The following is a 72,089-nucleotide window of genomic DNA, read 5'->3' on the forward strand; positions in this document are numbered from 1 at the left end:
GAATTTTGATGCTGATTGCATTGAATCTTGTAGCCTCCCTCAGCCTTGAAGCAGGCTGATTCAGAATTTGCTGCCACTGAATATGAGATCACCTAGGGTGTAGGCTTTCTACTTAGATGGCTATATTGTTATGTCAACTACCACTGCTCTTCTCTGAGACTCTGGTACCTGCTGAGAGACCCTTGGGGCATTCTAGAGACAGATCCTATCCTGCCTGTCACCTACAGGCACCAAGAATGGATTGGAGAGGGATGGGCCTCACCCCCTTTATAAGCACATTCTCTTAGTCAACTTAGGGGCTTGATCAGAGAAAACTTGTCTTGGCTTCATTCTTTTCTTGGTGTCTAGTCTCTCTCTCTTTCAGCCCCAGCCTGCCTTCCAGAAATACCAGGTTCATGTAGACCGTGGGCCGGCTTACTACTACTACAGATTGGCGCCTGAACCAGGGGCCTGGAAATGGCGGGAAAACACTGAGGATCTGCTGTCTTGTGTGGAGCTCCATAAGAAGGGAAGAATCAGAAGATCATATTGGGCACAATGAGCAACAGGCATTTATGCCCGTGCTGGTTTTAAACTTCATTTTTTAAAGTGTTGCTGGAGGTGTGATAGGATACAGGCTAAGTTGTTACAGTGCTCACCCAACGCTGATTCCACTTAGGGTTTGACAGGGAAATATGGAACTAGAATCTCCCAAACAGGCGGTTGTCTGCAGCTTTCAAGATTTGCTTCAGGTGAGCGGAGTAGGGTTTGAAGAGCAATTGGTAGAAAATTTTTCAGATAAGATAGATTCTTGTTGCCCATGGTTCAGGGAAGAAAAAACTTTAGATAACAGAACCTGGGAGAGAGTTGGAGAAGATTTGATAAACACCTAGGCAGATAAATTTATCTTTTGCCTCTGGGTGCTCGTAAAAGATGATATTAAAAAGGCAATCACGCAGGGGTCAGATAGTACCCAGGCAGAGCTTGAAGAATCTCAGGAAGAGTGCTTGTCAGAGAGGGCTTTCTCAGAAAGGGTCCCTCTCAACCCTAAATTAGAAAGATATAGAGACTCTGATGATGAGCTAACTTTAGACAAGGAAGATCATTCAGAAAGAGGAGTTGCCAAATATTTTGATGAATATTGGCCTCCTTGCAAGTCTCCTGCTCCACCTATGGCCTCCACTATAGGAGATGCTACTCAAATGGACATGCAACTAAGTTAGAGTTTGAAATTAAGTTGCAGAAATTGACTAATGAGCATAGGGAGCTAAAAAGGGTGTCAGATACAGGGAAGAGCAACTCTTCTGAAATGTACCAATTGCCACTAGAAAGAGCTGTGAGTTAGGCTCTAGGGAGGGGACAGGATATGTCTGATGTGCTAGCCTTTCCTGTAGTTGAGATAATTGACCAGAAAAATAATAGAATCAGACAAATACCAGACTTTGAATTTCAAGGTGATAAAGGAGCTAAAAACAGTTGTTGCATAATATGGCCCTACAGCTCCCTTTACACAATCATTATTGGATACTGTCATGGAGTCACACTTAACCCCCCAAGATTGGAAGACTCTATGAAAGGTCACTCTAACAGGAGGAGATTTCTTACTTTGGGATTCTGAATGGTGAGAAACCGGTAAGAAAACTGCTGCTTTAAATGCTAAGACTGGAAATCCAGACTGGGATGTTAACATGCTTTTTGGAGAAGGTTGATATGAAGGCAATGCTAATCAGATTGGTTTTCCTTTTGGAGTGTATGCGCAGGTTGCCATGGCTGCTCGCTGTGTTTGGAAACCGTTGCCAGCTAAAGGGGATCTTGGTGGAAGTTTAGCCAGCATTCGGCAGGGTCCTGATGACCTTTACCAGAACTTCTGACATGGGACGTCCTTTCATTATGCAATTGGCTTATGAGAAGGCTAATGCAATGTGTCACACCATTATTCAACCACACAAAGGACAGACAGATCTAGCGGGATATATGCATCTTAATGCAGAGATTGGGCCATCATCTAATCAGAGTTAGGCTTTCACCTCCGTTTTGCAAGGAACCACTGTACAAGCAATGCTTTCACAGAAATGAGGGAATAATGTGTTTTGAGTGTAGAAGTTTGGGTTATTTTAAAAGTGATTGTCCTAAGAATAAAGGTGCCGAGAGTGGGCAAGCCGGCCATGTTCCAGGAGTTTGTCCTCAGTGCAGGAAGGGCAACCATTGGGCTAGGGTGTGTAAATCCAAATCAAACATTCTGGGCTGTCCGTTGCCAGGAAACCTCCAGGCCCCGAAATACCCACAGCAAGCAGCTTATGGGGCCATGAAGCTGTTGCCCAGCCAACTTGTCAGAGCAACCCCAAGACATGCAGGATTGGACCTCTGTTCTACCACCCACACAGTATTGACCCCAGAAATGGGAGTTCAAACTCTGCCTAGAGGAGTTTTTGGACCTCTACTTGCAGAAACTTGTGGATTTCTTTTAGGACAAAGCGGTTCTATTGTAAAAGGTCGGCAGATTTTTCCAGGTGTTATAGATAATGACTATGAGGGAGAAATTAAAATCATGGCTGCTTTGCCTCATGGTGTTATAACTGTACCTGCCCACCAGAGAATTGCTCAACTTGTCTTAACTTCTTTCCATCTGCTACCATCCAGATTTGTTAAGAATGAGAGAGGACAAGGTGGCTTTGACTCCGCTGGTGTGCATTGGGTTCAATCTATTACTAATCAGAGACCTAACCTTAAATTGACATTTGAAGGAAAATCTTTGAAGGATTAATAGATACTGGAGCTGATGTAACAATTATTAGAGGACAGGACTGGCCTTCAGCTTGGCCTTTGTCTGATATGCTAACTCACCTTCAAGAAATTGGTTATGCCAATAACCCAAAACAAAGCTCCAAATTGCTAACCTGGAGAGATGAGGAAGGCAAATCAGAACAAATTCAGCCATATGCTACGTCAAATTTGTCTGTTACCCTATGGGGAGAGATCTCTTGTCACAGATGGGCATTATAATATGGAGTCCTAATGAGGCGGTGACCAAGCAGATGCTCAGAGAAGAATTTTTGCCTGGTCATGGGTTAGGAAAGAAAGGACGAGGTATTAACACTTTTGAAGGTCCTAAACCTCACTCTAACACAAGAGGTTTGGGGTATTTTCAGTAATGGCCACTGTCTTTCCTGCATCCCATGCTGATAAAACTCAATGGCTTAATGATATTCTGGTGTGTGGCCTTTACCTAAAGAGAAAATAGAAGCCCCCTCTTCACTAGTGCAGGAGTAATTAGAGGCAGGACATTTAGTAGAATCTCAGTCTCCTTGGAATACTCCAATTTTTGTTATCAAAAAAAAAAATCTGGTAAATCGAGATTGTTACAAGATCTAAGAAAGGTTAATGAAACCATGAAATCTATGGGAACTTTAAAACCTGGGCTTCTGTCTCTGGTGGCCATTCCTAAAGGATATTATAAAATTGTGGTAGATCTGAAGGACTGTTTCTTTACTATTCCTTTACATCCTGAGGATTTTGAAAGATTTGCTTTTAGTGTTCCTTCAATAAATTTTAAAGAACTGATGAAGAGATATCAATGGACAGTTTTCCCACAGGGCATGGCTAATAGTCCTACCTTATGTCAAAATTTTGTGGCACAAGCCATTCAGCCTGTGAGATAGCAATGACCTATGATCTCCATCATCCATTACACAGATCATGTCTTGATGGTGGGAAAAGACCCCCAGGATTTGCTTTTGTGTTATAGAGAATTACAAAAGGCCTTAGCTGATAAAGGACTAAAAATAGCTTCTGAGAAGATACAAAATCAGGATCCTTATAATTATTTGGGTTTTAGACTCACTGATCAAGATGTTTTTCCTCAGAAGATAGTTATTAGCAGGGCCAGCTTAAAAACCTTAAATTATTTTCAAAAATTGTTAGGTGATATTGACTTCGCCCCTATCTAAAGCTTAATACACGGGAATTGAAACTTTTATTTGATATTCTTAAAGGGAGTTCTCATCCTACCTCCCCTAGATCTTTAACCTCAGAAGGATTGATGGCCTTACAACAAGTGTAAAGAGCTATTGAAGAACAATTTGTCACTTATATAGATTACTCTTTGCCTTTACATTTGTTAATTTTTAATATAATTCATATGCCTACAGGATTGTTGTGGCAAAACGCTCCTCTAGTGTGGATACATTTGAGGATTTCTCCTAAACGTAGTATCCTGCCATATTATGAAGCAGTAGCTCAGATGATCATACTTGGAAGGAAGCAGGCACTAATTATTTTGGCAAAGAGCCAGATATCATTGTTCAGCCTTATAGCATAGACCAAGATTCTTGGCTGAAGCAGCACAGTATGGATTGATTGCTTGCTCAAATAGGATTTACAGGAACTATACATAATCATTATCCTCAAGATAGGTTGATAAAATTTTTAAATGTACATGAGGGAATATTTCCTAAAATGACTTCCTTACAGTCTTTATATAATGCTCTATTGATTTTTTTACTGATGGCTCCTCTAAAGGGCGAGCTGGATATCTTATGAACAATCAACAAGTAGTCATAGGGACTCCTGCCCTCTCAGCTCAGTTAGCAGAACTGACAGCAGTACTGAATGTCTTTCAGTCTGTAAATGATGCTTTTAATATTTTTACTGATAGTTTATATATTGCACAATCAATTCCCTTATTGAAGACCTGTGGTACATTTAACTCTACTACACCAGCAGGATCTCTGTTTTTACAATTGCAAAACATCATTCTTGCCTGAAAACATCCATTTTATATTGGTCATATACGAGCTCATTCTGGTCTTCTTGGACCTTTAGCTGCAGGCAACAATTGCATCGACAGGAGAGGCCTTAATTTCAGATCCTGTTGCTTTGGCTAGACGTGATTATGATAAATTTCATCTCTCTACCCATACCTTAAGGCTCCAACACAAGATCACTAAAGAACAGGCAAGAAGGATTGTAAAACGATGTTCTAAATGTATTACATTATCTCCAGTGCCCCATTTAGGAGTTAACCCATGAGGTCTTATGCCTAATTATATTTGGTAAATGGATGTAACTCATTATGTGGAATTTGGAAAATTAAAATATATACATGTTTGTATTGACACTTGTTCAGGATTTCTTTTTGCTTCCCTATAGATGAGAGAGGCCTCTAGAAATGTAACTGATCATTGTTTACAAGCCTTTAATGCTATGGGATTGCCTAAACTCATTAAGACAGATAATGGGCTATCCTATACTGGCAACAATTTTACTTCATTTTGTAAGGAATTTGGTATCAAACATAAAACTGGAATTCCTTATAACCCCATGGGACAAGGAATTGTTGAATGTGCTCTTCGCACTCTGAAAAATTGGCTTTCAAAAACAAAACAGGGGCAGTTATACCCCCCAAAAGTCACCAAAAGTACATCTTGCTTTTGTCTTGTTCGTTTTAAATTTTTTTGCCAAATGGTGTGCATGGGCTGCACATGTTAGGAGTCGTCGATGGACTGTAGCCGTCTGTGGTGCGGAGTGCGGAGCCCAGAGCCCATGGAGCAGGTGCAGATGATCAATGTGCAGTGCCTGCTGGAGACCGTGGAATTTTTGGAGCTCAGGTAGCGAGAGTGTGAACATGGCTATGTCTCATGTTTCCCCTCCATGCCGAACCCCTGGCTACAGCACTTGAAGCCCCCCACAGAGGTTGAGCCGGCACAGAAACATAGCAGTGGGAGCAGCAACACCAGCACTGCCAACAGATCTACACACAATGAGTTCAAAAAGAACCGCCAAGCTCACCTGCGCCTGTGTTTAAAACGCTTGAAAGCTCTGATCCCGCTGGGCCCAGACTGCACCAGGCACACAAGACTCGGTTTGCCCAACAAAGCCAAAGCACACATCAAGAAACGTGAAGAAGCAGAGAGCCAGCACCAGCTCAAGAACTTGGAACGAGAGCAGAGATTTTTAAAGCAGCAGCTAGATGCAAGTGCCTCAGGAGATGGAATGGATACGAATGGACAGCATTAGATCAACCATCTCTTCAGATCGCTCGGATTCAGAGTGAGAGGAGATTGAAGTGGATGTGGAAAGCCCAGAGTTCTCCCATGGAGAAGCAGACAGTGTCAGTACCACCAGCATCAGTGACCTTGATGACCACAACAGCCTGCAGAGTGTTGGGAGTGAGGAGGATTACTCCAGTACCAGTGCCAAACTCTCCTTCCCATCATAGAACCCAACATGACCTAACAATGCAGGGCGGAGAGCTCACTAGGCCTAGTCAACACCATCTCTCAAATTGGGTTCATGATGCAGTCTCCTCTTTAAAACTAAAAACTATACTTGAACAAAAGGGTCAGAAGACATGTATTTAAGCAAATACTTAATAAAAAGTGGGGTAGAGCCTCCCTGGTAGAACAAATATTCCTATATTTGGAAAGAATACAGTTTCTAACAGCAGCAGAAACCATGCATGCGATTATCTTGAGTTGACCAGGTTGACTTGAGAGACAATGGAGACTTCATTCTCCTGTTGTAGTTTGTTCACTCTGTGTTGAACAGACATTTAAGGATAGGGATATGAACCCTACCTGAGCTTCTTGGCCCTAGAAACAAAATCAAACTTAGAGTAAGGAAAAGGCAGGGTAATCAGGCATTAATCTCAGATAGCTGAAGAGCTATTAAAACTCAGCCTCTGTTTATCATGAAGCCTGTGGATAATCAGTTCTTTTAAACAAAATGAATTTTTAAAAAGCTCATATCATGATCTACAAAAGGAGAGACTCCATGAAGCCTTTTGAAAGAGGCCCTGAAGCAGCCCGGCTTTTGGTTGGATTCCATGCTAAGCCAGCTAACCTTTACCTGCATTGTTAGCTCTAGAGCAGCCAACCACCCTCTTGCCACCCTTTGTCCACGTAGTGGCATCCCATGCATGAAGGCCTGGATCACAGGAAGAAAAGCTCTGTGTGTCTCGGTGTCTTCGAGGATCTGAGGACTTGTGCACGCCATATAGCAGCCAAGGTCTGAGCCATGGCAGCATTTTTATTTGAGATTTTGATAACTGTTTGTATGTGTTGAAAACTAAAATGACATCCTTTTAAAGCTTGTCCATAAGTAAAAACATAGATGTCTTTTATAGTGGAATAAACTACGTGGTGAAATCATCTAGTTTGATGCAGCATTTAATAATGATAAATACCTCACGCCTCACTCTTCATAGTGCACAGGACAGACAGACGAACTCTGGGCTGGGTAGACTGAGGTCAATGCTGTTTTTGTTTTCTTTAGGACCACCTTTAACCATCTGATATCCATAGTAGACATACTATCCTAGTTAACATAGTTACGTTCAGCACTTGTCTCATTTAATGTAAAGATTCACATTTTTACAGGCAGTTTCTTCCCCCACAACCCCACTGTGTGGGTGCTATCGTTGCTCTTACAAATACCTTCAGAAATATTATCTTCTAAGTGAAATTTCAGCCTGCACTCTGATGTCATGTGTTCCCTCTGTCTTTCAAACTCTAAAGTTTCCCTCTGGGCCACTCTTTGCCCTGGGACGCCTTTCTGAAGACCTTACCTCAAGCTCTTTGGACTTTGTATTCTTTAAATAGTTTAACTACCCTTAATTACTTAAAAAAAAAAGCTTTATGGTTTTCATAACTTAATTTTTTTGCAAACTGATATTAAAGGTCAGTCTTCAGTGGATCGCCACTGGCATCCAGTTACTTCCAGTTCTTATGCCATGGTTAAATGGTGGGACCCATTAATTAATATGTGGAATGGTCCAGACCCCGTTATAATCTGGGGAAGAGGTTCTATATGTGTTTTTTTTTTTTTTCACAAAAAGAAGATGGAGTGCTATGGCTACCTGAAAGACTGGATCATCAAGTGGACACAGATCCTGAATCTTCTAGTAAGTATGATTCTAACCTGCTTGATGGCTAAAAATCCTTTTTAGCCAAAAAAAAAAAGTTAATTTGGAGCACAGCGTCCACTCTCAGAGAAATTTTTGGCTTATCTGCTGATTCTCAAAGTCACCTCCCCCACACCAGGAGGTCAGAGTCTGAGTTTGATCATTGCTAATTTGCAACTGAACTTGGAATTCACCAAAGAAGCTTTTATCCTGTTGTTTTTCAGCTATCTAGACTTTGTTTTTCAAGCAGGTCAGTCTTCCTCAAAGCCTGATTTCAGCAAGCGCGCAGCCTCGCCTCCAGCAAGTGCAGGTGGCAGAAATTCATCAATATGAAGAAGCATATTAAGTATATATTGTGGCTTTGGCTTGATTTGGGAATAAGGTGTGCTATGAGGGCCGGACAGTCAATGACAGGCAACCAGATTTCAGAGCTATATAAATCTAAGACAGAGGTACATGCCAAGAGGCCGTGGTTTGTTAATAATACACCACAGATCCATGTTTGTGTAAAATAAACACAAACAAGCTGCATGCATGCTCCTTGACAGATAAGAATGGCTCTGGAAAATCTGAGTCCCCAAGCCAGGCACAGCCACTAGCCACCATAACTCCCAGGCAGGACTATGGAGCATAAATAAATTTTATGTCTTGTTCCAGCTATTTTTATTATATAATCAGGGGGGAAATTGTAGCCTCCCTCAGCCTTGAAGCTGGCTGATTCAGACTTTGCTGCCACTGCATATGAGATCACTGAATATGAGATCATCTAAGCCTTCCGACTTAGATGACTATATTGTTATGCCAACTACCACTGCTCTTCTCTGAGACTCTGCTACCTGCTGAGAGACCCTTGAAACATTCCAGAGACAAATCCTATCCTGCACGTCACCTACAGGCTGGCTCCAGACACCAAGAATGGATTGGCAGGAAATGGGCCTGCCCCTTCCCCCTTTATAAGCACATTCTTTTAGTAAACTCGTGGGCCTTGATCAGAGAATACATGTCTTGCCTTCATTCTTTTCTCGCCATCTAGTCTCTCTTTCAGCCCCAGCCTGCCTTCCAGAAATACCCGGTTCATGTAGGCTGCTGGCTTACTTACTACTACAATAGAGAAGCTGAAGATTGTTTTCGACAAGATAGCCATTTTGACTATATTAATCCTGCCAATCCATGAGCATGGGAGATCTTTCCATAGTCTGAGATCTTCTTTGATTTCTGTCTTCAGAGACTTGAAGTTCTTCTCATACAGATCTTTCACTTTCTTAGTTAGAGTCACGTCAAGGTATTTTATATTATTTGTGACTATATTAAAGGTTGTTGTTTCCCTAATTTCTTTTTCAGCCTGTTTATCCTTTGTGTAGAGAAAGGCCACTGATTTGTTTGAGTTAATTTTATATCCAGCTACATCACTGAAGTTATTTATCAGGTTTAGGAGTTCTCTGGTGGAATTTTTGGGGTCACATATATATTATCATAACACCTGCAAATACTGATATTTTGATTTCTTCCTTTCCAATTTGTATTCCTTTGATCTTCCTTTGCTGTCTATTTGCTCTGGCTAGGACTTCAAGTGTTACATTGAATTGGTTTGGAGAGAGTGGGCAGCCTTGTCTAGTCCTTGATTTTAGTGGGACTGCTTTCATTTTCTCAATATTTAGTTTGATGTTGGCTAGTGGTTTGCTGTATATTTCTTTTATTATATTTAGGTATTGGCCTTGAATTCCTGATCTTTCCAAGACTTTTAGCATGAAGGGTGTTGGACTTTGTCAAATGCTTTCTCAGCATCTGATGAGATGATCATGTGTTTTTTGTTTTTGAGTTTGTTTATATAGTAGATTATGTTGATGGATTTCCATATATTGAATCATCCTTGCATCCCTGGGATGAAGCCTTCTTGATCATGATGGATCACTGTTTTGATGTGTTCATGGATTCAGTTTTCAAGAATTTTATTGAGTACTTTTGCATTGATATTCATAAGGGAAATTGGTCTGAAGTTCTCTTTCTTTGTTGGGTCTTTGTGTGCATTAGGTATCAGAGTAATTGTGGCTTCATAGAACAAATTTGTAGAGTACCTTCTGTTTGTATTTTGTGGAAAAGTTTGAGGAATATTGGTATTAGGTCTTCCTTGAAGTTCTGATAGAACTCTGCACTAAACACAACAGGTCCATGGCTTTTGTTTTTTTTTTTTTTTGGGGGGGGGGTGGGAGACTGTTAATGACTACTTCTATTTCTTTAGGGTATATGGGAAAATTTATCTCGCTAATCTGATCCTGTTTTAACTTTGGTACCTGGTGTCTATCTAGATAATTATCCATTTCATCCATGTTTTCCAGTTTTGTTGTGTATAGTCTTTTGAAATTGGCTCTGATGATTTTTTGGATTTTCTCAGATTCTGTTGTTATATCTTCATTTTCTTTTCTGATTTTTTTAATTAGGTTAATTAGGATACTGTCCCTGTGCCCTGCAGTTAGTCTGGCTAAGTGTTTATCTATCTTGTTGATTTTCTCAAAGAACAAGCTCCTGGTTTGGTTGATTTCTTGTATAGTTCTTTTAGTTTCTAGTAAGTTGGTTTCAGCCCTGAGATTGATTATTTCTTGCTTTCTATACCTTTTTGGTTAAGTTGTTTCCTTCTGTTCTAGAGTACAACCTGCACTCTTAACCACTGAGATATCTCTCTAGTTTCTATCCTTTTAGTTTTGATAAGTTATATTAAACTTACCTATGTAATCCCACTTGAATTTCAGAGGCAGTTAGCATATGGGGTGCAGGAGCTCCCCTGAACTACTTAAGGAATGATCTGGTGGGCGTTATGCCCACAAATCAAAAGACATTAGATTTATACACAATGTAGATCTTGCTAGTGTTGCCTTTTTGGACCCAGAGCCCCACCCCGCCTCCCATGGCTTCCCCAATGCTAATGCCCTATTTCCTTTTTCCAATGATCCCATGTTGACATGAAGCAGCTCAAACTTAGCTGTCAAGGAGAAATGGAAACACTTGTATTTGGTTCATAATTTTCTGTGGACAGGATTCTAGTACCTGTATACTTCAGAATGGATGGATTATGTATCCTTAAATTTCTCCCCTGGAGGCAGCGCCAGTTTGGCATATGAAGTTGTCAACCTAGAACATGAATTCTGTTCTGTGAAAGGAGGAGCCATTACATCCAAATCTTTTCTACCCACTGCTTAGAGCCTGGAAGTTTGGGGTTACCTTTAGAACTTTGTTGGAAAACAGCTTAAAAGAGACACAGCCCAAAGGATGCACATAATTGTGATGAGGGATGACCATAGCTGCAGCAAGCAGCTGGCTAAGCAAAGCTCAACAATGAGCTCTTACATATATCGTGGGGGTCATCCAGAAGTATGCCTGGAGTCATCTTTGTCTTGGATGCCTGTAGGTCCAGCCTCAGCAACAATCTCTGAAGAGATGCCACACTCCTTACATTGGAATTTTGTTCATGAAAGATGGAGTAGAACAATATTATCCAGCTTTAAGGGATATTTCCTTCAAATACTAGGTTTTAACTGAAATCTGTATGAGAAATTTATAGACCATGAATTATTATGAATTATGAATATAATAGTCTTTTGTTTTCAACGAGTGATTAAAAAGTAGACTATGATCTCAAAAAACTTGGTGCTGAAGCACAGGGGTACAGTGTTTCTTAGGGTAAAAGATTATATAAGTCACAACTATATCAATCTTAGGGTGTTAATGTTGTAGCATTTGTTTCTACAGTAGAATAGCCATAGATACAACATTACAATCAGTTTTGATTTATACCTTTATAAATTATTTTATTTAACATTATATTTGCACGAATATTAATCTTTTGATTCATAATATATCAGGATAATGGCTGGGGTCATGAATAATCCCAAGTGTGATATATGGCACATCTTATTGAGAGAGTAGAGGGCAGAGAAAAGTCTAAGTAAAGAGAAAATGGAATCTGAACAAGATGATGTTGCCTTAATCACTTAAAAATGTATAAAAGAGTACTTATGCTAAGTTTATCCATCAATCTTAGTTATCCCTTTCTTTCTATCTCTTTGTCTTTCCCACTGGCAAGTCCATTTCTGCTGGAACTTCCCTGTCTCTAGTCTGCTTTGTCTAATTTGTTTTGTATTACAGTGGTTATATTTTTGTTTCATTGCCATGGTTTTCAAAATTTTTTACTTATTCACTTTCTTTATTTTATTTTTAATGTTCAATTGTCCTTTGACAATTTCATTAAAAAATTATTATATTGTATTCTTTCTGCTTCTCGAATTTCTACGTCTTTCCCCCTGTCTTTCCATACCAATTCAGTTTTGTCACCTACCCACCCTGACACTTCTTTCTTGTCTAGTGTATACTGCCTACACACTCTCAGATGTAAGATCATCCACTGACGTTTTGTAAACATATTAGCAGTAGTACCTTTGAAGAAAACCATCTCTATTTCCAAGCAGGTACCAACTGCCATTATGTCCTTACCTAGGAGTAGACCCTGGTGCCTACCATGTCACTGCATGCTAGGATTTTGAAAATTATAAGCTTACACATAATTTTCATTGTGTTTGTATGTGAGTGTGTATGTGTGTGTATCTGTGTATGTACATGTATGTATGTATATATGTGTCTTCTAATGGTTTTGTTTAAAAATGGAGTTCCTACATCATTCACTATTATCTAAGAAGTATTAGCAAATTTACTTTTTAATAAACTTAAAATATTTATTTATTTTATTATGAACATGTATAAATGTTCTGCCTGCCATGAGGCAGGCAATAAGGTCTACCGTCACAATAAGGTTTGCCATTTATCACTCCTGGGATTATTCATAACCCCAGCCATTACCCAGATATATTAATCAAAAGTTTAATATTTGTACAAATAAGTCATGTTTTATTATTTCTGGTCACAGACACTAGGTGAAGATTTTAAAGACCCTAAAAACTGGAATTCAGGATAATTATGAGCCTCTACATGGGTGCTGTGAACTGCATCTGAGTTCTCTGGGAAAACATGCAGTGTGATTAACCGCTGATACATCTCTACAAATGCTATACTTTTACTGAGAGATTTGAAAGTTTAAAAATATCCCTTGAATCAAATCAATTCAATTAACATTTTTTTCACAATTCATCATTGTTGATTTTGTCAAATAATCAACTCTTCGTTTTGTTGATTCTTTGCATTCTCTTTGTTTTTAATTGGTTTTAGCCCTGAGTTTTATTATTTCCTGCCATCAACTCCTCTAGGGTGTTCTTTATCCTTTTTGTTCTAGAGCTTTCTGGTATGCTGTTAAGTTGCTAGTATGAGATTTTTTTCCCATTTCTTCCTTTCTTCATTTCTGATCAAGACTCCCAATTTAATATTCAGCACTGTGTTTATATATATGTAAAGCCCACAGAACCCATCCTTGTTTCAGCTGGAGTATGTTGCAAAGCAAGGTTAGCACAGCAGTCTAATCTTCTAAGTTCCTGTGTTTACCCATTTTTTTTTTAATGAACGAACTTAGTGTTAAGAACTTTCCTCTTAGCACTGCTTTCATGGTGTTCCATAAGTTTGAGTATGCTCTGTCTTCATTTTCATTGACTCCTAGAAAGTCTCCAATTTCTTTCTTTTTTTCTTCTTTGACCAAGTGGTCTTTAAGGATAGAGCTTGTTATTTTCCATGAGACTGTAGTTTTTTTGTTGTTTCTCTTGTTGTTGAAGTCCAGTATTAATCCATGGTGATAAGTTACACTGGTTTACTTAAATTTTCTCTTGTCTGTTGAGGATTTCTCTCTGGATAAGGAAGGTTCCCTGACATGCTGAGAAGACCATATATTCTATTGTGTTTGAGTGAATGGTTCTGTAGATATCTGTTAGGTCCATTTAGTTCATAGCATCTTTTATTTTCATTATATTCTGTTTAGTTTCTGTGTTGATGAACTGTTCCTTGGTGTAAGTGCGGTGTTGAAGTCATTTACTATTAATGTGTGCATTTCTATATGTGATTCATGGTTTAATGATATATTTTTTTTTTACAAATATGTGAGCCATCACATTTGAGGGGCATAGATGTTCATAATTGAAATGTCATCTTGGTGGATGTTTCCTTTGATAAGAATAATGTATTTTCCCCTTTTGATTTCTTTTGTTTGTAAGTCTACTTTATTAGGTATAAGAATGACTACTCTTCATTAATCACATCACAATAAAACCAAGTGCTAAAGCCTAAGGACTAGAGAGATGGATCAGTGGTTAAGAACACTGATTACTCTTCCAGAGTTCCTGAGTTCAATTTGCAGCAACCACATTGTGGCTCACATGCATCTCTAATAGGATCCAATCCCCTCTTCTGGTGTGTCTGAAAACAGGGACAGTGTACTCACTCACATGAAATGAATTAAAAAAAAAAGAAAAGAAAAAAAGAATGGCTTCTCTAGCTTGTTTCTTAGGTCTGCTTTCTTAGAAAAAAATTTTTTTCCAGATCTTTACTCTGAGATAGTGTCTCTCTTGTTGCTGTGGTGTGTTTCCTGAATGCACCCAAATGATATATCTGTTTACACATCCACTCTCAAAGCCTGTGCTTTTTAATAGAGAAATTGCATCCACTGAAATTGAGATAATAATGACCAATACGTCTTAGTTCCTGCTGTTTTGATATTGGTGGTGTTTTTGTGTGTGTGTGTGTGTGTGTGTGTGTGTGTGTGTGTGTGTGTGTGTTTCACTTGGTTTTATTGTGATGTGATTAATTTTTTGTTTCCTTGGGTACAGTTATCTTCCTTTTGTTTTTGTTTTTGTTTTTTTCTCATTTTATTATCCTCTATGAGGCTGGAATAGTGGAAAGATATTTCTTCACTCTATTGTTTTTATGGCATATCTTGTTTTTTTCACCTATGGTAATTTAAAATTTTGCTAGGTATAATAATCTAGACCAACAATTGTGCTCTATTAGGGTTTACAAGACATTTGTCCAGAACATCATATCCTTTAGAGTCTCTTTTCATAAGTTAGGTATAACTCTGATTGGACTGCCTTTGTATGCTAGATGGCCTTTTTTTCCTTGTAGCTTTTAATATCCATTTTTGTTCTATACATTTAGCTTTGATTATTTTGGAACATGAGGATTTTCATTTCTGGTCTAAGCTATATGGTGCTGTGTAAGTTTCTTCTACATTTATAGCCACCTATTTTTAGGTAAGGGGAGTTTACTTCTATGATTTTTGTTGAAGACTTTTTCTGGGCCTTTGAGCTGGAAATTTTCTGCTTCTATTCCTATTATTCTTAGGTTAGGTCTATTCATAGTGTCCCAAATTCCCTGGTTGTTTTACATTAGAAACTGTTTAGATTTGGCATTTTCTTTGACTGATGTATCACTTTTTTATTGTTTCCTCTTCAACTGTGATTCTCTCTTCCATCTCTTGTATTTTTTAGGAGATCCTTGTGCTTGTAGTTCCTGTTCTCTTTCTAGATTTTCCATCTACAGTGTTACCTGTTTCTCTTTTCTTTAGTGCTTTAATTTCCATTTTCAGATATTGAACAGTTTTATTCATTCATTTATTGTGCCCTCCCCATAACATTGAGCTGGCTGAACAAATCACCAACACTGTAATCTGGCATCTGGCCTTGCTACATTTACAACTTCCTGCAAGAGAATTGAGAACTGCATACCCCCTGAGCTGCCAAGGAGCTTACTTTGCAACTCAATCCAGCTGAAACCCTCAACACAGCACAGCTGAAACAAAGGGATGGGTCCTTGGGTTTTCACATACATATTCAGAGCTGTACCCTAAAATTTGAGCTTTGATCAGGGAACTTTGTCTTGGCTCCTTATTTATCTTGCCATTCTACCCATCCATTCCCACCTCTTTGTTCAGAAACCCAGTAACTCATGGTGTCTTGTGGCTACAGTTTATTCCTTCACTTGTTTGATTGTATTTTCCTGTATTTCTTTAAGAGATCCATTATTTTTTTTTCTTTAAAGGCTTCTACAGTTTGATAAGATGAGATTTAAAGTCTTTATCATGTTCTTCTGGTGTGTTATGATATCCAGTGCTTAGTATGGTAGGAGAACTTGTTTTTTATGGCACCAAATGTCACTGATGTTTGTTGATTGTGCCTTTTTACTTGCCTTCAGCCATCTGTGTGTCTCTGGAATTGGTGGCCTGGTAGTCCCTGGTAGTAGCAGGCTTCTAGGACTGATTGTCCTGTGTGGCAGCAAGACTCTTGGGTGACAGGCAGAGCTGTGGCCCTGGGAGTGGACAGTAGAACCAAGATTGTAGTTGGAGGTGTAGACACCTGGAGCACAGAATTTATGGAGAAAAGCTCAGGTCTGCTTGCTTTGGAGAAGGGGCCCAGAATCAAAGGATTGGGACATGGGTCTCTTACCTTGATGTTCTGGATGGCAGAAGGCCTCCATTCACAAAGACAGGACTATGGGTCAGGGTGCTTTTCAAGTACTTTTAAAGAGTACTTTTATTCTATGCTTTCTTAGTAAATTGATCTGTAGCTTTCACTACATTTTCATTCTACACACAATAGTGATTTGTCACCATGATTAACACTATTTTCCTAGAGTCAATTTAGAGGTGTCTTTGATCTTCAATTATGTGCACTAGTTTGAGTGCTTTCGTTCATTATTTCATAAAATATAATGGTAATGATAATTCTGATAACTGAAAAATAAATATAGGATTGATAAAATTAAAAAAGAAAAACAGTATTCATTGGTAAAAGAATTGTTGAATCAGTACTGAACCTGATGGATCCTTAGTATTGGAAATGATAGCATACAATATTATGCAGTTAAGAAAGCAAACAGATTTAACAGGTGATAGGTAATATCACACTTCTAAAGTTAATTCTTTGGGGGCTAATAAATGATTTGAAATGTTTGGGAGGAAGAACAACTTTCTGTAGAAATGTTATAAAAATGTTTTGCTTGTTATACTGGGATTATTTTAATAAACTTACTAAATTAATTCCAAACTAAGACGCCTATGTATCAATTTAGCTGTGACAAGGGAGAATAGGTATCCCCACTGGAAGGAAGTATCTTCTTTATAAATGGTATTCAGTACTTAGAAAACAAGTCGGGCTCTAATTAAAATATGCTATAACCCCTTATTTTTATATATTTAAAACAATAAAACTTCAATCAGAAAAATACAGCTTTAGCAAAACTGAAAAGGTAAACTGCTAACTTGTTTATATTTCTCTCAGTAGTATAAATTTGTGGAATATAATTCAGTAATTTGTAATGAACATCTGAAATTATGAATTTTAGTATATTGACCTTAAAGTTTTATTGTTTGGACATTCCTAGATTTTTCTTATGATATAATTTAAATTGTAAACTGATATATTTAGTAAGCCTCTGAAACATTTAATTCTTAACATTTTTATTTATAATTACGATAAAGATATAAAGAAGCAAAATGAAAGAGTATTGCTTTTATTATAATGAAAACATGTTTTGCTATGTTGGTAATAAAGGAAACAGTAAAATAACAGCATTCCTAGAAATACTTTCCCTGTATAAAATAGTCTCCCAGTATTGGAGAAAACAGACAGCAACTTTATCTTTCATGTTATAAGTGCCATCTTTGGTAAACAATAGCTGATTGGATTGTAAAGATTAATGCCTTAATTTAATAAGTTATAAGACTCCTAGTCAAAATCATCGCAAAATTTCTATACAATATTGGTCTATATGTGTTTAACATGGTAAAAGTCGTCTTATTTTTCATGGAAATTATTTAGATACAAGGAAAAGTAAGCCGAGTTATATTACTCTAATAAAGAGTAAAGCCAAATGCCTATTATTTATGCAACATCATCTATTTTATTTAATATGTAAGAGTTAGCAATATCTTTTGATATAGAATTTGAATACTTTGTTTTCATATTCTGAGTGAATCTTTCCACTTGATTCACATGAAGAAGGAAATTCTAATGATAAGTTGTACCATTATTTTAATTTGAAATCATGCATCAGATAACAGAATAAATCAGAGCTTTATCTCTATCTACAATGCAGTGATACACATCTTTGAGTGCAGAAAAAGACACAAATGCATGCTATGTAGTTTTGCAATACAATAACTGGTGGGCTCTATCTACCAGGCTTACAATGGGCTACACAGACTAGAAGAGGTTTTTCAGAATCCAGATAGTATATTTGATAATTGAGTTAGGATTTTGTTTTTTCTGAGTACTCTTAAATTTTTTACTCAACAGTATATTGGGATTATTTCCCCGTACCTATCTCTGCATGTTTTCAAACCACAAAAGACTCAGTGTAATATATGCATATGATTTTTCCTTTCTAGGATGAGAAAATAACATATACCAATTACAATACTGTCTTCATTTTTAACCGTATGTCTTTCATATGTTTGGTTAAGTCCTTTATTTAACAGGTAGAAAGTCAACAAAATAAACAGACAAAAAAGAAGCCTTTTTTAAAAAGAAAAAAATATTAAAATGTGACAGAATGAAAAACACACTAAAATTTTAAAACAAAAATATGCTTTAAAAAACATGTTTATTAGGAGAATGTTTAATTTTATGATAAAATATTTTAGTCTTAGAGCAAGGGTTGCCTTGAATTCACACCAATACAATTATGTCGCCTTCTAATAACTTGAGATATGGAACTGTATTATAACACCTTGCTTTATGGAAATTTTTTAGACTTCTTTTCTTTCTGTAGAATAAATAGTGAGGACACAAACAACTTATTTTCCCCTTATAAAACTATATAATTTAATTAATAAACATTTAACTCGCTTCTATGTATACAAATCAATGGCAATCCTCACAAGAAACATGATGGCTTCTCTAACAGCTACACATGCATTGTGTTCTACATATTTAGGAGTAAACAACATGTAAAAAAAGAATAAAGTGAGTAGTAGAAGACTTTTAAGCTGACATGCATGGATTCTGAACTAGAACTCAGTGTTAAAAATAATCTATTGAGTCAATAAATACATAGAAATAACTGGTTACATAAAGAATGAATATTCGGGGGATAAGTCTGGAAAAATAGCTCAATGATAAGGGAAGTTGCTACAAAAATTGATGGTTTGAGTTCAATCCCTGGATTCCACATGATGTTGTGTATAACACATATCGCTTATCCAACCTAAACACACACACACACACACACACACACACACACACACACACACACACACTACAGAGAGAGAGAGAGAGAGAGAGAGAGAGAAGCAGGAGAGAGACATAATATAAATTTAAAAATAGGTTGAAATGGAATAACCTTGTGTATTTCATCAATAAAAGGGAATTTAAATATTTCAGGTATGACAAGTCAGAAAGTACTTCTAATTCAGATTTAAAATAATAGTTTTTTTTTCTAATTATTATTTTATCCTTTTTTTTTCAAACTCCAGATTTTATTCTCCTCCTGGCCCACCCTCTGACTGTTCCACATACCATACCTCCTCCCCACCCCGGTGTCTCCAGTAGGATGTCCCCAACCTCCCACCCCACTCCAGCCCACCAGACCTCTAAACTTCCTGGAGCCTCCAGTCCCTTGAGGGTTAGGTGCATCATCTCTAACTGAACCCAGACCTGATGAGGGCCTCATATCAACTGATGTATGCTGCGTGGCTGGTGGTCCAGTGTCTGAGAGATTGTGGTGGTCCAGGTTAATTGAGACTGCTGGTCCTCTTACAGGGACACCCACCTCCTGAGCTTCTTCCATGTTTTTCTTAATTCAACTACAGGGTCAGTAGCATCTGCTAATTGGTTTGGTATTAATATCTGCATCTGACTCTAGGACCAAAGTGGAATTCAGCCCAAAGGGAGACTCCAAGGCCTGACACTATTACTGAGGCTATGGAATGCTCAAAAAAGGGGTGTCTATCCTGACTGTCCTCTGAAAATAATAGTTTTTGTGTGTTGTTTGTATTTATGGATCCTCCTGTACAATATAGAAATTTCTACTTTTACTAATTTTCTGGCAAACTTCATGATTACATTTTTCATCATAGCTGAGTATCACTTCATAGTATACACATATCATACATTCTTTATGTATTTACCAGTTCCGAGATAGTTTGCTTTTTTTCTTCAATCTTCTAGCTACTGAGAAAAGAATGGCAGTGAACTCAGCTGAATAAATTTTTGGGTCTTATAACACAGCTGTCATATGATAAATGATTAATTGATTGAGATTTTAATGGAATTATAACATTTAATCCTTGCTTTTATTCTTCAACATTTCTCTTTTGCCCACCTTTTGAAATAATTGTTATTCATATTGTGGTTGCCGAATTTAGGATATTACCTAATGAAAAATGAAGATGAGTATCTTTGTTTAATTGATTTTAATTATTAATTAAAATACATCCTGGGGTTATAGTCAAATGTTCATTAGTATATAAGTAAAAGAGTAAAATCCTGTAAAAGAATGCCAACCTCATTCTTTTATATATTTAATGATTACATACACAGAAAGGGTAAATGGAAACTCTTATCCTGTCCCTGGCAGATGAAGATCTTAAGTCCTGTTTATCTCATACTACATGTGAGATTGAAATAAGAGATGTAAATAAAAATATTAAGATTAAAGCCTCTGAGACATCAAGTCTACTTTTGAAATTCAAAGATGAGTAATATTTTCAAAGGGTTAATCTTTTTAAAGTTTGGAACTCGCTTGAACAAATTCTGAGGCTATGGATATGGAGGGGGACAAGTGGTTTGAAGAAATGGCATCATAGTGGAACAGCAAGATCAGGTTCACATGGATTATGCTTCTGATATGGCAAGTGAATAAAATATACAGTTATATGAATTTTTTGATGTAACTAGGATATATATCTAACATGGTTAACTCATTTGGAAGACTTTAGGTATAAAACTATTTCAATTTTTATTCATCAAAACTCACTACTTCTAGTTCCAGAGACATCACGCAGAATAAAATCCTTCAAGATTCACAAAAAACCTTAGAAGTTGTAAAGACTGAAACACAATCCCAATTTGGTTTAAGAAGAAAATGCAATCCAAATATGTGAACCTACAAAGAGCAAACAAATTTAAAATCACAGACACAAATCTTAGTGTACCTATAGAATTTGTTCTCTTGGGATTTTCTGATATTCCCCAATTGCACTGGTTTCTCTTTGGAATCTTCTTCTTCATCTACATGTCTATCCTTCTGGGAAATGGCCTCATCATTTTAATCACAAGAGTTGAACCCACTCTGCAAACCCCCATGTACTTTTTCATCAGCAACCTTTCTTTCCTAGAAATTTGTTATGTTTCTGTCACTCTTCCTAGAATGCTTATGGATCTCTTCACACTGAAAGGAAATATTTCCTTTCTTGCCTGTGCTACACAAATGTGTTTATTCCTTATCCTGGGTGGCACTGAATGCTTCCTCCTGGCTGTGATGTCCTATGACCGCTATGTAGCCATCTGCAACCCTCTGCACTATCCTATAGTCATGAGTTCCAAGGTGTGTACCCAGTTAGTGGTTGGTTCCTGGGTCATTGGTGTTCCCATTCAGGTGGGGCAGACATATCAGATTTTGTCTCTGCCCTTCTGTGAATCTAACCAAATTAACCATTTCTTCTGTGACATGCCTCCACTACTCAGATTGGCATGTGGGAACATCTTTGTGAATGAACTTGTGGTCTTTATTTTTGTTGTATTGATTGTCACTATCCCATTCATGTTAATACTTGCATCTTACAGCAGGATCATCTCAACTATCTTGAAGTTGCCATCAAAGACAGGAAGGACAAAAGCCTTTTCTACCTGCTCTTCCCACCTTATAGTTGTGTTTTTATTCTATGGATCAGCTAGTATCACCTATTTAAAACCTAAGTCTAATAAGTATGAGGAGACAGACAAACTTCTCTCTGTGTTTTATACCATTTTGACCCCAATGTTCAATCCCTTGATATATAGCCTGAGGAACAAGGATGTCACAGGGGCTCTGAAAAAATTATTTACCAGATTGTTAGCATTGTGAGTCAATGAAAGCCAGTTAAATTATATAATGTTTTTATACATTCAATTAAAACATAATTTCATCTTTTAAATGAGTAAATAAATTGAAAATATGTTGTTTTCATAATGGACTCTATGCTTCAAACATAACTGCAAGCTCATTAACAGTGTTTTGCTTTTTAACATCAGTGTTTTTCCTTGCTTTATATTGGTAAAAAGAGGTTTATAAGTCAATAAAAAATGTTTGTACTTTCCTGGTGCCAAAATGTCCTTATAAAATATTTGTGTTGATGTTATTTTTCTTCTGATTCTTTTGTCTGCTTTTGGGATACTTTGGGATACTTGATGTATAACTACTGGGTTGCTTCCTCCAGCTTTGATATGATGATATGTGCCTAGTATTAGTGTTAAGTGTTATGCTTTGTACAGTTGATATGCCTGGGAGGTCTGCTCCATTCTTAAGGGATTCAAAAGTAGGAATGGATCTCGGGAGAAGTAAGGTGGGATGGAGGGAGTAGGATGAAGATATGAGGGGAAACTGAAGGTTGGATATAATACATGCAAGAAGAGTAAAAGAAAAAAATTCTTTCCTTTCCCATACAGTTAGCAAAACTCAATGCAATATTTGGAAACATGAATAATATTTCATCATTTCTATTTAATTTTTCAAAAAAATAGAAACCTCTCCATGAGAAGAAAATCCTCACCTTAAGCTTCCTCCAAATGATAGGAAATTATACAGAAAGGATCCACTGTTTGCATAAAACTTGGGATAAAATAAGATGTAATTAGGTCTATAAAATACTATTAAAAAGTGATTTAAAACGTTTCCACACTGCATATTGGTTCTGTGATATATGTGATTATTAGCTTTTAAAGTTCTAATATAACAGTACATACTTTTTGTCTTCTATTTGTCTTCTATAGAGGTATATTCCTAGTTCTTTACATATTTGAAAATTGATATCAACAAATAAAACACTCTAATTTGAAATAAATATTAGTAGTATGGTCAATACTGGTTATTTAACTTAAAAAGAAAGAGATAATATACTACTACACATTAACTCTGTGAATAGAACACATGGGATGCCTAATTTAAAATTAATATCCTAAGAAGTAGCTAATGTGCCAGTTTGAATCCAGCAACATGACTGCTCTGGAGATTACATCCAAAGATCAAGGTTTTTATGATCCAAATGGAAGACAGTCATAGTCTGGATTACATTGTGACCTGGCTTTAATACAGACATACTGTAAGTACACACCTTAATCTCAAAAAATGGTAGTAGGAGTGTTTATAGATGGAAGCAGCCATGTTTGAAAGTGACAATTATTTAATGGGCAAACAAAGGAATGAGAACAAATGGAAAATAGAAGTGATTTAAGTGAGCATCAAAGAGAGAGAGAGAAAGAGAGAGAGAGAGAGAGAGAGAGAGAGAGAGAGAGAGGCAGACAGACACAGAGAAACAGAAAGACAGACAGAGATAGAGAGACAGAGGCAGACAGAGAGACAGAGACAGATACAGAGACAGATATAGAGACAAGGAGGCAATTTTACCAAGAGAGAATTACAGTGAGGTTACACATAAAAAAACAGAAGAAACCAGAGAATGAGAAGGAGACAGAGGTTAGGAATGGACTGCCAGAGTTAATTTGAGGCCAAGCAGACCAATTCAAAGAGAGACTAAGGGAAGGCAGTTTAAATCAGTCAGCTCAGAGAGGACTTTTGAGCTGAGACAGCCAGTAATAGTTCAGAAAGAACTAGAAGATAGTTTATCAGCAGTAAGTCTCAACGGCTGAGACATTCTAAGTCTAGCTTAGAAGACAGAGGGTAGAATCTGAAGCCTTCAAGGTCGATACTTGTAGAATATTAAATTTTATGGAAACTAGAAACTTTCTAGGTCTAAATTTAGTTAGAATTGTTAAAGAAATGCTCTGGGATCAGCCCAAGACTTATATGGGCACAGCTTGCATACAACTCTCATTTCATCCCTTCATCACAGGAAATAAAAATTAGTTTTACAATATGCATTTATAACAGAAAATTACTCAGTTATAAAGATCAAAATTTTATTTTAAACATTTTATAAAATTTAAGATATAATACATTATTTGGCTCCAGAAGAGTAATTTTCAGTTTTGTTTTTAGTATTTGGGACTTGAAGAGAAGAATCATGAGGAGGTTTTTGGGGAAATGGACATTTTGTATCAAGACTATGCAAATGGCTTAAACTGGGATATACATACATTTGTCCTTAGAGGCAAGTTACACAAGTCAGCACCAATGACAACTTATAGGTAATCTATTGAATATATATAAGCTATTATTTCAAATATTTTAAATATTACACCAACTAGAAGCTAACTATTCACTACATGAGCCATTTAGAAGGACTCCATCTTCAAATATACCATTTTTTTCAATTCTCATAGACATCTAATATCAAAATACATTTAATTATCATTAAAAACCCATAAGAGTTAAAAATTGTTCAAAAGTCTACTATAAAAATGCCTTATGGGATTTGAGATAAAATCTTAAGCATACGAATTATGACAAGGCTCTTTTTGGGGAAACAAAATATCTACTCACTTCAGATAGGGAGACAAGAGAACAAAATACAGACATGTTCAATGTCTAAATTAGTGAAACAATGTGATGTATTGGCCACTTATCAGATTATGGGTCAGGGATTTTTAATAGGAGCAGAAATAACTCAAACAACTGTGTCGCAACATCCACACCAGAATGATGACGGACAGCTTACAAATGCTGCACAGTCTGCAGGCAGCTAAATAGGACTTTCCAGGTTCTCAGTTCTTTTATGCCTCTTCTAGGCAGATTGGACAGTTTCTGCTTTTTCCAGGCTCTGGTCTCCTGAATCTTTGAACATTTTCTTATCTGAGAGTGATTATCATAAGCTAAACTTTTTTTACTCTTGGAAAGAATGAGCTTAGTGAATTTTGTTAATTCCAGGGACTTATTTAAGCGATTTTGAGTTGTTTATCTTTCAGCTTTAAAAGGTTCTATGCATTCCAACTCAATTCTTCAACGAATTAGAAAGAGCAATCTGCAAATTCATCTGGAATAACAAAAAACCTAGGATAGCAAAAACTCTTCTCAAGGATAAAAGTACCTCTGGTGGAATCACCATGCCTGACCTAAAGCTTTACTACAGAGCAATTGTGATAAAAACTGCATGGTACTGGTATACTGACAGACAAGTAGACCAGTGGAATAGAATTGAAGACCCAGAAATGAACCCACACACCTATGGTCACTTGATCATCGACAAGGGAGCTAAAACCATCCAGTGGAATAAAGACAGCATTTTCAACAAATGGTGCTGGCACAACTGGTTGTTATCATGGAGAAGAATGTGAATCGATCGATACCTATATCCTTCTACTAAGGTCAAATCTAAGTGGATCAAGGAACTTCACATAAAACCAGAGACACTGAAATTTATAGAGGAGAAAGTGGGGGAAAGCCTTGAAGATATGGGCAAGGGGGAAAAATTCCTGAATAGAACAGCAATGGCTTGTGCTGTAAGATCGAGAATTGACAAATGGGACCTCATGAAACTCCAAAGCTTCTGCAAGGCAAAAGACACCGTCAATAAGACAAAAAGACCACCAACAGATTCAGAAAGGATCTTTACCTATCCTAAATCAGATAGAGGACTAATATCCTGTCAGAGACCATCCCATGAGAAAGTGAGCCCTTCACAATCTCCCTAGCAGGCCAAATGGCCTTGTACTGAGAGCTTGTTGTCACCCCCCTTTCCTCCCTATTCCTTTCCTGGCACCTGAGGCTGTAAAAGCTGAATTATAGTCCCCTCTTCCCTATCTCTTCCTGAGTTCCCATGCCATCCAAGGACATGAGTTACGCCTGAGCCCAGCCTGACCCCCAAGGCTGTCAAGGAGGATCAATGTTCCAGAGATAAGATCCAGAGTGCCGGCTGCCTGGCGCCTGACTTCCGCCCCCATGTCAGCAGATGCCCACTTCTTGTTCTTTGTATAATTCTCCCTTGACACCTCCCATATTCCCCTAGATGTATGCTTTAAAAAGAAGGCACCTCAGCCTAATAAACGAGACATTGATAGGTTCAATCTACTTGGTCCTCCGACTCTCTTTTATTCCCATTTCCTTCCAGGTTTGCGGTCCCCCTCGCACCCACGAATAACTGAATCCCGCGGGAAGGGATAATATCCAATATATATAAAGAACTCAAGAAGGTGGACTTCAGAAAATCAAATAACCCCATTAAAAATGGGGCTCAGAACTGAACAAAGAACTCTCACCTGAGGAATACCGAATGGCAGAGAAGCACCTGAAAAAATGTTCAACATCCTTAATCATCAGGGAAATGCAAATCAAAATAACCCAGAGATTCCACCTCACACCAGTCAGAATGGCTAAGATCAAAAATTCAGGTGACAGCAGATGCTGGCGTGGATGTGGAGAAAGAGGAACACTCTTCCATTGTTGGTGGGATTGCAGGCTTGTACAACCACTCTGGAAATCAGTCTGGCGGTTTCTCAGAAAATTGGATATAGTACTACTGGAGGATCCAACGATATCTCTCTTGGGCATCTATCCAGAAGATGCCCCAACTGGTAAGAAGGACACATGCTCCACTATGTTCATAGCAGCCTTATTTATAATAGCCAGAAGCTGGAAGGAACCCAGATGCCCCTCAACAGAGGAATGGATACAGAAAATGTGGTACATTTACACAATGGAGTACTACTCAGCTATTAAAAGGAATGAATTTATGAAATTCCTAGGCAAATGGTTGGACCTGGAGGTCATCATCCTGAGTGAGGTAACACAATCACAAAAGAACTCAAATGATATGCAAGGAATATAAGAGATAGAGGGTGTAGATGATTATAAGGAAACTATTTCCGAGCAAAGCAAGACAGTTGAGCATATGAGATAACAGTGGTTCAGACAGAATACACAAGATTGGTATACTTTAGATCATATCTCAGCACTGAGATGGGAGTTTGTCATTAGTTGTTACTCATATCCATGGAAATATTAGCAACTGTTATATTCATGGGGAAGGAGGGAGAGTTTTCTCTCAAAATGCATTCCTTGTAAGTCTAGTATAATATAGTGGAAGACCACATATCTAAAAATATTTAGGAAGCCCAGAATAGCCTTTGTAAACTTAGTAAAAACAAAAGGATTTGGAGGGGTGAGTATGATCAAAAATGAGGAACATAATTTCCAAAATGTCATAAAATTAAAAAACAGAAAAATAAAAATTTTTAAAAAAAAATTAAAAAAAAATTTTTTTAAAAAATTAAAAAATTCCTCTGGAAGGGGAGACTGGCCTGCATGATGCACGTATCTTTTACTTTCTGTTTTTTTTTTTTTCACCAATTTTTTATTAGCTATTTACTTCATTTCCATTCCAAATGTAATCCCAAAAATCCCCTATATACTCTGCCCCCCCCCCCAGCTCCCCAATCCACCCACTCCCACTTCTTAGTCCTGGTGTTGCCCCTGTACTGGTGCATATAAAGTTTGCAAGACCAAGTGGCCGCTCTTCCCAATGATGGCAGACTAGGCCATCTTCTGCTACATACTCAGCTAGAGACACGAGTTCTGGGGGGTACTGGTTAGTTCATATTGTTGTACTATATATATCGTGGCAGACCCCTTCAGCTCCTTAAGTATTTTCTGTAGCTCCTCCATTGGGGGTCCTGTGTTCCATCCAATACTGACTGTGAGCATCCACTTCTGTGTTTGCCAGGCACTGGCATAGCCTCAAAGGAGACGGGTATATCAAGGTCCTTTCAGCAAAATCTTGCTGGCATATGTAATAGAGTCTGCTTTTGGTGGCTGATTATGGGATGGACCCCTGGTGGGGCAATCTCTGGATGGTCCATCCTTTTGTCTCAGCTCCAAACATTGCCACTGTAACACCTTTCATGGGTGTTTTGTTTCCAGTTCTAAGGGGCAAATTGTCCAAACTTTGGTCTTCCTTCTTTTTGAGTTTCATGTGTTTTGCAAATTTTATCTTGGGTATTCTAAGTTTCTGGGCTAATATCCATATATCAGTGAGTACTGAGTTCTTTTGTGATTGAGTTACTTTACTCAGGATGATACCCTCCAGATCCATCCATTTGCCTAGGAATTTCATAAATTCATTGTTTTTAGTAGCTGAGTAGTACTCCATTGTGTAAATGTACCACATTTTCTGTATCCATTCCTCTGTTGAGAGACATCTGAGTTCTTTCCAACTTCTGGTTATTATAAATAAGGCTGCTATGAACATGGTAGAACATGGTTGAATCTCAGGGTTGTTTTGATTTGCATTTCCCTAATGATTAAAAATGTTAAACATTTTTTCAGGTGTTTCTCAGCCATTTGATAATCCTCTCTTTAGAATTCTTTGTTTAGCTCTGTGCCCCATTTTTTAATGGAGTTATTTGTTTTTCTGGAGTCCACCTTCTTGAGTTCTTTATGTATATTGGATATTTGTCCCCTATCTGATTTAGGACTGTTAAAGATCCTTTCCCAGTTTGTTGGTGGCCTTTTTGTCTTATTGATAGGATCTTTTGCCTTACAGAACTTTTAAATTTTTTTTGAGGTCCCATTTGTCAATTCTCGATCTTCAGCACAAGCTATGGCTGTTCTGTTGAGCAATTTTTCCCATGTGCCCATATCTTCAAGGGTTTCCCCACTTTCACCTCTGTAACATTCAGTGTCTCTGGTTTAATGTGGAGGTCCTTGATCCACTTAGACTTGACTTTTGTACAAAGAGATAAGAATGGAGCAGTTCACATTCTTCTACATGATAACCACCAGTTGTGCCAGCACCATTTGTTGAAAATGCTGTCTTTTTTCCACTGGACAGTTTTAGCTTTCTTGTCAAAGATCAAGTGACCATAGGTGTGTTGAAAGAAAATAAAACTTGAGACCTGGGATTCATGTAATTTATGTCAAATAGCCCAAAGTGTTGTTTGTGAGCTTTGAAACCTGGGACTGAGAACATAGCAAAACAGGCCAAGACATGCCTGGGCAGGCCCATCCTTAAGACATTCCTGAGGCTGTCTCCTGCATGAGATACGTTTCAACCTGGAGCTCCAGGATGAGACCCGGAGCTCTGTCATTAAACTACCTCATGTATTGACATCAAGACAGTCTGTTTGATCGTGATTCTTGGGTGCACTCTGAATCAGGAGTTGAGTGGTGGTTTACCCATTAGGTTCTTTGGGTTCATTTCTGGGTCTTCAATTCTATTCCATTGGTCTACCTGTCTGTCACTATACCAGTACCATGCAGTTTATATCACAATTGCTCTGTAGTACAGCTTTAGGTCAGGCATGGTGATTCTACCAGAGATTCTTTTATCATTGAGAAGAGTTTTTGCTATCCTAGGACTTTTTGTTATTCCAGATGAATTTGCAAATTGCCTTTTCTAATTCGTTGAAGAATTGAGTTGGAATTTTGATGGGGATTGAATTGAGTCTGTAGATTGCTTTCTGGAAGATAGCCATTTTTACTATATTGATCCTGCCAATCCATGAGCATGGGAGATCTTTTCACATTCTGAAATCTTCTTTGATTTCTTTCTTCATAGACTTGAGGTTCTTACCATACAGATCTTTCACTTCCTTAGGTAGACACACACCAAGGTATTTTATGATATTTGTGAATATTGTCAAGGCTGTTGTTTCCCTAATTTCTTTCTCATCTTGTTTATCCTTTGTGTAGAGGAAGGCCACTGATTTGTTTGAATTAATTTTACATCCAGCTACTGCATTGAAGCTGTTTATCAGGTTTAGGAGTTCTCTGGTGGAATTTTTAGGGTCACTTATATATACCATCATATCATCTGCAAATAGTGATATTTTGACTTCTCTTTTCCAATTTGTATCCCCTTGACCTCCTTTTGTTGTCCTATTACTCTGGCTAGAACTTCAAGTATTATATTGAATAGGTAGAGAGAACTTGGACAGACCTGTCTAGTCCCTGATTTCAGTGGAATTGCTTGTAGCTTCTCTCTATTTACGTTGATGTTGGCTACTGGTTTGCTGTAGATTGCTTATATTGTGTTTAGGTACGGGCCTTGAATTCCTGATCTTTCCAAGACTTTTATCATGAAGGGGTGTTGGATTTTGTCAAATACTTTCTCAGCATCTAAGGAGATGACCATGTGGTTTTTGTCTTTGAGTTTGTTTATATAGTGGATTACATTGATGGATTTCCATATGTTAAACCATCCCTGCATCCCTTTGATGAAGCCTACTTGGTCATGATGGATGATAGTTTTGATGTGTTCTTTGATTTGTTTTGTGAAGATTTTATTTAGTATTTTTGCATCGATATGATGTTGATAAGGGAAATTGGACTGAAGTTCTCTATCTTTTTTGGGTCTTTATGTAGTTTAGGTATCAGAGTAATTGTGGCTTCATATAATGAATTGGGTAGAGTATCTTCTGTTTCTATTTTGTGAAGTAGTTTGAGAAGAACTGGAATTAGGTCTTCTTTGAAGGTCTGATAGAACTCTGCACTAAACCCATCTGGTCCTGGGCATTTTTTGACTGGGAGACTCTCAATGACTGCTTCTATTTCTTTAGGGGATATAGGACTGTTTAGGTCATTAATCTGATCCTAATTTAACTTTGGTACCTGGTATCTGTCAAGAAATTTATCCTGTTCATCCAGATTTTCCAGTTTTGTTGAGTATAGCCTTTTGTAGAAGGATCTGATGGTGTTTGGATATCCCCATGATCTGTTGTTATGTCTCCCTTTTCATTTCTGATTTTGTTAATTAGGATATTGCCCCTGAACCCTCTAGTGAGTCTGGCTAGGGTTTATCTATTTTGCTGATTTTCTCAAAGAACCAGCTAATATTTGGTTGATTCTTTCAATATTTCACTTGTTTCTACTTGGTTGATATCGCCCCTGAGTTTCATTATTTCCTGCCATCTACTCCTCTTGGGTGAATTTGTTTTCTTTTGTTCTAGAGCTTTTAGGTATACTGTCAAGTTCCTAGTGTATGCTCTCTCTAGTTTCCTTTTGGAGACTCTCAGAGCTATGTGTTTTCCTCTCAGAAATGCTTTCATTGTGTCCCATAAGTTTGGGTATGTTGTAGCTTCATTTTCATTAAACTCTAAAACTTTTAATTTCTTTATTTCTTTGTTGACCCTAAAGTGTTGTTCAGTTTCCATGTAAATATTGCTTTGTATTATTTATTTTGTTATTGAAGATCAGCCTTAATCCATGGTGATCTGATAGGATTTATGGGACAATTTCAATATTTTTGTATCTGTTGAGGCCTGTTTTGTGACCAATTTATGGTCAAATTTGGAGAAGGTACCATGAGGTGCTGAGAAGAAGTTATATCCTTTATTTTACGATAAAATGTTTTGTAGATATCAGTTAAATCCATTTGTTTCATAACTTCTGTTAGTTTCACTGTGTCTCTGTTTAGTTTCTGTTCCCAGGAACTGTCCATTGATGAGAGTGGGGTATTGAAGTGTCCCACTATTATTCTGTGAGATACAATGTGTGCTTTGAGCTTTACTAAAGTTTCTTTAATGAACGTGGCTGCCCTGCATTTGGAGAATAGATATTCAGAATTAAGAGTTCCTCTTGGAAGACTTTATATTTGATGAGTATGAAGTGCCCTTCTTGTCTTTTTTGATAACTTTGGGTTGGAAGTCAATTTTATTAGATATTAGAATGGTTATTCCAGCTTGTTTCTTCTGACTGTTTGCTTGGAAAACTGTTTTCCAGCCTTTTACTCTGAGGTAGTATCTGTCGTTTTCCCTGAGAAAGTTTTCCTGTAAGCTGCAAAATGCTGGGTCCTTTTTTTGTAGCCAGTCTGTTAACTACTTCTTTTTATTGGGAATTGAGTCCATTGATATTCGGAGATATTATGCAAAAGTAATTGTTTGTTCCTGTTATTTTTTGTTGTTGTTGTTGTTAGAGTTGGGATTCTGTTCTTGTGGCTGACTTCTCTTTGGTTTGTTGAAGGATTATATTCTTGCTTTTCCTAGGGCGTAGTTTCCGTCCTTGTATTGTTTTTTGTTTGTTTCTTTCTTTCTTTCTTTCTTTCTTTCTTTCTTTCTTTCTTCCTTCCTTCCTTCCTTCCTTCCTTTCTTTCTTTCTTTCTTTCTTTCTTTCTTTCTTTCTTTCTTTCTTTCTTTCTCTCTTTCTTTTTTCAATATCAATTGAAGGGCTGGATTCATGGAAAGACATTGTGTGAATTTGGTTTTGTCATGGAATACTTTATTCATCTATGGTAATTGAAAGTTTGGCTGGGTATAGTAGCCTGGGCTGGCATTTGTGTTCTCTTAGTGTCTGTATAACATCTTTCCAGGCTTTTTTGGCTTTCATAGTCTCTGGTGAGAAGTCTGGAGTAATTCTAATAGGCCTGCCTTTATATGTTACTTGACCTTTTTACCTTACTGCTTTTAATATTCTGTCTTTATTTAGTGCATTTGTTGTTCTGATTATTATGTGTCAGAAGGAATTTCTTTTCTGGTCCAGTCTATTTGGAGTTCTGTAGGCTTCTTGTATGTTCATCAGCATCTCTTTCTTTAGATATGGGAAGTTTTCTTCTATAACTTTGTTGAAGATATTTGCTGACCCTTTAATTTGAAAATCTTCATTCTCATCCTCTCCTATTATCCGTAGGTTTGGTCTTCTCATTGTGTCCTGGATTTCCCGGCTGTTTTGAGTTAGGATCTTTTTGCATTTTGCATTTTCTTTGATTGTTGTTCCCATGTTTCCTATGGAATCTTCTGCACCTGAGATTCTCTCTTCCATCTCTTCTATTCTGTTGTTCATGCTCGCATCTATGTTTCCTGATTTCCTTCCTAGGGTTTCTATCTCCAGAGTTGTCTCCCTTTGGGTTTTCTTTATTGTTTCTACTTCCATTTTTAGATCCTGAATTGTTTTGTTCAATTCCATCCCTTGTTTGGTAGTGTTTTCCTGTAACTCTTTAAGGGATTTTTGTGTTTCCTCTTTAAATGCTTCTAGCTCTTTACCTGTGTTTTCCAGTATTTCCTTCTTAAAGTCCTCCATCATCATTGTGAGAAGTGACTTTAGATCATGTCTTGCTTTTCTGGTGTGATGGTGTATCCAGGACTTGCTATGGTGGGAGAATGCAGTTTTGATGATGCCAAGTAACCTTGGTTTCTGTTGCTTCTGTTGTTATGCTTGCCACCTGATTATCTCAAGTGCTTGCTGCCCTCAATATATCTGATTGGAGCTTGTCCTTCCTAAAATCCTAGTTTATTCAGGACTCCTTAGAGTCCAGATTTCTCTGTGATCCTTTGATTGTGGGATCCTTTGTACCTAAGATTCTGGGTGTGTCAGAGTTTTTGGCAGGCAATCTTTCTCTGAGATCCTGAAATACTCTTGTGACACAGTTCCTGTTAACCTGGGATCCTATTGTCCTATGATCCTGTGCATGTTACAGTGCCTGGAAGTGGTGTCTCCTTTGAGGACCATGGAGCTGACTGGTCTGTTGAAAACCAAGGTAAACTAGAACTGATCAAAATGAAGCTGAGCCCTGGTTAGGAAGGGTTCTGGTGTCCTTTTTCCTGCTGTCACAATTGGATTGGAACAGATGTTGTGTTCCCCTTACCAGTGATCCTAAGATTGTGTGGAGAGTCCTCTAGGGACTGTGGAGGTATCTGCTGACTCAGCGCCCTAGGTGACCTGGTGTTGGTGCTGACCAAAATGAACTTGTGCCCCTGATCTGGCCGGTTTTCTGCTTCCCTTCTGCTGACTTGGGTCCTGCGGGATTGAATTGGAACAGATGTTGTGTTCAACTTACCAGTAATCCTAAAATCGCATGGAGAGTCCTCTAGGGACCATGGGGGTGTCAACAGACTATGCACCCTAGTTGATCTGGTGCTGGCAATGACTGGAAGGGCTTTCTAGTTTTTTCTATTCCCACCAGAAAGAAGGAATAAACAGGTTATGGATCAAGGTACAGTATTACTAACTACCATAAGTTAAAATATAGCAATATGCTGACTTACCAATTACACTTTGGGTACAAAGGAGCCCCTTTATGAGAGGGACAACCCTGTTACAGCCATATTTCAGTGCATGAGGGAGGAAATTGATAAGATTGGGATGAGAAGAGGGTTTCTGATTGTGCATGAGCATCGCCTGCCTGTGTTATTGCTACAGCTGGGAACAAATTTCTTCAAATTACCCGGTAGTGAACTTAACCCAGGAGAAGATGAAGTTGAAGGACTAAAACTCTTAATGACAAAGATACAGGGTCGTCAAGATGAAGTCCTAAAAGACTGGGCCATTGATTACTTCATGACTTCATTGAGACCTAGTGGAGACCGAATATTCAACCTTCTCAGTATCCATATATTCCACAACATATACCAACACCCAAGGAACATAAGAAGTTGTTTTTTATTTGGCTTTAAGAGAAACCTTGTTTGCAGTCCCTAAAAATTACAAGCTGGTAGCTGCACCATTATTTGAGCTGTATGGACCCATTATTTCTAGTCTCCCTCAGCTGTTGTACGGGTACAATTTTACATACAACTGAATTCCTGTACACAGAAGTAAAAGACGCCATCTCTGTGAGCACAGCTTACACATATAGAAGAAAAACTGTATAATAAGTTTTAGTTTTCTCTTGTTCCCTAAATTGCCACAATCTTCCTGTTTGAAGAGTAAAATTAATATGAACTAGATAGCGGTGTAAACATGGGTCAGTGTTCATTAACTTTTGTTGCTATTCATACTTTTCTTTGTACATTAAAGAAAGTGCATTTCTTCTCTTTTTTTTGTTTGTTGTTTGTTTTTGTTTTTTGAGACAGGGTTTCTCTGTGTAGTGCTGGCTGTCCTGGAACACACTCTGTAGACCAGGCTGGCCTCGAACTCAGAAATTCTCCTTCCTCTGCCTCCCAAGTGCTGGGATTAAAGGCATATGCCACCAAGCCTGGCCAAACAAAGTGAATTTCTCATATATATATTTTAAGTTTCTCATTAAACTCTGAAAAGTCTTACCAAAAGAAAAAGAAAGTATCAAAGACATTCAAAGAATACTACAGTACTGGAGAAATAACTTTTCACAGAAACAATGGTTTTCTTGCAGCAAAGGCAAGAATTTTGTTGGAGAATGTTGATTCTCCCCAAACATGTTGATTTTATGCCTGACAGTCTTAAAACCACCAATACCAGCTCTATCATATTTTATCTGAAACCATTAATTTTATTTTTCAGGTCACAGGACGAATGCACAAATATCAAATGACCCTTCAAGTGTGGCCCACACAGATTATAAAATGATATGTATATGCTATTAGTTGGCTTTCAAAAAGCATATTTCGGGGGCCAGGTAATTCTTTGCAATGGTTACTGCTTGCCTTATAAGCCTTATATCTTGGGTTTGATTCCCTGAGCCTTTAGAATACCTAGAATCAGTGGTGTGCGTCTATGATCCTAGCATTCCTACACTGAGATGGGAGGCAGAGAGAAGAACTTGATGTTCACTGGTCAACTAACCTGAAGTATACCCTGAAGCAGCAGAAAGAAAAGACCTTTCCTTAACAAGAGAAAGGAGAGAAATGGCACTTGAAAGCTCTATCCATATAACTTCCTTCACACATGGACACACACACACACACACACACACACACATTATTACATTATGCAGAAACACAATGCAGGTATGCATGCAAGCATATACATATAAGAACCCTATGTGTTTTCATATGAAGTTGTTGTTTTCAACTCTTTCTTTGAGATCCAATTATCTATGTGATGATGATTATTGTCTAGGAAATGGTAAAACCAAAATTTGTAACTATTGAACACACAACGGTACTACATTAGAACAGTAGGATAAGTTATTTGTTTGACAATAACTGGCATAGGCAATACAACATTTTAGTTTCTGAGATAATTTCTAGTATTGTGATAAATAAGTGATATATAAAATATTTAGTTGGTAATTTTGTGATAATATAGAATAAACCAGAATTCATACTTTGATAAAAAAATGTATGAAATACAGTGCATGGCAAATACTTTGTTGTAAAACAAAGCAGGATTCAGAAAATAAAGACAATGAGATTTCATTAAAGAATTCTCAAACAGCCATAGGAATGTAAACAGGATGAATGAAAAAAATGTTACTGCACCCATGAGACAATTGTAGAGTGATTATGTTGTGTTTAAGGTGTGATCCATATACACCTAAAAAGGTCTAATGATTTTGTTAAAGACAATACTGGTGTTTATACTTATATTTTATAAAGTCAATTTAGGATTATGAATTCTACTTCTGAAAATGGCTTATGCTCCTCTAAATATGGAAGAAAGAGAGCTCGGTGTGTAGGGCAGAATACATGGTTCAGTGTCCTTTAGGACAAGATGGCTTGACTTTGAGTCAGGAGAATCATAAAGGAAACAAGGTCATGCAACTGCAATCCTCAACTGTTACAGATTGAAATAGTGCATCACCTTCTACTAAGTAAAATTAAGCAATTAAACATCATTTAACTTTCAGATGAAATCTCTAGGAAGGGAGAGTCCTCTATGTCAACAAGGAATGATGACAGAGATGTGTCCATTTAGAAATACTGGCTCTGAAATAAAGCCAGAACAATTACCATTTGAGTCTCTACTAAAAATTACATTGACACATGAGCCAAGGTAGTCCCCAGGGGTAGTATATTTCTACTTTAGTAGTACTGAGGGCCTAAAGCCAGGGATTACTTTTTGTTGGGGGAGTGTATTCCTGAGGCTGGTTTGTAAAGTCACAGGCTAACAGCCATTTATATTTTCATAAGCAAATGGTGAAGTTCTATGAAGGTAATATTTAATTGTGTTGCTAAGGGGTATTATTTAGAACACTTTTCAATTTGAATATCAAAAATGATGAAACAAAAACCATTACATTCTGAGGATATCATCTTAACATACATAATTACTTAGTATGGTTACTTGTATTTATTCAATTTCATAATTGTGAATAGAAATTACTTATTTCAAATAATACTAGTGAAATTGATAGTGTAATTATTGTGTTTGACATTATCTTATATCTATTACTAATAAAAGGAATATATATAAGAAGTTTTCAGAATTGTAGAGAAAAATCATAGATAAAAAGTTCACATGAAGAACAACAATAATATAGTATAAAAACAACTTATGTTTACTGACATAAAGTTAATTTTATAACAAATATTTCATTTGTTTTTTAAATAGCTGTCAAATGAACTAAAGTCTCTTTGAACAGGAAAGTTCTATATCTCTCTGTTGCATGTCCTGCCTGGACTAAAAGTTTTTACACCATGGATAAGAGCTGTTAGTGGAAAAGATTGTTTAGCAGTGTGCTGAGCCTAAGGTTTCCATACTTGGCATAATCGAGAATAAAAAGGTAAAAAGTAGCATCATAATAAATGACCTTATAACCAGAAAATATAATCTTCAGAATGTTGTCTCTCATTGAAATATTAAAATTAAGACTTAAAAACTCGTTTTGAATGAGCAGTTACAAAAAATTGCAAGGTAAAATTCTTTGTGGAAAAGAAGATAGAATAGTAAGAAAATTATCACAAACAGAGAAAATGTATAAAAATAACTTAACACAATCATCTTCTCAGTGGTAAATAATGTTTGTCCATAATATACACTAGTAAATTACAACATGTGTATATATGCACATCATAAGAATACTTCAGTGAAATATATTCATTTATTGAATTGACTTAAATGAAAAATTCATTTATTTTTGAAGTGTCAAATCTTCAAAGAATTTGAGTTAGGCGAATGGGACCTTTTATAGCATTTGCCATACATGCATATGATTCAGTTATCTTAAGAAATAAATTTCTTGAAAATGAAATTAAACTATCTTTTTCAAATTTACCACATCTACAGATGAAGTCCTATTCAAACGAGAAAAATTGAATGCCTCCACACTGATGGAATTCATTCTTCTTGGGTTTTCTAATGTTCCTCATTTGCAGTGGGTGCTGTTTATGGTATTTTTGTTTATGTATATGACAATTCTGTTGTGCAACAGCATTATAATAGTGTTAGCAAAAACTGACCCTGCTCTCCAGACTCCTATGTATTTTTTCCTTAGCAACTTTTCTTTTTTGGAAATCTGTTATGTAACAGCTACTATTCCAAGAATGCTTATGGATTTATATACCCTAAAAGGAAACATTTCTGTGTTTGCCTGTGCAACACAAATGTATTTTGTCCTTACGTTGGGAGGCACAGAGTGCCTCTTGCTAGCAGCTATGGCCTATGATCGTTATGTGGCTATCTGCCACCCTCTCCAATATTCTTTACTTATGAAGAATAAAGTGTGTTTACAGCTGGTAGCTGCCTCCTGGATCAGTGGGATTCCAGTAGAAATTGGGCAGACCTACCAGATATTCTCCCTTCACTTTTGTGCTTCTAACAGAATAGATCACTTTTTCTGTGACATTCCCCCACTTCTCAAGCTTGCTTGTGGTGACACCTTTATGAATACAGTTGCAGTCTATGTTGTTGCAGTGTTGTTTGTTATGGTTCCATTTCTGCTAATCATTGTCTCCTACATCAAGATTATCTGCAACATTATGAAACTATCTTCAGCCAAAGGGATGGCCAAGGCTTTTTCCACCTGCTCGTCTCACCTGATAGTTGTAATCTTGTTCTATGGAACAGCAAGCATTACTTACTTACAGCCCAAACAAAGTCAGTCAGAAGGAATGGGGAAGATGCTGTCTCTTTTCTACACCATTTTGATCCCAGCTTTGAATCCTATTATATACAGTCTGAGGAACAAAGATATCATGATGGCACTGAGAAAATTACACAGTAAGTTACTGATATGGTGGGAAAACTTAAAATAGAAAAATACAGATGCATACAATTGGAAATTCAAGCTTGGTGCTGCAAATATTAATTCATAAAGTCTTTTATTGAGTATTTGAATATCAAAGTACATTGTTTAAGAGACTCTTTTCATAGAGTTCATTGTATCGGGTGTACTGGATATAAAATTAACTAAGTCAAGGTAAAACTATCATTTTTTTATATCCACCTATGCTCACATTGTTAACTACTGTATTTCTAGGTTATTTGTTCAATTCAGTGTAAGACAGTTAATTTGTAATATCCCCAAGGTTTGGGGTCACTTGCTAAAATGAGCTTTATCTAAACGTGTTAGTCCTCATAGGATTTTCTGTCTTCTGTTCTTATGTTTGGATTTAATATGGCTGTATTTTTCCAAGTTTTTGTTATTGTTGATTTCACTGGTTAGTAGCTATGTCTCTGACCTCTGATGTATATCCACACATTACTGTATGTAGACATAGGTTTGTTCTCTGCTTTTTTGTTTTGTGAATATTTGGTTTCGTTTTCAACATAACACATAAAGATCATGTTTCAAATATCTTTTTTTTTAAAGAAGAAATTTGATTTTGAAAATTGATGTCATTTTTTTGCTTGACCTCTGATCTCTTGTTATTCATTTCTCTGTATTGCTATAGCCCATAGTCTTATCATATTATATCTATTCATGCATTTAATTTTTTATATTCCTATTCGAACCTTTATATTTGCTCTAGCAATCTGTTTAGAAATGGAAGGTATGAAAATTTCACATTAAAATATCTAAATGTAATATATTATTTTAACGCTATATCTAGGTATGTTGGATTAATATATATATATGTATATATATACACATATGGCATACATACATATATATGTATGTGTGTGTGTGTGTGTGTGTGTGTGTATACACAGAGAGAGGGGGGGGACAGAGACTGAGACAGAGAGAGAGAGAGAAAGAGAGAGAGGACAGAGTCTGAGACTGAGACTGAGACAGAGACAGAGACAGTGAAATAGAGAAGTTTTATTACCTTTTCACTCGTTAGAAAAGTAAAAAAAAAATCTGCCTTGACTTGTCACATGATAGATTTCTGGACTTATTTTTATCACTAACTGAAATATAAACATTCTTACAGCAGATACATTTTTCTATATCCTAGATTCCATGATATTTACTGAGTAATAAAAATGACATAATGTGTTAAAATTATTGCTCAAAAATGTAATGTATTAGTTGCAGATTCATACCTGTTACATATTTCAGAAATTTTATCCTTAATTTAATCATAAATTCTTTCATATGGTAATGTACATCACTAAATTTTCTTCATTCATGATAATATTTTTATATAACAGAAAGGAAATTAATGATAATTCCAATTCAACAGTATTGAGTCAAACATATACTTCATTCTAAGATTTCACTCAAAACGAAATTATTTTTCATTTCCAATTATTTTTAATTATGTATTTTCTTCATTTACATTTCAAATGCTATCACAAAGGTCCCCCATACCCTATCACCCGACTACCTTCGGCCCCCCACTCCCAATTTTTGGCCCTGGCGTTCCCCTGTACTGAGGCATAAAAACTTTGCAAGACCAAGGGGTCTCTCTTAACTATGATAGCAGACTAGGCCATCTTCTGATACATATGCAGCTAGAGACACAAGGTCTAGGGTTACTGGCTAGTTCATATTGTTGTTCCTCCTATAGGATTGCAGACCCCTTTAGCTCCTTGGTACTTTCTCTATCTCCTCCATTGGGGGCCCTGTGTTCCATCCAATAGTTGACTGTGATCATCCACTTCTGTGTTTGCCATGCATCGGAATAGCCTCATAAGAGACAGGTATATCAGGATCCTTTCAGCAAAATCTTGCTGGTGTATGCAATGGTATCACCATTTGAAGGCTGATTATGGGATGGATCACCAGGTGTGGCAGTCTCTGGATGGTCCATCCTTTCGTCTCAGCTCCAAACTTTACCGCTCTAACACCTTCCATGGGTGTTTTGTCCCCAATTCTAAGAAGGGGCAAAGTGTCCACACTTTGTTCTTCGTTCTTCTTGATTTTCATGTGTTTTGCAAATTATATCTTGTATCTTGGGTATTCTAAGTTTCTGTGCTAATATCCACTTATCAGTGAGTACATATCGTGTGAGTTCTTTTGTGATTGAGTTACCTCACTCAGGATGATAGCCTCCAGGTCCATCCATTTGCCTAGAAATTTCATAAATTCATTCTTTGTAATAGCTGACTAGTACTCCATTGTGTAAATGTACCACATTTTCTGTATACATTCCCCTGTTGAGGGACATCTGAGTACTTTCAGCTTCTGGCTATTATAAATAAGGCTGCTATGAACATAGTGGAGCATGTGTCCTTATTACCAGTAGGAACATCTTCTGGATATATGCTCAGGAGTGTTATTGCGGCATCCTCCGGTAGTACTATGTCCAATTTTCTGAGGAACCACCAGATTGATATCCAGAGTGGTTGTACAAGCTTGCAATCCCACCAACAATGGAGGAGTGTTCCTTTTTCTCCACATTCTCTCCAGCATCTGCTAACAGCTGAATTTTTGATCATAGATATTCTGCATTTGTCAATTCTCTATCTTACAGCACAAGCCATTGCTGTTCTATTCAGGAATTGTTTCCCTTTGCCCATATCTTCCAGGCTTTCTATCACTTTCTCCACTAGAGCTTTCACTGTCTCTGTATTTATGTGGAGTTCCTTTATCCACTTACATTTGACCTCAGTACAAGGAGATAGGAATGGATCAATTAGCATTCTTCTACATGATAACCGTCAGTTGTCCCAGCACCATTTGTTGAAAAAGCTGTCTTTTTTCCACAGGATGGTTTTAGTTCCCTTGTCAAAGATCAAGTGTCCATAGTTGTGTCGGGTCATTTCTGGGTCTTCAATTGTATTCTATTTATTGGTCTACTTGTCTATCACTATACCAGTACCATGCAGTTTTTTAAACACAATTGCTCTGTAGTACAGCTTTAGGTCAGGCATGGTGATCCCACCAGAGGTTCTTTTTTCATTGAGATGAGTTTTTGTATCCCCCTGCTCACTAACCCACAAACTCCTGTTTCCCTGTCCTAGCATTCCCCTACATTAGGATATTGAGCCTTCACAGGACCAAGGGCCTATCCTCTCATTGTTGTCCAACAAGGCCACCCTCTGCTACATATGCAGCTGGAGCCATTGGTCCATGCATGTGTACACTTTGTTCGATGGTTTAGTTACTGGGAGCTCTGGGGGTAATGGTTGGTTCATCTGGTTGTTCCTCCTGTGGGGTTGCAAGTTCCTTCAGCTCCTTTGGTCCTTTCTCTTGCTCCTTCAATGGGGGACCTTGTGGTCAGTCCAATGTTTGACTGAGAGCATCTACCTCTGTATTTGTCAGGCACTGGCAGAACCTCTCAGGAGAGAGCTATATCAGGCTCCTGTCAGCAAGCACTTGTTGATATCTACAATAGTGTTTAAGTTTGGTAACTGTATATGGGGTGGATCCCCAGCTGAGGCAGTCTCTGCATGATCTTTCCTTTTGTCTCTGTTCCACATTTTATCTCTGTATCTCCTCCATGTGTATTTTGCTCCCCCTTCTTAGAAGGACAGAATTATCCATACTTTGGTCTTCCTTCTTCATTAACATCATTTCAACTGTGAATTATATCTTGGGTATTCTGAGCTTTTGACCTAATATCCACTTTTCAGTGAGTGTATACCATATGTGTCCTTTTGTTATTGGGTTACTTTACTCAGGATGAAAAAAATAATGACATATTTAAAAGATGAGTACTCTACCCAACAAGAAGCCTAAAATAATATATAAAGTTTTAAATATTTATGACCAATGAATGTTAAGTCAATATCAATGAGTAGTATAATTTAAGCAGACCCATATCTTCTAGTCAAATTGGAGGACTCTCTCCAACATAGATTTTTTTTGTATTTTTAGGGTACAGTTCTGGATTGTTTGTCAAATATCAGTGTCCATAATTGGTTGGACTTATACCAACAACTTCATAAAGAAAAAAAAAATGTCAATACTTCTTAACATATGGAACAGATGGAACATTTTCTAAATCTTTCTATAAGAACACAATTATCTTGATAACTAAAAAGCATAAAGATCCAACAAGAAAGCAAATAATGGGACCAAGTTGATTTATGAATATTCATGTAAAAATATTTAGTAAAATAGCTACATGTTGAATCCAAACACACATCAAATGGCATATCAACCATTATTTAAAAAAAAAGTCATCATTCTACAGATGGAAGGATAGTTTAACCAACATAATCACAAAATGTGATACAACACATAAATAGCCTGAATGACAGACAACATATAATCATCTCATTAGAAGTAAAAGTGGTCTTTGAAAAAATACAATTCCTATTCATGATAAAAAGTCCTATAAAGATAAGGATAGAAGCCGGGCATGCTGGCACATGCCTTCCTTTAATCCCAACACACGGGAGGCAGAGGCAGGTGGATTTCTGAGTTTGAGGCCAGCCTGGTGTACAAAGTGAGTTCCAGGACAGCCAGAGCTATACAGAGAAACCCTGTCTCAAAAAACAAAAAACAAAAACAAAAACAAACAAACAAACAAACAAACAAACAGATAAGGATAGAAAGGACATGCCTGGACAGATAGATGTGTTATAAACTCAAAGATTCCACAAATGCCAGCATACACTGCTGTACTTGGAAAAAAAATTTCAATTATCATAGACACAAGACAGAGGATGTTATATGATAAAACAAAATTTTAGCAATATATATCTATAAACCCAACCCTACTGAAGGTGCCATTAGGTAAATTCCAACTTCATTAAGTTAGCTATATGCAAGAAAACACAGGGTATAAATAATTCCAGCCCATCAGGTCAAACACACACATATACACATAAACATAAAAATATCAACATTAAAATAATCTGAATGAACAACCACCTTTCACTGATATTTCTCAGCCTGATATGGTCTTAGTTGCACAATAAGAAGGACACTGTGAAAGTAACTTTTATTCACCTGATGTAATTAAGTTGAATTAGTGATGAATAAATTCACCCTTTCTGGTGACTCCCTGGTTCTTCGCTGCTGCTCTGGCTCAAAAGCCTGTGCATGTTGAATGATTAAACCTGGCTTCTCTCAGCTTCTAACTGAGTTTTTTCTTCTTGGCCTCAGACTCATCCTGCAATTTTGTTCTAATATTATGGCTATGATTTTAGTGGGATTGTTTCCAGCTTCTCTGCATTTACTTTGATGTTGGCTACTGGTTTGCTGTAGATTGCTTTTATTATGTTTAGGTATGGGCTTTGAATTCCTGATTTATCTGTGACTTATCATGAAGGGGTGTTGTATTTGGTCAAATGTTTTCTCAGCATCTAACTACATGATCATGTGGTTTTTGTCTTTGTTTTTGTTTATATAGTGGATTATGGTGATGGATTTCTGTATATTAAACATCCCTGCATCACTGGGATGAAGCCTACTTGGTCATGATGGATGATAGTTTTGATGTGTTCTTGGATTCGGTGTGCGAGGATTTTATTTAGTATTATGGCATTGATATACATGAGGAATATTGGTCTGAAGTTCTCTTTCTTTGTTGGATATTGGTGTGGTTTAGGTATCAGAGTAATTGTGGCTTCATAGAAGGAATTGGGTAGAGTACCTTCTGTTTCTATTTTGTGGAATAGTTTGAGTACAGTTGGAATTAGGATTTCTTTGAAGGTCTGATAGAACTCTGCACTGAACCCATCTGGTCCTGGGCTTTTTTTGGTCGGGAAACTCTTAATGACTGCTTATATTTTTTGGGGGGAGGTGGGGCTGTTAAGATCGTTAATCTGATCTTGATTTAAATTTAGTACTTTTTTATTATCTGTCTAGGAAATTGTCCATTTCATCCAGGTTTTCAAGATTTTTGTTTGTTTGTTTGTTTGTTTTGAGTATACCTTTTGTAGTAGGATTGATGATGTTTTGGATTTCCTCAGGATCTGTTCTTATATCTCCTTTTTCATCTCTGATTTTGTTAATCAGGATATTGTCCCTGTGCCCTCTAGTTAGTCTGGCAAACGGTTTATCTATCTTGTTGAATTTCTCCAAGAATCAGCTCCTGGTTTGGTTGATTCTTTGAATAGTTCTTTTTGTTTCCACTTGATTATAGTCCTAAGTTTGATCATTTCCTACCATCTACTCCTTTTCGCTGAATTTGCTTCCTTTCATTCTAGAGCTTCTAAGTGTGCTGTCAGACTGCTACTGTATGCTCTCTCTAGTTTCTTTTTGGAAGCATTCAGGGCTATGAGTTTTCCTCTTAGGACTGGTTTCATTGTGTCCCATAAGTTTGGGTATGTTGTGGCTTCATTTTCATTAAACTCTAAAGAACCTTTAATTTCTTTCTTTATTTCTTCCTTGACCAAGTTATCACTAAGTAGAGTGTTGTTCAGTTTCCACCTGAATTTTGGCTTTCTATTATTTATTCTGATATTGAGGATGAGCCTTATTCGGTGGTGATCTGATAGAATGCATGGGATAATTCAATATTTTTATATCTGTTGAGGCCTGATATGTGACCAACTATATGGTCAATTTTGTAGAAAGTATCATGAGGTGCTGAGAAGAAGTTTTATCCTTTTATTTTAGGATAAAATATTCTGTAGATATCTGTTAGATCCATTTGTTTCATAACTTCTGTTAGTGTCCATATTTCTCTATTTAGTTACTATTTCCAGGATCTGTCCATTGGTGAGAGTTGGGTGTTGAAGTCTCCCACTATTATTATGTGAGGTACAATGTATGCTGTGAGCTTTACTAAAGTTTCTTTAATGAATGTGCCTGCTCTTGCATTTGGAGCATAGTTATTCAGAATTGAGAGTCCATCTTGGAAGATATTACATTTGATGAGTATGAAGTGCCCCTCTTTGTCTTATTTGATAATTTTAGGTTGGAAGTCAATTTTATTCAATATTAGAATGGCTACTCCACGTAATTTCTTCAGACCATTTGCTTGGAAAATTGTTTTCCAGCCTTTTATTCTGAGGAAGTGTCTGTCTTTTTCCCTGAGGTGGGATTCCTGTAATCAGCAAAATGTTGGGTCATGTTTGTGTAGCCAGTTTATTGGTATATGTCTTTTTATTGGGGAATTGAGTTCATTGATATTCAAAGATGATATGTAAAAGTAATTGTTTATTCCTGTTATTTGTTGTTGTTGTTAGAGTTGGGATTATGTTCTTGTGGCTCTCTTCTTTTTGGTTTGTTGAAGTATTATTTTCTTGCACTTCCTAGGGTGTAGTTTCTGTCCTTGTACTGGTGTTTTTTCAATATTATCATTTGAAGGGCTGGATTCATGGAAATATATTGTGTGGTATTGATTTTGTCATGGAATACTTTAGTATATCCATCTATGGTAACTGAAATTTTGGCTGGGTATAGTAGCCTAGTCTGTCATTTGTAGTCTCTTAGTGTGTGTATAACATCTGTCCAGGATCATATGGCTTTCATAATCTCTGGTGAGAAGTCTGGAGTAATTCTAACAGGCCTGCCTTTATATGTTCCTTGACCTTTTTCCCTTACTGCTTTTAATATTCTGTCTTTATTTAGTGCATTTGTTCTTCTGATTATTATGTGTCTGGAGGAATTTCTTTTCTGGTCCAGTGTATATGGAGTTCTGCAGGCTTCTTGTATTTTCATGGGCATCTCTTTCTTTAGGTATTGGAAGTTTTCATCTATAATTTTGTTGAAGATATTTGCTGGCTCTTTAAGTTGACAATCTTCATTCTCATCTACTCCTATTATCCGTAGGTTTGGTCTTCTCATTGTGTCCTGGATTTCCTGGCTGTTTTGAGTTAGGATCTTTTGGCATTTTGCATTTTCTTTGACTGTTGTGTCCATGTTCCCTATGGAATCTTCTACATCAGAGATTCTCCCCTCCATCTCTTGTATTCTCTTCCTGATCCTCGCATCTATGGTTCCTAATTTCTTTCCTAGGGTTATTATCTCCAGTGTTGTTTACCTTTGTGTTTTCTTTATTGTTTCTACTTCCTCCTGGATGGTTTTATTCAATTCAATCACCTTTTTGGTAGTGTTTCCCTATAACTCTCTAAGGGATTTTTCTGTTTCTTCTTTAAAGACTTCTACCTGATTACCTGTGTTTTCCAGTATTTCCTTCTTAAAGTCCCCCATCATCATCGTGAGAAATAATGTGAGATCTAGGTCTTGCTTTTCTTGCGTGATGGCATGTCCTAGGAGAATTTGGTTCTGATGATGCCAAGTAACCTTGGTTTCTGTTGCTTCTGTTCTTATGCTTGCCTCCTGCCATCTGATTATCTCAAGTGCTTGCTGCTCTCAATATATCTAATTGGAGCCTGTCCTTCCAATAATCCCAGTTGATTCAGGACTCCTCAGATTCCAGCTTTCTCTATGATCCTTTGATTGTGTGGTCCTGTGAACCTGAGATTCTGGGTGTGTCAGAGATCTTGGCAGTCAAATTCCTCTGAGGCCCTTTGATACTTGTGTCACCCAGCTCCTGTTATCCTGGGATCCTGTTGTTCTAAGATCCTGGGTTTGTACAATGCCTGGAAGTGGTGTCTCCTTTGAAGACCTTGGAGCTTTCTGGTCTGTTGGAAACCAAAGTAAACCATAACTGGTCAAAATGAACCTGTGCCTCTGGTTAGGAATATCTCTGGTGTCCTTGTTCCTGCTGTCACAGGCCCATCACAATTGGATTGGAATAGATGTTGTGTTCCACTCACCAGTAATCCTAATGTCACATGGAGAGTTCTCTGAGTACTGTGAGGATGTCCACTGACTCTGCATCCTAGGTGACCTGGCGTTGGCACTGAACAGAAGGGACTTGTGCCCCTGTTCAGGCCAGTGTTCTGCTTCCCTACTGCTGTCTCAGGTCCCGCGGGATTGGAGTGGAACAGATGTTGTGTTCCACTCACCAGTTATCCTAAGATCTATGGAGAGTCCTCTAGGGACCATGGGGGTGTCTGCTGACTCTGTGCCCTAGGTGATCTAGTGCTAGCACCAACCAGAAGGGCTTTCTGGTTATTTCTATTCCCACCAGAAAGAAGGAATAAACAGGGTATGGATCAAGGTACACGATTACTGTTCACTATAAGTTAAAATATAGCAATAGGCTGGCTTACCAATTACATTTTAGGTACAAACTAACTCCTCTATGTGAAGGACAGCTCTGTTGCAGCCAGATTTCAGTGCATGAGGGAGGAATTTGATAAGATTGGGATGAGAAGAAGGGGTTTTGATTGTTCATGAGCACCACCTGCCTGTGTTATTGCTACATCTGGGAACAACTTTCTTCAAATTACCTGGTAGTGAACCTGACCCAGGAGAAGATGAAGTTGAAGGACTAAAACGCTTAATGACAGAGATATCAGGTCATCCAGATGGAGTCCTAAAAGACTGGGTCATTGATGACTGCATTGGGAACTAGTGGAGACCAAATTTTGAACATTCTCAGTATTTATATATTTCACAACATATAACAGAGCCCAAGGAACATAAGAAGTTGTTTCTGGTTCAGCTTTAAGAGGAAGCTTGTTTGTAGTTCCTAAAAATTACAAGCTGGTAGCTGCACTATTGTTTGAGCTGTATGGACCCATCATTTCTAGTCTCCCTCAGCTGTTGTGCAGGTACAATTTTATATACAACTGAATTCCTGTACACAGGAGTATAAGAAGCCATCTCTGTGAGCATAGTTTACACATGTAGAAGAATAACTTTACAACAAGTGTTAGTTTTCTCTTGTTCCCTAAATTGCCACAACCTTCCTGTTTGAAGAGTAAATTTAGTAGTGGTGAAAACATGGGAAAGTATTCATTGATTTTTGGTACTACTCATACTTTTCCTAGTTTCATTAAAGAGGAAGGGTTTCTATGTATAGCCATGGCTGTCCTGGAACTCACTCTATAGACCAGGTTGGCCTTGAATCCAGAAATTTGCCTTCCCTGGCCTTCCAAGTTCTGGGATTAAAGGCGTGTGCCACCACGCTTGGCCAAAGAAAGTGAATTTCTTATTTTTATATTTATTTTAAGTTTCTCACTAAACTGAAAAGTCTTAGAAAAACAAAAAGTATCAAAGACATTCAAAGAACGCTACAGGACTGGAGAAATAAATTTTCTGTTTTGGAAAAATACAGAAACACTGGTTTTCTTGCAACAAAGGCAAGATTTTTGCTGGAGGAAGTTGATTCTCTCCAAACATGTTGCTTTTATGTCTGAAAGTTTTTAAACCACCAATACCTCTATCATATTCTATCTGAAACTATTAATTTTATTTTTTCTGGTCACAGGAAGAATGCACAAATATCAGTTTACCCGTCATGTGTAGCCCACACAGATTATAAAAAGATATATATGCTATTAATTGGCTTTCAAAAAGCATATTTCGGGGTCAGGTAATTCTTTGCAATGGTAAGTGGTTGCCTTATAAGCCTAATATCTTGGGTTTGATTCCCTGAGCCTTTGGAATACCTAGAATCAGTGGTATGCATCTGTAATCCTAACATTTCTACACTGAGTTGGGAGGCAGACAGAAGAACTTGATATTCACAGGTCAGCTAACGTGAAGTATACCCTGAAGCAGCAGGAAGAAAACACCTTTCATTAACAGAAGGAAGGAGAGAACTGACTTTTGAAAGTTGTATCCATATAACTCTTGCCTTCACACATGCATACCCAACCACACACACACAAACATACAGATACCTTCACACCCACACATACACACACACACACACACACACACACAAGTTATGCAGGAACACATAATGCAGGTATGCATGCAAGAATATACAAATGAGAACCCTTTGTATTTTCATATGAAGTTGTTGTTTTTAAACTCTTTCTTTGAGATCCAATCGTCTATGTGATGATGATTATCATCTAAGAAATGGTAGAACCAAAATTCCTAACTATTAACCACACAACTGTACTACATTGTAACTGTAGGATAAGTTATTTGTTTAACTATAACTGGCATAGGCAATGCTACATTTTAGTTTCTGAAATAAGTTCTAGTATTGTGATAAATAAGGGAACCACAAAATATTTAGTTGGAAGCTGGGCATGGTGGCACATACCTTTCATTCCTGCACTAGGGAGGTAGAGTCAGTCCAATTTCTGAGTTCGAGGCTAGCCTGGTCTGCTGAATGAGTTCCAGGACAGCTAGGGCTATACAGAGAAACCCTGTCTTGAAAAACAAAACAAAACAAAACAAAACAAAACAAAACACAAAAAAACAAAAAAACCAAAAAACAAAAAACACAAAAAACAAAAAACAAAAAACAAAAAAAATCCAAAAAATTAGTTATAATTTTGTGATAATATTGAATGAACAGAATTCATACTTTGATAAAACATGTCCCGAGGTACAGTGCTTGGCAAATATTTTGTTGTAAAACAAAGCAGGATTCAGAAAATAAAGACAATGTGATTTCATTAAAGAACTATCAAACAGCCATAGGAATGTAAGCATGATGAATGAAAAAATGTTACTGCTCCCATGAGACAATTGTAGAGTGATTATGTTGTGTTTAAGGTGTGATCCATAAACACCTAAAAAGGTCTAATGATTTTGTTAAAGACAATACTGGTGTTTATACTTTTATTTTATAAAGTCAATTTAGGATTATGAATTCTACTTCTGAAAATGGCTTATGCTCCTCTAAATATGGAAGACAGAGCGCTCAGTGTGTAGGGCAGAATACACGGCTCAATGTCCTTTTAGACAAGATGGCTTGACTTTGAGTCAGGAGAATCATAAAGGAAACAATGTCATGCCACTACAATCCTCAACTGTTACAGATTGAAATACTGCATCACCTTCTACTAAGTAAAACTAAGCAATTAAATATCATTTCACTTTTTTTTTTTTTTTAAAGCATGAGGTAGTTTAATGACGGAGCTTCGGGCCAACACATATCTCCCATAGGAGACAGAGGTGTCGACCACATGGTGAAGCCATAATGGCGGAGCTCCGGTTCGAAACATATCTCACGCAGGAGACAGTGGTTTCGACCCCGAGGCTTGGAAGCTAGGGTTTTTTATAGAAAAGGTGTGGGGATGGGGGAGGAATTGGCACAGTTTCACATGATTGGTCCATTTAAACATCAACAGGCTGTCAGAAGGGTGGGAGATAGGGAGGCACTAGGCCAGTCAGGACATGTAACAACTGGCCTGCCCGGGCATGTCCTGGCCTGTTCTGCTTTGTTCTCAGCCCTAGGTTTCAAAGCTCACAAACAACTCTTTGGGCTATTTGACATAAATTACATGAATCACATGTCTCACGTTTTATTTCCTTTCATTCCCCTCTTCTTCTACTAAGTAATTCTAATCTTAGAATTTTAGAAGTCTATATCTCTATGTGGAGAACAGAAATCAACATAATAAGAAGGGATAGTAAACAGAACTAGGCAGGGACCCTTCTAGTGAGGCTTGAGGGTCTGGGCATGATGTAGGTGTACGTGGATCAGATCTCTGGCTGGAACTGGTGAGATGTCTTTTGTGGTACCCGGCTCGTTCTCCGTAGCCTATTGTGACCAGGCTTTTTTCTGTACCACCTGTAAGCCTTTAACCGCGAGGCTACTGTCATCAGTGTACCAGCTCGAACTCTCAGGCCAAGGCTGATCTGATCCTTTAGATCATTTTAAGTACCAGTTTCTTCTGCCAGAATGTCAGCGCAGTGATGAGTAGGTGAAGTCTCAGGCAGTAGTGTAGTGAGATTGAGGTCAGTAGGTGTAAGGTCACTCGTTCAGTCAACAAAAAGCTCTGGGACAGAAGTTTTAAGTGGGCAGATGTCTCCCTCACTGGTTAGCAGCTTTGGGCGGGCCGCCCTCCAAGGGGTCTTTCGGGGTTCCTGGGTGTCAGGCAGATCTTGGTGGGACCTCCAAATGAAAGAACCTAGTGGGGAAACCCCCACTCAATTTCCGTTCGGCATGCACCCAAGAATCACAAACAGACGACCACCTTGATGTGAAAGCATGAGGTAGTTTAATGACAGAGCTCCGGTTCGAAACGTATCTCACACAGGAGACAGAGGTGTCGACCACATGGTGAAGCCATAATGGCGGAGCTCCGGTTCAAACGTATCTCACACAGGAGACAGTGGTTTCGACTCATTTCACTTTCAGAGGAAATCTCTAGGAAGGGAGAGTCCTCATTGTCAACAAGGAATGATGACAGAGATATGTCCATTTAGAAATACTGGCTCTGAAATAAAGCCAGAACAATTACCATCTGAGTCTCTACTAAAAATTACATTGACACATGAGCCAAGGTAGTCCCCAGGGGTAGTATATTTCTACTTTAGTAGTACTGAGGGCCCAAAGCCAGGGATTACTTTTTGTTGGGGTAGTGTATTCATGAGGCTGGTTTGTTAAGTTACAGGCTAACAGACATTTATATTTTCATAAGCAACTTGATGAAGTTCTATGAAGGTAATATTTAATTGTGTTGCTAAGGGGTATTATCTAGAACACTTTTCAATTTGAATATCAAAAATGATGAAACAAAAACCATTAAAATCTGAGGATGTCATCTTAACATACATAATTACTTAGTATGATTACTTGTATTTATTCAATTTCTTAATTGTGAATAGAAAGTACTTATTTCAAATAATACTAGTGACACTGATAATGCAATTAATGTGTTTAACATTGTCTTATATCTATTACTAATAAAAGGAATATATACAAGAAGTTTTCAGAATTGTAGAGAAAAATCATAGTGAACAATTTCACATGAAGAACACCACAAAAATATAGTATTAAAACAGCTTATGTTTACTGACATGAAGTTAATTATATAACAAATATTTCATTTGTTTTCTAAATAGCTGTCAAGTGAACTTAAGTCTCATTGAACAGGAAATTTGTAGCACTCGCTGTTGTATGTCCTGCCTGGACATACAACAGAGTTTTCATACCATGGTTAAGAGCTGTTAGTGGAAAAGATTGTTGAGCAGTGTGCTGAGCCTAAGGTTTCCATACTTGGCATAATCGAGAATAAAAAGGTAAAAAGTAGCATCATAATAAATGACCTTATAACCAGAAAATATCATCTTCAGAATATTGTCTCTCATTGAAATATTAAAATTAAGACTTAAAAACTCATTTTGAATGAGCAGTTACAAAAACTTGCAAGGTAAAATTCTTTGTGGAAAAGAAAATAGAATAGTAAGAAAAATATCACAAACAGAGAAAATGTATAAAAATAACTTAACACAATCATCTCTCTGTGGTAAATAGTGTCTGTCCATAATATACACTAGTAAATTACAACATGTGTATATATGCACATCATAAAAATACTTCAGTGAAATATATTCATGTATTGAATTGACTTAAATGAAAAATTCATTGACTTTTGAAGTGTCAACTCTTCAAAGAATCTGAGTTAGTCGAATGGGAACTTATATATCATGTGTCATACATGCGTATGATTCAGTTATCTTAAGAATTAAATTTCTTGAAAATGCAATTAAATTATCTTTTTCAAATTTACCACATCTACAGATGAAGACCTATTCAAACAAGAAAAATTGAATGCCTCCACACTGATGGAATTTACTCTTCTTGGGTTTTCTAATGTTCCTCATTTGCAGTGAGTGCTGTTTATGGTATTTTTGTTTATGTATATGACAATTCTGTTGTGGAACAGCATTATAATAGTGTTAGCAAAAACTGACCCTGCTCTCCAGACTCCTATTTATTTTTTCCTTAGCAACTTTTCCTTTTTGGAAATCTGTTATGTAACAGTTACTATCCCAAGAATGCTTATGGATCTATATACACTAAAAGGAAACATTTCTGTGTTTGCCTGTGCAACACAAATGTATTTTGTCCTTATGTTGGGAGGCACAGAGTGCCTCTTGCTAGCAGCTATGGCCTATGATCGTTATGTGGCTATCTGCCACCCTCTCCAATATTCTTTACTTATGAAGAATAAAGTGTGTTTACAGCTGGTAGCTGTCTCCTGGATCAGTGGGATTCCAGTAGAAATTGGGCAGACCTACCAGATATTCTCCCTTCACTTTTGTGCTTCTAACAGAATAGATCACTTCTTTTGTGACATCCCCCCACTTCTCAAGCTTGCTTGTGGTGACACCTTTTTGAATACAGTTGCAGTCTATGTTGTTGCAGTGGTGTTTGTTATGGTTCCGTTTCTGCTAATCATTGTCTCCTACATCAAGATTATCTGCAACATTATGAAACTGTCTTCAGCCAAAGTGATGGCCAAGGCTTTTTCCACCTGTTCATCCCACCTGATAGTTGTAGTTTTGTTCTATGGAACAGCAAGCATTACTTACTTACAGCCCAAACAAAGTCAGTCAGAAGGAATGGGGAAGCTTCTATCTCTTTTCTACACCATTTTGATCCCAGCTTTGAATCCTATTATATATACTCTGAGGAACAAAGATATCATGATGGCACTGAGAAAATTACACAGTAAGTTACTGATACGGTGGGAAAACGTAAAATAAAAAAATACAGATGCAATCATTTGGAAATTCAATCTTGGTGCTGCAAATCTTAATTCATAAAGTCTTTTATTGAGTATTTGAATATCAAAGTACATTGTTTAAGAGACTCTTTTCATAGAGTTCATTGTATCGGTGTACTGGATATAAAATTAACTAGGTCAAGGTAAAACTATTATTTTTCATATCCATCCATGCTCACATTGTTAACTACTGTATTTCTAGGATACTTGTTCAACTCAGTATAAGACATCTAACTGTATCATATCCCCAAGGTTTGGGGTCACTTGCTAAAATGAGCTTTGTCTAAACATGTTAGTCCTCATAGGATTTTTTGTCTACTGTTCTTATGTTTGGATTTAACATGGTTGCTGTTTTCCAAGTTTTTGTTATTGTTGATTTCATTGGTTAGTAGCTATATTCCTTTGACCTCTGATGTACATCCACACATTACTGTATGTAGACATAGGTTTGTTTTCTGCCTTTTTGTTTTCTGAATATTTGTTCTGTTTTGCTTTCCACCATAACTCATAGTGATCAAGTTTGAAATATCTTTTTTTAAAAGAAGAAATTTGAGGGTGAAAATGTATGTCATTTTTTGCTTGACCTCTGATCTCTTGTTCTTCATTTCTCTGTATTCCTATAGTCCATAGGCTTATGAAACACATATCTATTCATGCACTTACTTTCTTATAATTCTATTACAACCTTTACATTTGCACTAGCAATCTGTTTAGAAATGGAATGTACCAAATATTTCACAGTAAAATATCTAAATGTAATATATTATTTTAATGCTATATCTTAGTTATGTTAGATTAATATATATATATATATATATATATATATATATATATATATATAGAGAGAGAGAGAGAGAGAGAGAGAGAGAGAGAGGAGAAAGAGAGGGACTGAGACAAAGACAGAGACAGAGACAGTGGCAGAACTTTTATTGCCTTATTAACCGGCCAGAAAAGTATTAAAAAAAAAAAAAAAAAAAAAAAACTCTGCCTTGAATTATCCCATGATAGAAATCTGGGCTTATATTTCTCAACAACTGAAACATAAACATTCTTACAGCAGATACATTTTTTCTATATCCTAGATTCCATGATATTTACTGAGTAATAAAAATGTCATAATGTGTTAAAATTATTGCTTAAAAATGTAATTATTAAATCTAGATTAATATCTGTTACATATTTCAGAACTTTTTAATTTAATCATAAATCCTGTCATATGGTAATGTACATCACTAAATTCTCTTCATTCATGTTAATATTTTATATACCAGAATGGAAAGCAATAAATATTGCAACTGTATTGAGTCAAACATATACTTTCTTCTAAGATTTCACTCAAAATGAAATTTTGAATTGAAATGTTTAAACTTATCCCACAAAAATTGACAAAATTAAAATCAGAAATGATTCAAATCAGTTTTGACAGAAATATTATATCATTAATTCAATTATGTAGAAGATAAAGTCCTGTGGAAGAGGAGTTAGAAATAGAAACACAGTGAACTTACAGAAGTTAAGGCAGAATGCAGAGCCTGCAGTCATCTTCTCTGGGTTAACATGGTATATAATTTTCATGTTAGTATTTTTTTAATTCCTGATTGTCTGAATGTGTGAATCTCTGATTCTTGTGCCTTCAGGTAGGCTGTTTTGTGGTATTGTTTTGGTTTTATGGTTTTATGGTTTTGGGTGTGTTTTGTTTTGTTTTTCCTAATAAGCATAAAATGAATGGAGCTACATGGAATGGGAGTTAAGGAGAAACTGAAAATAATGTGAAGAAAATGGGAAGGATAGAAAAGAGAGAAATATTATCATATATATTTTGTTAGAAAAAACTATTTTAAATAAAAGATAAAAGCAATGAGATGAACCATGATTGAAGGTAACACTTTGTACACACACATACAAACATCTGTATCTACCATACACAATCCCCTACACAATAATATATGAACAGGACAACAATGGTTTATATAAGTAATTAAAAATTTGTGCATGAATATATATATTTCAGGAGAAAGTCAATGTTTTAAAAATAAGACAAAATTCTTTATAAATATACAGTAGTAATCCTATGGCAGGAGGACCAAGCAAAACCTCTCCTGAAGATGCTCCAACATGGAATAAGGGCACATGCTCCACAATGTTCATAGCAGCCTTATTTATAGTAGTCAGAGGCTGGAAAGAACCCATGTGTCCCTCAACAGAGGAATGGATACAGAAAATGTGGTACATTTACACAATGTTAGATTAAAACTATTAAAATGTTAAATTAAAGCTATTAAAAACATTGAATTCATGAAATTCTTAGGAAAATGGATGGAACTAGAAATTATCATCCTGACTGAGGTAACACAATCACAGAAAAACACACAAGGTATACACTCACTGACATATGCATATTAGCCCAGAAGCACAGAATACCCAAGATACAATTCACAGTCCAAATGAAGGTCATGAAGAAGGAAGACCAAAATATGGATAACTCGGTCATTCTTAGAAGCCACAACGAAATACACATGGGAGGAGATACAGAAATAAAGTGTAGAGCAGAGACTGAAGGAAAAAACTGTCCAGAGACTACTCCACCGGGGGATCCATCCCATATACAGTCACCAAACTCAGACACTATTGTAGATGCCGACAAGTGCTTGATGACAGGAGCCTGATACAGCTGTCTCCTGAGAGGCTCTGCTAGTGCCTGACGAATATAGAGGTGGAAGCTCTCAGTCAATCATTGGACTGCCCACAAAGTTCCCAATGGAGAAGCTAGAGAAAGGACCAAAAGAGCTGAAGGAGCTTGCAACCCCATAGGAGGAACAACAACATGAACCAACCAGTACCCACAGAGCTCCCAATGACTAAACCACCAAACACAGTACACATGGAGTTACCCATGGCTCTGGCTGAATATGTAGCAGAGTATGGCCTTGTGGAACATCAATGTGAGGAGAAGTCCTTTGTCCTGAGAAGGCTAGATACCCCAGTGTATGTGAATCCCAAGACAGGAAAGTGGGAGTGGGTATGTTTGTGAGCAGGTAGAGGGGAATGGAATAGGTGGTTTTCAGAGGGGATGCCAGGAAAGGGATATCATTTGAAATGTAAATAAAGAGGACCATCTAGAAACTGTCATATCTGGGATCCATCCCAGAATCAGCTTCCAAACGCTGACACCATTGCATACACTAGCAAGATTTTGCTGAAAGGACACAGATATAGCTGTCTCTTCTGAAACTATGCTGGGGCCTAGCAAACACAGAAGTAGATGTTCACAGTCAGCTATTGGATGGATCATAGGTCCCCCAATGGAGGAGTTAGAGAAAGTAACCAAGAAGCTAAAGGGATCTGCAACCCTATAGATAGAACAACATTATGAACTAACTGCCCCCCTACACCCCTGGAGCTTGTGTCTCTAGCTGCGTATGTATCAGAAGATGGCCTAGTCAGCCATCAATGGAAAGAGAGGCCCATTGGTCATGCAAACTTTATATGCCTCAATACAGGGGAATGCCAGGGCCAAGAAGTTGGAGTGGGTGGGTGGGGGAATGGGTGGGGGAGAATGTGGGGGACTTTTGGGATAGCACTTGAAATGTAAATGAAATTATTACCTAATTAAAAAAGAAAGAAAATATCTAATAAAAATATTATTTTAAAAAACAGAGAGTGATAGTCTTAGTATTGACATCTTAACATTTCTAAGTTAAGATCTTACTATGTAGTTCAGCTTGGCCTTGAACTCACTATGAAGCACACTGTGGCCTGAAACTTGTGATCTTCCACTTTATGTACCATAGGTTGAGATGGTTGAGATTTAAAACTGTGTGTTGCCATATCCAGCCCAGCATCCTTTTTCTATTTTCAAAAGAAATATTTAAATAACTATGAAAAATAAGCAAACAAACAAAAAGAGATATCTCAAATCAATACCAAAATAAAACAATACACAGAATTGGTTCTTTAATAAAAATCAATAACATTGATAAATCCTTAGCCAAATTAAAAGATGAAAAGAAAGATCTCAAATTAATAAAAATAGAAATAAAAAGGGACACATCACAACAGATATTGAGTATTCCAGGAAAAAATAATGACATATTTGGTTTTATTAGATATTTTCTTTATTTACATTTCAAATGTTATCCCATTTCCTGCTTTCTCCTCCGAAAACCCCGTATCACACCCTCACCCCCCTGCTCACTAACCCACACGTTCCTGCTTCCCTGTCCTTGCATTCCCCTACACTGGGGTATTGAGCCTTCACAGGACCAACGACCTATCCTCTTATTGATGTCCAACAAGGCCACCCTCTGCTACATATGCAGCTGTAGCCATTGGTCCACCCATGTGTACTCTTTGTTTGGTGGTTTAGTCACTGGGTGCTCTGTGGGTACTGGTTGGTTAATCTTGTTCCTCCTATGGAGTTGCAAGTTCCTTCAGCTCCTTTGGTTCTTTCTCTAGCTCCTTCATTGGAGACCTTGTGGTCAGTCCAATGTTTGACTGAGAGCATCTACCTCTGTATTTGTCAGGTACTGGCAGAGTCTCTCAGGAGACAGCTATATCAGGCTCCTGTCAGCAAGCACTTGTTGGCATTCACAATAGTGTCTAAGTTTGGTTACTGTATATGGGATGGATCCCCTGGTGGAGCAGTCTCTGGATGGTCTTTCCTTCAGTCTCTGTTCCACAATTTATCTCTGTATCTCATTCCAAGTGTATTTTGTTTCCCCTTCAGGGAAGGACAGAATCATCCACATTTTGGTCTTCCTTCTTCATGAACTTCATTTGGACTCTTAATTTTATCTTGGGTATTCTGAGCTTCTGACCTATTACCAACTTATCAATGAGTGTATACCATGTGTGTTCTTTTGTGACTGGGTTACCTCACTGAGGATGAAAAAAATTTAGACATATTTTAAAGATGAGTACTCTACCCAACAAGAAGCCTAAAATAATATATAAAGTTTTAAATATATGTGGCCAACCAATGTTAAGTCAATACCAATGAGTAGTAAAATTTAAGCAGACTCATAACTTCTAGTCAAATTGGAGGACTCGCTACAACCCTAGCATAGATACATTTTTTTTTAGGGTACAGTTCTGGATTGTTTGTCAAATATCAGTGTCCATAATTGGGTTGAATTATGCCTACAAATTCATAAGGAAAAAATCAATACTTCTTAACATATGGAACAAAGGGCGTATTTTCTTAATCTTTCTATAAGGCCACAATTATCTTGATATCTAAAAAGCACAAAGATCAAACAAGAAAGCAAATAATGGGACCAAGTTGATTTATGAATATACATGTAAAAATATTTAGTAAGATACTTATAAGTTGAATGCAAACACACATCAAATAGAATATCAACCATTATAAAAAAGACATCATTCCACAAATGGAAGAATAGCTTTACCAACATAATTACTCAATGCGATATAAAACATAAATAGCCTGAATGACAGACAACGTATAATCATCTCATTAGATGTAAAAGTGGCCTTTGAAAAAATACAATTCCTATTCATGATAAAAAGTCCTATAGAGATAAGGATAGAAAGGACATGCCTGGACAGATAGATGTGCTATCGACTCAAAGATACCACAAACGCCAACACACACTGCTGTGCTTGGAAAAAATGTTCAATTATCATAGATAATAGAGGACATAGGACATTATATGATAAAATTTAAGCAATATATATCTATAAACCCAACCCTACTGAAGGTGCCATTAGGTAAATTTCAACTTGAATAAGTTAGCTATATGCAAGAAAATACAGGGAATAAATAACTCAAGCCCATATATACACATACACACACACACATATGCACATAAACATAATAATTCTGTGATGCTAACCCCTTGAAGATGCTTCATATAGAGAGCACCCTTAAAACCATGCTGTATCTCTGTTTTAAGCACACAGTTCTATATAGAGCTTATATTAAGCAAATTAACAAGGTAATGTGAATCCAATGTATAAACAATAAAATAAGACATCATGCCTATTTATCTACCACCCTTACTGTGTAACACCACAAAGTTGAAATATCCTTAAATGTCATTTTTAAAAATCTATTCTTTGTGGTTAGTAGACACTAATTGAGACAGTAGAAATCAAGTATATCTTCTTAAAAAAATACAAATATAACAATGAGCCTGAGAATTTGCTATATAGACCATTATTACTGACTCATAATAGCTCTAAAAAAACCATTGGTCGAGCCGGGCGTGGTGGCACATGCCTTTAATCCCAGCACTCGGGAGGCAGAGGCAGGTGGATTTTTGAGTTTGAGGCCAGCCTGGTCTACAAAGTGAGTTCCAGGACAGCCAGGGCTATACAGAGAAACCCTGTCTTGAAAAACAAAACAAAACAAAACAAAACAAAACAAAACAAAACAAAAAACAAAAGAAAGAAAGAAACAAACAAACAAAAAACCATTGGTCAAAGAAATCTTTATAAGCTGCCTGTTTAATAAAAACATGAATTATTCAGATAGTTTGAGCTACTCTAACCAACTGCTTACATCCATTATTTTTACAGAATATACATGAGGATATGTGTGTGTGTGTGTGTATGTGTGTGTGTGTGTGTGTGTGTATGTGTGTGTGTATGTGTGTGTGTGTGTTGTTTGTGATAAAGCCTTTGTCATATACAAAGTACACCTATTAATCAAATAATTTTCTACAGTGTATAGTTTGAGTCAATAATACAATGATGTTTTGCCAAGACTATCACAAATGGTAATCCTCGTCATTATGCTGCGTCCTTTCTATTTTCTATAAGGCAGATAAATGTGAGGTCGTTTGTTTAGCATAATAACAACATCAAGTTAATGTGAATGAACAACCACCTTTCACTGATATATCTCAGCCTGATATATTCTCAGTTGCACAATAACAAAGACACAAACTAGGAAAATAATTTTTATTCACCTGATGTAATTAAGTTGATTTAGTGATGAATAAATTCACCCGTTCTGGTGACTCCCTGGTTCAATGCTGCTGTTCTGGCTCAAACTCCTGTGCATGTTGACTGATTAAATCTGGTTTCTCTCAGCTTCTCACTGAATTATTATTCTTGGCCTCAGACTCATCCTGGCAATTTGTTCTAATATTCTGGCTTCTTGTTCTCTGGCCTCAACTGCCCCTCATGAAGGAACTCAACTCTACTGTACTCCCTTCACTTTTTTGACTCCCATCTGACTCAAAATTCCAATTCAATGACCCAACTGACTGAAAGCTTTCTCCCTGATCTGCTCTCAAATCACTTTTCTTTACTATCTGTTTTCTTGAGAGTTGGGTCTATAATATCTCTAATTTATTCTGTCAAAGACTTCTCTAACTTGGCACTTTTTCTACCCCTCAATTAGAAATCATTTTCAAACATGGCTGCTTCCTTCTATAAAGTAACGTTATCTACATTGTTTGGGTTTAAAGGGGTGTATTAAAGGTGTTTGCCTGTATTCCATCCAGAATAGCTATATTGCTAGATTAATGTTCCTCTACACAAACTAATAAAATGGTTTTGAAAACAGGATCCATCCTGCTGCACTGAGGAAATACACCTTAACATGAAGCCTAGACATCCCATCATAGTAAAGGATTTGGAATAAGTTATTCAAGAAAACAGATGTAAGAACTAGATGCTGTAACAGTTTTAATATCTGATAATATATACTTCAAGCAAAAAAAATCGGAGTATTTAGGGAAGGATACTACATATTCATCAAAAGAAAAAAGGGAACCAAGTTATTCACTTCAGTACATATCTATGCCTCAAAAAAAGACAACCCAAGTGTGTAAAAGGAACACTACTACAAATTATCACATATTGATTAGGTGGAGCTAACTGACATTGTAAATTGAACAGACCTAAGAAATATTTACAGATTATTTCATCCAAACACAGAAGAATATACCTTCTACTCAGAACATTATGGATGTTCCTCAAAAGGTGACCAAATAATTTACAAAGCAAGTTTCAACAAGTATGAGAAAATAAAAATAGCACCGTGCTTCCTGTCATGCTGCCATGGATTAAAGCTGTATTTCAACAACAGAAATGAGAGAAAGTTTACAAACTCATGGAAAGTAAACAACACTACACTGAGTAAAATATGTGTCTAAACAAGCATAAGGAAAACATAAATTTTGTAGAACTGAGTGAAAATGAATACACAATATGCCCAAACCCATAGGAAATAATTAAGACTGTTCTAACAAGCAGTTTCATTTCACAAAGTGCCTACATAAAAAAGGAGAGGTCTTATACCAGCAAAAGAACACATAGGAACTTAACTTAAAATTTTTAAAGCAAACAAAGAAATCGCAATTAAAAAGAGTAGATGACAAGAAATACTATAAAACTCAGGGCTGAAATCAATAAAATAGAAACAAAGAAGCATTATGAAGAATCAATGTAAGAGAGTTACTTGATTGAGAAAATGAATAAGATTGAGAGACCCTTACCAGGAAAAGAGAGAGAGAGAGAGAGAGAGAGAGAGAGAGAGAGAGAGAGAGAGAGAGAGAATAAATTAACAAGAGACAACAATGAAATGCAAAAAAAATTATATGGAAGAATTCTGAAACCCTGCATCCTACCAAATTGGAAACATTTTAAAAAGGACAATTTTCTTGATACATTCCTCTTACCATTGTTAAATCAAGACCAGATACATAATTTAAAAAGAACAATGCCCCCTAATAAAATAGAGGTTGTGACTAAATATTACCTAACAACTTCAACAGTAAAAAGCCTTAGACAGGTGATTTTAAGTAAGAATTCTGTCCCACATGGGGATCCAACCCTAAACAACCAACAAACTCAGACACTAGGCAGAAGCCAACAAGAGGCTGCTGACAGGAGCCTGATATAGCTGTCTCCTGTGAGGCTCTGCCAATGCCTGGCAAATACAGAAGTGCATGCTCACAGCCATCCATTGGATGGAGCACAAGGTCCCCAATGAAGGAGCCAGAGAAAATACCCAGGGAGCTAAAGGGGACTAAATCCCCATATAAGGAACATCAATATGAACTAACCAGTGCCCCTAGAGCTCCTTGGAACTATACCACCAATCAAAGAAAACACATGGCAGAACTTGTGGATCTAGCTAAATTTGTAGAAGAGGATGCCTTAGTTGGTCATAAATGGGAGGAGAAGCCCTTGGCCCTGTGAAGGCTCTGTGCCCCAGTATATAGGAATGCCAGGACCAGGAATGAGAGTTGGGCGGGATGGGGAGCAGGGGGGGGGGGGGAGGGAATAGGAGACTTTCAGAGGGGAAACTAGGAAAAGGGATAACATTTGAAATGTAAATAAAGAAAATATCTAATAAAAAACTAAAAAAATAATTCTAATAGTTATTTACAATACTCAAATTATTTAAAAATTTGAAATGGAAGGAATATTTCCCTCTTTAGTTAATAAAGGTACCCTGATATTCGAAAACACATAAAAACCCAACAATATATGTGCAATTAAAGAAGAATTTCCCTTATCAACATAGATGCAAAAATAATAAAATACTGGCAAACGGAATTCAAGATTACATCAAAAACATCGGCTGTAATTATGATCAAATGATTTCATCCATCGATAAAGAGATGGAACAATATCTTTGCAGATCAGTGGGGACACACAGGCTTACCTGCTGCCAAGCCACACTGGATGGCTGGAGATACCCAGAGACCCATGAGCCATGTGGTCTGCCTGCAGCAGGAGCCACTACTATGTGCACATTAGTTGGAAAGATGGGATAGAAGCAGAGCAGCAGAGTTTGAGCATTATAAAGAGAAATGGAACTGGAGACATTAGGTAGGAGAGGAATAGCCTGTTGTGAGTAGCCTGCCCAATGACTTGAGGCCATGTTGAAGGCCCCATGTTGAATGCCATGAATGGGGTTGAGGCATGTCTGTGTCTTTGGCTGTGCAGAGTGGTCAATGTCATTGTCGTTGGTTCATATTACTACTAGAAAACATGGGAACATCTCTGGTCTATGTGGGACCACATACATGTCCAATGAGTGTAACAAACTGCTTCTACCTTGTGCTTGCAGGAGCACTTTGTAGTCATGGGTGTGGATGAGACAGGAGAGAGCCCATGAGACCATGTCCTGCCTTCTGCTGGTGGAGGCTCTGGTTGGCCTAACTAGAGCAGTGGTCTGGAGTTTTCCCTGTATAATTCAGGAAAGCTGAGAGCTGACCAGAACTGCTACAACTCAGGCCTAGATTCATGGCTTTGAGTTGATCCACTCCCAAATCTACTTCATCTCTCAAACTGTTGGAGAATGAAAAAGGGCCTATCCTCCTGACCCAAAGCTGCAAGATCTCCATGACACAGGGCAGCAACAGAATAACTAGGAAGAGTACCTGTGTGGATCCAATATTGATGGTTTGAGAGAGGACAGGGGACTTGAACTTAATTAGTGACTCATTGCAAGGAACACTTGAAAGTGAAAATGTTTGGCAAGGGGTGGGGGTATACTGTGGGACATACTGTGACAAATGACATTCCTATATAGAAATAATAAAATGTCTGGGAAAGAAGTCACGAAAACGACATCATTCACAATAGCATCAAATAATATGAAATATCTTTGGGTGCATGAGGAAGTACAGCCTAACCCCAGCTGACCTCACAACAGGCATGTGAAGATGCCACGCAAACAGGCTGACAGTCTCAACCAGTGGCAGCAACAATATAGTTTTAGCTGCTAATTGCACCAAAGAGATGGTTTCATGGCCAAGCCAAGAATTCCACAATGCATGAGGAAAAGTAGTTTCCCCTCAGGTGCCCAATCTCCTGGCCCACAAGACTGGCAGATGTGAGGAGCTGAAAGGGGAAACAAGGTTTCTGAGAGATAGGTGAGCAGAAGGAAGGGGAAGATGGAGAAGGGAAGGTCAAGGTATTTCAAAACTATAAGATTCTGGGTGAGTTGGACCTTGGCAAACAGATTTTTGGAGCCATATTGAGAGGTGAGCTTAGAACAACTACAGGCTAAGCACATCCTCAAAATGTCTGTGCTTTGTATGGCTCAGGATCCCAAATGTAGTTTGCAAGCACAGAGAGCTTTATGCTAGTAGCTCTGCCTGCAGGCTAGTGAGGTTATGAATTGGTAAGAGTGATCAGCTTTTTCTTTCTTCCTTACTTTCTTTCCTTCTTTCTTTCCTTCCTTCCTTCCTTCCTTCCTTCCTTCCTTCCTTCCTCTCTCTCTCTCTCTTTCTTTCTTTCTTTTTCTTTTTCTTTCTTTCTCTCTTTCTTCCTTCCTTCCTTCCTTCTTTCTCCTCTCTTTTCTTTCTCTTCTCCTTTCTTTCTTTCTTTCTTTCTTTCTTTCTTTCTTTCTTTCTTTCTTTCTTTCTTCCTTCCTTCCTTCCTTCCTTCCTTCTTTTCTTCTTTCTTTCTTTCTTTCTTTCTTTCTTTTTTTCAGAAGAACACACTGTATCTTTATTTTCTCTTTTATCTAGTACATACAATAAATGCTAAATGTTTGGAGTTGTGTATTCAATAAATTCAATGAACAGATAAGCAGTGATATAGCAAATACAAGCATTATAAGGATTTTTTAAAAGTAAATGTCTGTTTAAAATAAAATGTTGTTACAAAAGCCAGAATTGGATTCTAATCAAACAAGGCACAATGTTTAAGGCAAAATTTATGAAGAAAGAATATAAAGTAATATAAAATCATATTTTTAATTATCCTTTTGGGGAAGAGGCACAAGAATTTAAAATATCTTAAACATTCTTTTTAGAATATTAGCCATAATAAAGTAAATAAATTTGATACAATAGGACTATATTTTTCCAGAAAAAAACTCCACTGTTGAATCATATTTCTGAGCTACATTTTAATTATGTATATACTTATATAGATATTTGTAATACACAGACTTTTAAGTATAGAAAATTAAGATGTCAGAGCATACATAATGATTTGACCAAAGTAAAAGGTAACATCTTTTCAGCATCTCTTGTTGTTTTTGAAATCCCCAATTTTAAAAAGCTAAGACCTGTTATTTAAAAAGCTTTTCCCATTATGTTTTTCCTTATCACACAAAGTGGGCTGACATGACAAAAAGTGAGTAGAGAGTTAACACTGTTTCTAACAATAGCAGTGCTGACCATGTAAACTGTGCACAGTGACTGTCTTAACCATCCTCGTACACAAAACCAACCAACCTAGTTATAGCTCCAATGCCAGCAAACAGCAATGCCAACTCATCTAAGACTCCTCCAGCTAGAGTTTTAAATAATACAGTTATATTCAATTTATTTATGGCCGAAAGAATCAAGTATATTATGATGAATGCAGATAGCTTTCTGTATATAAATAGCCTTCATTCCTTCTTTCTTTCTTCTTTCTTTCTTTCTTTCTTTCTTTCTTTCTTTCTTTCTTTCTTTCTTATTTCTCTCTCTTTCTTTCTTTCTTGTTTCTTTCTTATTTCTCTCTTTCTTTCTTTCTTTCTTATTTCTCTTTCTTTCTTTCTTTCTTTCTTTCTTTCTTTCTTTCTTTCTTTCCTTTCCTTTCTTTCTTTCTTTTTATTTTTAGATTTATTTATTTATTATGTATACAGCATTCTGTTATCATGTATCCTCCAGGAAGAAAAGGGTACCAGATCCCTTTGTAGATGATTGTGAGCCACCATGTGGTTGCTGGGAATTGAACTCAGGACCTCTGCAAGAGCACACATTACTTTTTACCCACATTTCTTTTATTAGATATTTTCTTCATTTACATTTCAAATGCCATCCCCAAAGTCCCCTATTCCCTCCACCCACCCTGCTCTCCTATCCACTTACTCCCACTTCTTGGCCCTGGTGTTCCCCTGTACTAGGGCATATAAAGTTTGCTAGACCAAGGGGGCTCTCTTCCCAATGATGGGAATCTAGGCCATCTTCTGCTACATATGCATCTAGAGAAATGAGCTCCAGGGGTAGTGATTAGTTCATATTGTTGCTCCACCTATAGGGTTGCAGACCCCTTCAGCTCTTGAGTACTTTATCTAGATCCTATATTGGGAGCCCTGTTTTCCATCCTATAGATGACTGTGAGCATCCACTTTTATATTTGCCAGGCACTGGTAAAGCCTCACAGGAGACAGGTATATCAGTGCCCAATCAGCAAAATCTTGCTCACATATGCAATAGTGTCTGCTTTGGTGGTTGATTATGCGATGAACTCCCGGGTGGGGCAGTCTCTGGATGGTCCATCCTTTTGTTTTAGCTCCAAACTTTCTCTCTGTAACTCCTTCCATGGATATTTTATTTCATATTCTAGGGAGGAATGAAGTATCCACGGGTTGGTCTTCCTTCTTGATTTTCATGTGTTTTGGAAGTTGTATTTTGGGTATTTTAGGTTTCAGGGCTAATATCCACTTATCAGTGAGTACATATCAAGTGACTTCTTTTGTGATTGTGCTACCTCACTCAGGATGATATCCTCGAGATACATCCATTTTCCCAAGAATTTCATAAATTCATTGTTTTTAATAGTTATGTAGTACTCCGTTGTATAAATGTACCACATTTTCTGTATCCATTTCTCTGTTTAGGGACATATTGGTTCTTTCCAGGTTCTGGTTATTATAAATAGGTCTGGTATGAACATAGTAGAGCATGTGTCCTTATTACCAGTTGGAACATATTCTGGGTATATGTCCAGGAGATGTATTGCTGGATCTAGCAGTAGTACTATGTCCAGTTTTCTGAGGAAGAGACAGACTGATTTCCAGAGTGGTTGTACCAGCTTGCAATCAAAACAGCAATGGAGGAATGTTTCTCTTTCTCCACATCCTTGCCAGCATCTGCTGTTCCCTGAATTTTTGATCCCACTTGTTCTGACTGGTGTGAGATGGAATCTCAGGGTTGTTTTGATTTGCATTTCCCTAATGATTAAAGGTGTTGAACATTTTTTCAAGTGCTTTTCAGTCCTTTGGTATTCCTCAGTTGAGAATTCTTTGTTTAGCTCTGTACCCCATTTTTAATGGGGTTATTTGAATTTCTGGAGTTCAGCTTCTCAAGCTTTTTTAAAATATATATATTGGATATTAGTCCCCTATCAGATTTAGGATTGGTAAAAATTCTTTCCAAATCTGTTGGTGGCCTTTTTGTCTTATTGACAGTATTTATGCCATACAGAAGCTTCGCAATTTTATGAGGTCCCATTTGTTGATTCTTGATCTTTCAACACAGGCCATTGCTGTTCTGTTTAGGAATTTATACCCTGTGCCCATATCTTTGAGGGTTTTCCCCACTTTCTCCTCTATAAATTTCAGTGTCTCTGGTTTTATGTGGAGTTCTTTGATCCACTTAGACTTGAGCTTTGTACAAAGAGATAAGCCCCCAATGGAGGAGCTAGAGAAAGTACTCAAAGGAGCTAAAGGGGTCTGCAACCCTATATGTGGAACACCAATATGAACTAACCAGTACCCCCAGAGCTCATGTCTCTAGCTGTATATGTAGTAGAAGATGGCCTAATCAGCTATCATTGGGAAGAGAGGCCCCTTGGTCTTGCAAACTTTATATGCCTCAATACAGAGGAACTCCAAGGCCAAGAAGTGGGAGTGGGTGGGTAGGGGAGTGGGTGGGAGGGAATGGGGGACTTTTGGGATAGCATTTGAAATGTAAATGAAGGAAATACCTAATTTTAAAAAAGTCAAAAAAAAAAAAAAACAGAACCAATCAATTCCCATTCTTCTACATGATAACCACCAATTGTGCCAGCACCATTTGTAGAAAATGCTCTCTTTTTTTCCACTGGATGGTTTTATCTCCCTTGTCAAAGATCAAGTGACCAGAGGTGTGTGGGTTCATTTCTGGGTCTTCAATTCTATTCCATTGATCTACCTCTCTGTGGTTGTACCAGTACCATGCAGTTTTTATCTCAATTGCTCTTGGAGTACAGATTTAGGTTGATCAAGGTGATTCCACCAGATGTTATTATATTGTTGAGAATAATTTTTGATATCCTAGGTTGTTTATTATTCCAGATGAATGTTCAAATTGCCCTTTCTAACTCAGTGAAGAATTGAGTTGGAATTTTGATGGGGATTGCATTGTATCTATAGATTGCTTTAGGAAGGATACTCGTTTTTTATTATATTAATCCTAACAATCCATGAGCATAAGAGATCCTTCCATATTCTGAGATCTTCTTCAATTTCTTTCTTCAGTTCTTTCACATTCTTAGTTAGAGTCACAGCAAGTCATTTGATATTATTTGTGACTATTGTGAATGGTATTGTTTCCCTAATTTCTTTCTAAACCTATTTATCCTTTGTGTAGAGAAAGGCCACTGATTTGTTTGAGTTAATTTTATATCCAGCTACTGCACTGAAGCTGTTTATCAGGTTTAGGAGTTCTATGGTGGAATTTTTAAGGTCACTTATATATACTATCAAATCATCTGCAAATAGTGATATTTTGACTTCTTCCTTTCCAATCTGTATCCCCTTGACCTCCTTTTGTTGTCTAATTGCTCTGGCTAGGACTTCAAGTATTATATTGAATAGGTAGGGAGAAAGTTTGCAGGCTTGTCTAGACCCTGATTTTAGTGGAATTGCTTCCAGCTTCTCTCCATTTACTTTGATGTTGGCTACTGGTTTGCTGTAGATTGCTTTTATTATGTTTACATATGGGCCTTGAATTCCTGACTTTTTTCTATGACTTATCAAGAATGGCTGTTGGATTTGGTCAAATGATTTCTCAGCATCTAACAAAATGATCATGTGGTTTTTGTCTTTGAGTTTGTTCATATAGTGGATTACGTTGATGGATTTCTGTATAATAAACCATCCCTGCATCACTGGGATGAAGCCTACCTGGTCATGATGGAAGATCGTTTGATGTGTTCTTGGATTCGGTGTGAGAGGTTTTTATTTACTATTAAGGCATCAATATACATAAGGGATATTGATCTGAACTTCTCTTTCTTTGTGTAGTTTAGGTATCAGAGTAATTGTGGCTTCATAGAATGAATTGGGTAGTGTACCTTCTGTTTCTATTTTGTGGAATAGATTGAGTAGAGTTGGAATTAGGTCTTCTTTGAAGGTCTGATAGAACTCTGCACTAAACCCATGTGGTTCTGGCTTTTTTGGTTGGGAAACTATTAATGACTGCTTATATTTCTTTGGAGGAGGTAGGACTGTTAAGATCGTTAATCTGATCTTGATTTAAATTAGGTACTTTATTATAATCTGTCTAGGAAATTGTCCATTTCATCCAGGCTTTCCAGTTTTTTTTTTTTTTTGAGTATAGCGTTTTGTAGTAGGATCAGATGATGTTTTGCATTTCCTCAGGATCTGTTCTTATGTCTCCTTTTTCATTTCTGATTTTGTTAAATAGGATACTCTCCCTGTGCCCTCTAGTTAGTCTGGCAAAGCGTTTATCTATCTTGTTGAATTTCTCAAAGAATCAGCTCCTGGTTTGGTTGGTTCTTTGAATAGTTCTTTTTGTTTCCACTTGGTTGATTTCAGCATTAAGTTTGATCATTTCCTGCCATCTACTCCTTTTCGATGAATTTGCTTCCTTTCGTTCTAGAGCTTCTAAGTGTGCTGTCAGACTGCTAGTGTGTGTTCTCCCTAGTTTCTTTTTGGAAGCACTCAGGGCTATGAGTTTTCCTCGTAGGACTGCTTTCATTGTGTCCCATAAGTTTGGTTATGTTGTGGCTTCATTTTCATTAAACTCTAAAGAGTCTTTAATTTCTTTCTTTATTTCTTCCTTGATCAACGTATCATTGAGAGGAGTGTTGTTCAGTGTCCACCTGAATTTTGGCTTTCTATTATTTATTCTGGTATAGAGGATGAGCCTTATTCTGTGGTAATCTGATAGAATGCAAGGGATAATTCAATATTTTTATATCTGTTGAGGTCTATTTTGTGACCAATTATATGTTCAATTTTGTAGAAAGTATCATGAGGTGCTGAGAAGAAGTTTTATCCTTTTATTTTAGGATAAAATATTCTGTAGATATCTGTTAGATCCATTTGTTTCATAACTTCTGTTACTGTTCATGTGTCTCTAGTTATTTTCTATTTCTAGGATCTGTTCATTGGTGATAGTGGGGTGTTGAAGTCTCCCACTATTATTATGTGAGGTACAATGTATGCTTTGAGCTTTACTAAATTTTCTTTAATGAATGTGCCTGCCCTTGCATTTGGAACATAGATATTCAGAATTGAGAGTTCATCTTGGAAGATTTTACATTTGATGAGTATGAAGTGCCCCTCCTTGTCTTTTTTGATAACTTTGGGTTGGAAGTCAATTTTATTCGATATTAGAATGGCTACTCCAGGTAATTTCTTCAGACCATTTGCTTGGAAAATTGTTTTCCAGCCTTTTATTCTGAGGAAGTGTCTGTCTTTTTCCCTGAGGTGGGATTCCTGTAATCAGCAAAATGTTGGGTCATGTTTGTGTAGCCACTTTATTAGGTTATGTCTTTTTATTGGGGAATTGAGTTCATTGATATTCAAAGATGATATGTAAAAGTAATTGTTTGTTCCTGTTATTTGTTGTTGTTGTTAGAGTTGGGATTCTGTTCTTGTGGCTGTCTTCTTTTTGGTTTGTTGAAGTATTATTTTCTTGCACTTCCTAGGGTGTAGTTTCTGTCCTTGTACTGGTGTTTTTTCAATATTATCCTTTGAAGGGCTCGATTTGTGGAAAGAGATTGTGTGATAATGGTTTTGTCATGGAATACTTTAGCTTCTCCGTTTATGGTAATTGAAATTTGGGTGGGTATACTAGCCTAGTCTGCCACTTGTGTTCTCTTAGTGTGTGTATAACATCTGTCCAGGATCATATGGCTTTCATAATCTCTGGTGAAAAGTCTGGAGTAATTCTAATAGGCCTGCATT

At 37.1% G+C, this 72,089-nt stretch overlaps 2 protein-coding genes and 4 pseudogenes across 2 annotated transcripts; all 6 read left to right on the forward strand.

The window, feature by feature from the left end:
* Positions 5,453-6,393, forward strand: Gm13735 (predicted gene 13735; annotated as a pseudogene).
* Positions 6,394-20,788: 14,395 nt separating this feature from the next.
* On the forward strand, positions 20,789-21,890 carry Olfr1115 (olfactory receptor 1115). Its single transcript, NM_146297.2, has one exon. The coding sequence runs from the start codon at positions 20,888-20,890 to the stop codon at positions 21,866-21,868; it is 981 nt and encodes a 326-aa protein (NP_666409.2). The 5' UTR covers positions 20,789-20,887; the 3' UTR covers positions 21,869-21,890.
* Positions 33,866-34,600, forward strand: Gm13732 (predicted gene 13732; annotated as a pseudogene).
* Positions 34,601-37,794: 3,194 nt separating this feature from the next.
* On the forward strand, positions 37,795-38,718 carry Olfr1116 (olfactory receptor 1116). The gene has a single exon (NM_001011734.1). The coding sequence runs from the start codon at positions 37,795-37,797 to the stop codon at positions 38,716-38,718; it is 924 nt and encodes a 307-aa protein (NP_001011734.1).
* Gm13728 (predicted gene 13728) lies at positions 47,864-48,587 on the forward strand (annotated as a pseudogene).
* Positions 53,256-54,223, forward strand: Olfr1117-ps1 (olfactory receptor 1117, pseudogene 1; annotated as a pseudogene).

The sequence above is a fragment of the Mus musculus genome, chromosome 2 (assembly GCF_000001635.26).
Source record: "Mus musculus strain C57BL/6J chromosome 2, GRCm38.p6 C57BL/6J".
NCBI lineage: Eukaryota > Metazoa > Chordata > Mammalia > Rodentia > Muridae > Mus > Mus musculus.

Excerpts from the sequence above, each read along its gene's own strand:
- Olfr1115 (NM_146297.2), top strand. The coding sequence starts at position 20,888 with ATGCAATCCAAATATGTGAACCTACAAAGAGCAAACAAATTTAAAATC.
- Olfr1116 (NM_001011734.1), top strand. The coding sequence starts at position 37,795 with ATGGAATTCATTCTTCTTGGGTTTTCTAATGTTCCTCATTTGCAGTGG.